This window comes from Eulemur rufifrons, chromosome 8, assembly GCF_041146395.1.
Source record: "Eulemur rufifrons isolate Redbay chromosome 8, OSU_ERuf_1, whole genome shotgun sequence".
In the NCBI taxonomy this organism is placed as follows: Eukaryota; Metazoa; Chordata; class Mammalia; order Primates; family Lemuridae; genus Eulemur; species Eulemur rufifrons.
This window is the reverse complement of record NC_090990.1, coordinates 68130008-68202096: the sequence shown is the minus strand read 5'-3', so window position 1 is coordinate 68202096 and position 72089 is coordinate 68130008. Positions and strand designations below refer to the sequence as shown.

The 72089-nt window shown below is 37.3% G+C and overlaps 1 protein-coding gene across 4 annotated transcripts; it reads right to left on the bottom strand.

Moving 5' to 3' along the window:
* Positions 1–21178: 21178 nt before the first annotated feature.
* On the bottom strand, positions 21179–61255 carry SH3GLB1 (SH3 domain containing GRB2 like, endophilin B1). 4 transcript variants are annotated; one of them, XM_069478164.1, is made up of 11 exons: positions 61070–61255; positions 50331–50472; positions 47554–47682; positions 40750–40883; positions 39156–39248; positions 35197–35235; positions 33524–33547; positions 29546–29635; positions 29073–29173; positions 22163–22394; positions 21179–21473 (listed from the first exon to the last, which is right to left on the bottom strand). In XM_069478164.1, the coding sequence occupies exons 1-11, from the start codon at positions 61139–61141 to the stop codon at positions 21366–21368; spliced, it is 1164 nt and encodes a 387-aa protein (XP_069334265.1). In that variant the 5' UTR covers positions 61142–61255; the 3' UTR covers positions 21179–21365. The 4 variants fall into 4 exon arrangements, with proteins under 4 accessions (XP_069334265.1, XP_069334264.1, XP_069334267.1 ...); XM_069478163.1 differs by lacking the exon at positions 33524–33547 and having other exon boundaries at positions 35149–35235; XM_069478166.1 differs by lacking the exon at positions 33524–33547.
* Positions 61256–72089: the final 10834 nt, after the last annotated feature.

Sequence of the window (72089 nt, the reverse complement as noted above, 5' to 3'; positions counted from 1 at the left end):
CTGAAAGCAGAGCCCAAGGCAAGGACTTACAGAGGACTATAGTTATTCGTGAGGTAATCCCAGCAAGCAGTTGGCAGGGAGCAGCGGGAGTGCACAGGGAGAAGGAAAAAGTCAATCAAGTGCACATTGTCTCTGCTTTAGGCAAAAGGGGCTCAACTCTGGAGGGACCATTGAGGCCTACAGAATGGCTCCCAGAAGTGTCCCCTCCACAGGAGAGGAGGCTGGGCATTTGTTTAAAGGCTCCCATTCTCCTTTGGTTGAGAGTGGTCCCTGGAGGCTTTGACTACTTCCTCCTCCTGGCTAACCTGTGCGTGGGCTGAGTGGGTTCCTGTGGTTTTGGAGTCTTGAGGAGGAAGAACAAAGGCGGGGTAACAGGTGAGACTCCCATCACAGCGGCAGCTGTGGCTGAGGGGGTGCGATGCAGGGCAACAAGGCATCCACCACACCCATGAGGAAACACAGGTGGTCTGAGACTTCTCTTTGTGCATAGGCTAGTTACTGGGGTACATTTCTATCACTTGCAACCTCGAGTTCTGCTTCATGCAATAGTTTGATGAGTCAGGGGACTTGGACTCCCAAGTTTTAGTCTTGGCTCTGCGTGGTCTCAGGCAGGACCCTTAACTTCTCTGGGCCTCAGCCTTTTCCTCTGCTGAATGAGGGAGGTGGATCTTCACAGTTCTGGAGCCCCTCGGTCAGCAGTCTATCACTTGAGCCTAACTCTGTGTTGAGCATCGTTATACTGATTATGAGTTTCAACACTGGCTACCTTGCTCCTACCCCCTTCCCTTCTCAAACAGCCCCTGGAAAGTCACACAGATGGTGAGGGGCGAGACTGGGATTTATGTGCAGGTTTGTCTGCTGCACCAGACAACCCTGACTCCACTTTAAAATCCAGAACTCAAATTAGATTTTCCTTTTTCTTTAATTAATTCATTCATTTAATGGAATTTGACTGAATGCTTACCACCTTTTAGCTGCCATGCTAGACTCTGGTATTCAGCTGCAAACAAAAAGACAAAGACCCTGTTTCTTTGCATTTACATTCTAGTGGAGATGATTATATAGTAATAACAAACAAGTTATTAATATTAAGTACTGAGGGGAGATAAGTGTTGTGAAGAAGAATGAAGCAAGGTAAGGAGACAGAAAGTGATGGAGTGCTATTTTCTATAGATTCAGGCTAGTGGCCAGCAAGGCCTTCATCCACGACCTTCACTGGTGTGGTATTGTCTGAATGCCAACCTCGGAAGGCTGAGGACCCTTCCTATTCCCTCCCACCCTCCCCTCCATTTCTAGCCAGAGACTTTAATGGAAGGTTGTATTTTCCAAAGATCATTCTAACAGTATCTCCCGCTCCACATGCTCTTCTTATAATGTGGCTTTGATATTTCTCCCAATAAGAGGTGGGGTCTATGCCCCCTCTCTTTGAATCTGAGTGGGCTTGTGACATTGAAGGAAGTGATACTACGTGACTTCTGAGGCTAAGTCATGAAAAGTGATGCAGCAAGCAAGGAATCAGAAGTATTTACACATCCATCTTTATAGCAGCATCATTCCCAACAGCCAAAAGGTGGAAGCACCACAAATGTTCATCAGCAGATGATGGGCAAAGCAAAAGTGGTATATACATACAATGGGATATTACTCAGCCCTAAGAAGGAAGGAGGTCTGGTCATATGCTCTAGCATGAATGAACCTTGGGGACATTGTTCTGGGTGAAGTGGGCCAGTCACAGATAGATGCTCCATGATTTCACTTCTATGAGGCATCTAAAGTAATCAAATTCATAGAAATGGAAAGCAGAATGGTGGTTTCCAGAGGCTTGGGAGAGGCGAAAATGTGGAATTGTTTAATGGATATAGAGTTTGTTTTGTAAGACAAAAAAGTTCTGGAGATTGGTTGCACAGTGTACTTAATCCTACTGAACTGTACACTCAGAAGTGATTAAGATGGAAAATTTTATGTGTATGTTTTTTACAACAGTTAAAAAAAACCCCAGATAATGCAGCTTCTGCTTTGCTTGCTATGAAACTTGCACTGGAGTCTTGAGTCACCATGGAAGTGGTTCAGCTGCCCCCAGTCCACCATGCTATGAGGAAGCCCAAACCTGCCTGTGCAGAGAGACCACATGAAGTGGTCCTGAGACCACGTGAATAAAGGGAGATGTCTGGCCAGCCCCCAGCTGCCACCTGACTAAAACCTCATGAGAGACCCTGAGCCAGAAGTGCCCAGCCAATCTCTTTCCAAATTCCTGATCCACAGAAACCTTGAGAAATAATGAAGTAATTACTCTTTTAAGCCACTAAGTTTTGGCATAATTTGTTCCACAGCCCTAGCTAACCAGATGCCTTACCTCAGTCTCTCAGGTCAGTCCTGACCACAGGCAGAAAGGAGTTAGCAGCTCCAGCCCCTCGCTGTGCAGGGGCTGATGTTCTGGTCCTGTAGATTGAAAGCTCCTTGAGAGGAGGGCTCTGTGCCGTCGCTGTAATGGTTAGAGCCCCATCCCCCAGGGGAGAGCATGGTATATTTCATTCTACAAATAAGGTACTAAGAGCCCACTATAGGCCAAGAAACTGTGCTAGAACTAAGCCAAGTCTGAGGTTTGCTCCTTGCTCTCAAGGTATGTAATCTAATGGAAGAGACAAACATTAAACATGTGAACGAATTGTGGTTCCATAAAGGAAAAGAGCCAGGTGCATTTAGAAAGAATTAACACAGGAGAGTAATTTAGACTGGAGGAGAGTCAGGGCAGGGATCTCTGAGAAAGTGATGTTTAAGTTGAGCCTAGAAGGATGAGAAGGCATTAGCCTTGGGAAGAATACAGGGAAGGGTCTTCTAGGCCAGGGAAATAGCACTTGTGAAGGCCTTGAAGCCACAAAGAACTTGCTATACGAATATGCTCAAGAAATGTGCCCTTGCCAGGGCCTGCTCCGAGCTGTAAGTCTGGCCCAGGTCTGCTCCCCCATTGCTCGTCCTGTTTGAACTAGTGCTGCCAGGGCGGGCTTTTCTCAGGGTGCTGGCAGAAGCCCAAGAGGACAAGCCCAACTGCGTAAACACATCCCAAGCCTCTGCTTATCATGCCTGCTAACAGCCCGTTGGACAAAGCAAGTCATGTGGCCAAGGCACCATCACCAGGGCAGAGGAGAATAGTCCTCCCATGGAGGTGAAGGAAAAGGCTATGTATACCCACTTTTTAGGGGACAAACTTCTATAGCGGTGGAATGCCCTGTATCCTCAGCTATTATTTTATCTATGCTACAGCCTTTGTATTAATAGATTGTCCTGACACCAACCAGACTGTTCTCCCCGACACTTCCAGCTGGGTCGTGCCCCTCCGCCTGCCCTCCCCAGCCACGCACGCTGGCCCATACCAGTGCTCGTCTGGTTCTCCATCCTCATCAGTCTGCCCCGTTCCACAGCACTTAACTGTCTGTGCCAGCTGTATCCGGCTACGACAAGCAAATCTGATGAAAATGTGGGACGCTGGCAAAAATCATTTCATGGAGATAAATTTAAGAAAATCATCTGGGCTGATTAAAAAGCTGAAGAAGAATTGAATTGGAGCAGGATAATAAAACTCACTTATCTTATAGGGATGCCATGAAAATTAGCTAGTCAGTATTCATGGTTTGAATACAAAAGAAAAATTGTTATTGATTTACATATAATGTCTCTGGTGTGTCTTCCAAAAGAGCCTCCTTAGCTAATATATAACAGGGGATGGAGAAACCAAATGTTAAGTTTAGGACCCATCCATCTTGGCTTCAGGTTTTGTTTGTTTGTTTTTTTTGTTTGTTTTTTTGCCAATCAAAGAACAGCACCGGTGGTGGCAAAGATAGCAACACTTTTCTCAGCAGCAGGACGGGAACAAGCAGAGGGAGCTGGCCCTGGCCCTAGACATTTTAAAGAATTGCTGCGTAGATCGTAAAACACCATTGCATTCATAAAGTACGGTTCATTAGATTTTTGATGAAAAACTTCGAGGGGCATCTGTTTTCCCTCCTCTGTTCTGCACCCCCACCCTGCCCCGTGTCCCACCCCACCCCCGCATAACCCCCCCCCCTCAAGTAGAGACCATTTCAGAGTAAATTATGGCTGGTTCTCAAGCCTTATTATTCAGGTCCTGCTTGGCTTGGCGCCTTTTTCCTCCTGCCAACCGGGGCATTCCTCCATTTCACAGCTTCTTAGCCCTAACCTCTGAGACTGCAGCAGCGGAAATGAAGAGGAGGGACTCAAGCCAATTCATTATGCCTCTTGTTAGTGCTGCTGGTAAAAGGTTTGCTGGGAAAGGAGACTGGAATTACGGCCCTCATTAACAGAGGTGGGGAGGACGGGAGGACGGGAGGACGGGGCTGCGCAGCTGTTCAGCACTACATCAAAGTTTGGGGCAAGACCTCCTTCCCCTCAGTCTTGCCATAGCAACATCAATTGTGAGGGGCTTTCCCCGTGGGCTTTGGCTTTTTTCAGGGTCAAATGACATCGCGGTGTGATGATAACGGTCACAAACACCACAGGACATGCTCCCTGAGTGGGTTGCCAGGCACCGTGAAAGTACTTCAAGCAAATTAGCTCATTTAGTCCCCACAAAGACTCTAGGGGTGGAACTGTTATGGCCCTTGTTTTACAGAGAAGCAACTTGCCCAAGGTCATGGTTCGGAGCAGCAGTAGGAACGCTGCGGAGAACAGAGTAGGCTGTTTGTTCTTCAGTAGAGCAGCTCCACCATCTCTCTGGGCTGCCCCAGGGACCTTCCTTTCCACTGACCCTTTCCTGTTCTGGAGACACAGGTGCTCACGTGGATGTCTCTGCCACTGTCTTCCCCACCAGAGCCCCCATCCAGCCCGCTACCCTCTGCCTGCGTGTGGGATTTCCACGTGTGCATCAAGGTTCTGCCTGCATGACAGAGCCCCCACCCCACCTCGGCTGCTCTTTTCAACTCAGACAACACCTAAAGACCCACTGAGACAGCAGCTAAAGACCCTCAGTGATTAGTCACTCTGGCTTTGGATCCAGATTGTCTGGGCTCTGTTCCTGCTTCTACTACTTCTTACCTCTGCGACCTTGGGACGCCACCTCACATCTCTATACATCGGTTTCTTGAGACTAATAACTGTGCCTACTGCCCAGAGCGGCTACAAAGGTCAAATGAGATTATGCATGTAGAGCACTGTCAAACACTTCGTAAGTGCTCAGTAAATGCTAGCTATTATTATTTCCTACTACATGCTTGTCGCTTCCCTGGGACTAAAGGGGCATGAAAAAGCGTGGGCTCAGAGAAATTTAGGGGTCTTCAGTAACTCTACACTCTTCTGGGTGCAGCTGCACTATCAATTTTCAGGCACATTATAGATTAAGCAGATTTTGGTGCAAGGACCTGGGAACCTCATCACCATTTACATACTAGTCTATAAATCTGGTCTGTGTTTCAAGCAACTGACTTTGCAAAGACCCTCTGGACAAGTTACTGAGATGAGCTGAGTAGACTGGAGGCAGAATAGGAGAGGTGCTCACTTCCTATATGAAGGATGAAGCTAGGAAATGTCCTTGCTTACACTGTGAGTGGAGGTTTTTCAGCCCCTTAGAGGTACCATGACAGTGGATGCCACAAGAGTTTAAGCAACAAGAGGGAAAGGAAACTGTTCCCTGCAATAGCACCCACTGGGAAGGAAACATCAAACTGTGCTTGAGTGTCTGTTCAGCTGCATTTCAGAGGCTGCACTCTACCTTGGTCGTAGAAAGGATAGCTCTCCACTACTATCCATTCCAAACATCACTTAGGCTAAATGGTGTAATAGTTCACTGGGGAGTCCTCTGTAGGAATTGAGAGCAAGACTTTTGGAATTAGCGAGCCCTGGGTCAAAGCCCAGGCTCTGTCACTCTACCAGGCTATGTAATTTAAGAGCCTTCATTTCACCTTTTATAAAACAGATAAGAGTAGTACTTACCTCACAGGTTGTTAAAATGAGAGAATGAGTGTAAATCACTTTTAGCACAGTGCCTAGTATGCAGTAAACGTTTAAATTTGGGGTGGGGAAGCTTTTCATGTTGAAAGTCTGCATTAATTTAGCTGTAATCAAATAAGTCTGCATTCAAGAAACTTCAATTAGATATACTTAAAAATGTACATTATTTTGTACAAGTCTAACTACTATGTACTTAATAATTTCAAAAAAATGAAAACTATTTGTTAATTTTAAAATTAACTAACCTTTTAATGACTTTGTTGTGTCTACTTTTTGTTGGAAAGCATTTGAATATTTGGTTGCAGCATGGAGGTCCACGGTTTCAGTTGATCCTCTAGATGGTATCAGTCATTTGTGACCTTAAGGGAGACTTGATTTGGGTTAGGTAGGAGAATGTACATTCACAGCAATAAATGGTTGAAAAGCAAGACAGTGTTTTTCGGGCATGTTCCTGAAGGCATGTGTATTCTACTGCATTTTTCCATATTTCAATTGTGTCTTTCTTAGCATCAAACAATGACTTTAAAATGTCATCTACTGAGAGCTCAATCAATTCCATCTGTAGTTCTTTAGGTGCCTTGGTGATATGAACTAGGTGAGGCTGAAATATAAATTTGAGTGTGATGTCATGATTCTCAAAGTCAGTGAAGCTTTCATTGTATCCTCCAGCTAATAGGTCTATAATAGCTGCATATTTGTCAAATGATTTGCATACATCATCCTGCTCATCAATGATCTTTGCTAACTGGGGAAAATGTTCATCTGAAATTTCCTTTTGAAGAAGAATTGTTTTGAAAAAAGATAGCTTTTTTCAAAATGCTTGGATTTTTGCCACATATCATACATAGACTTAGTTTTACCTTGTAAAGACATACTCAAATCGTTTTGATTTGACATGATATCACACAGAAATGCTGCATTTCCATAGAAATCTTCTTTCAATAATTCACATTGCTGATTCTGTTCTTCATAAAATTTAACTATCTGTTTTCACAGGGATAAAATTTTGGCTAACACCTGTCCCTGTGATAGCCAACACGCTTTAGAATAATAGGACAAATCCACACTGAATACCTTATCATTCAACGTTGGCATGTTACAAAACTGACAATGCTGTGTTGCATTTGTACTAATATAGTTAACAATACTTGTAAGTTGTTACAAAGTGTCACTTGAAATAATAGCTTTAGCACAGAGATTTTGCTGATGCAAGATACAATGAAAAGAAATGAGAGCATCTGGATCTGTTAATACTTTTTTCATCTGTGCAATAAACCCTTCATGTTTTCCTATCATGGAAGCTGCACCAACTGTACATACATTCACTAAATTTACCAAATTCAGTCCAACTTCACAACATTTATCTTGAAAGTTGTTGAAGATATGTATCCCTTGTGTTCTGTCCACAAGAGTGCCCAAAGCCAGTAACTCTTTTTAACAAAGAAAACCTTCTGTTATGACCTGAATGAAGTATAAAACCTGCACTGAGTCAGTAGTATCAGTTGATTCATCCAAAGTGAATGAATAATATATATTTTCCTTTTGAAGTATTGCATGAAGTTGTTTTGTTAAGTTGAAGGCTAATTCATGCTGCCAATCAGTTATGGTTCTCCTTGAAAGAGGCAGTTGTTTGTATTTTGAAACATTATTGGGGTCTAAGCATCCTACACCTTCGACTGCATTTTTTCACAATTTCTGTATTACTGAATGGCTTCCCTTTTTTCCCTGAGTATATAAGCTACTTTGTAAGTTGCTTCAGTGGCATTATTTCCAGGTCTTATTGATGCTTGAAAGATTCATCTTTGCTTTTCATCTTTTAATTTCTGCAATATGACCTTTCATGCCTCTTTCCCTAATTTAAAATATTTGTGGTCTTTGTGAGTGTTATAATGCTGAGGAGCACTGAATTTCGTTAACATTGATATTGCAGTATCACAAAGCAAGCAAATCATCTTATCTTTAGCAGAAACAAGATAATATCACAGCTCCCAATCCTCATTAAAAAAATCTGTTTTCTTCCCTCAGCATTCTCTTGGTCTTCTTTGACATGATGGGCTGTTAAGCAGACAGGATTAAAAAATACTGTCAAGCTGTTCAACTATTTACATATTCTACTTCAGACAGAAACACAATGCACTGTTGTCAAAAACTGATGACAGACTCGTGTACTTGACCCCCATAAAGTCTTGCCAACCAGGCTTGTGTGGTAGTGGTGCCAGCCAAGTGGCGGAAGTTAGAACTAAATTATGAGGAGAGCAGAGATCAATTTAGCCCCTATGGCTTACTAATGTTCTAATTGTGCTGGTCAATTTGGGAGGATTATTTCATTGAAACTTATTTTTTTCTTTGGTATTTTAAATATATTCATTTTAAAAATAAAATAAAAACATAAAAGATGAACAAAAATGTATTAATAAAAATAAAAAGATTTGTTCTGTAAAATTTGGATTCAGTCAAAAGGCTGCACTAAAGGACCCAGAAGGCCACATGTGGCCTTGAGGCTGCAGGTTCCCCACCCCTGACTTAAATCATTGCAGCTATTAGTATTTTAATTTTTTCTAAAGTTGCAAGGTTTCTGTTGATAGAACTTTTGGAAGAGGGGAACTTAGGAAAGGGGGAGGGAAGACAGGCCAGCCATCCTGGCCATTACTGTGATTCCTGTGATTAGTGATGTGAAGCCACCACAAATAAAGCAAGTGACCACAAATGGAAAGTGAGATCTCAACCACAGCCAGGTTGTTTTTAGTATATATACATGACTGCTGAGAGCTTAGCAAGTTTCTGGGTCTGTACTAATACTTGCCCATTACCAAACTAAGAGAATTTGATTTTGCATTTTTGTATTGGAATGTATGCACCAGTGATGGATATATGTTCTGTAATACGGGAAATACAGATATGGCCAGTGGTCCCTCCAACTCTGAAGTAGTGAGCAGACCGTGCTATGTGTTCAGCAAACCTGCAGTGTAGCATTGTCCTAGCAGTAAAGAAGTCACTGCTTCAGCAAAACACTCCAAACCCACAAAGTTAATCCAACCCATTTAATACTATGCTCAATAGTTATTGTGCTGTATGGCAGTGAAACAGAAATGGTAAACTATTTACCAAAATGACCATACTGTCCCTAATTCCTCTGGTGACCAGTCATATTTTCAGTTGTTCTCTTTGCCAGTTGTTCAGTGTCTCTGTGTTTGGTATCACTGTTGACACCCTTCTCACACCCTGTTAAGTCACGCCTCCTGCTCCCACTACTGCTTTTCCTTTCCTCTCCCAGGGGACATTTTTTTATTCCCCCAGGCCCCATGTGTCCTTCGGTCTTAGTGGTCCTCGTAGGTCAGCTGTCTGGGTGTGGGAGGGCTCAAGTTTGCAGAAATTGGGCTTCAAATTAGCTATAGTGGACATCCTTTTGGCAGTTAAAGGGAAAGTGTGAAGGAAGTGTAAGAAGGCCTGGAGTGCTGGCTTCGTGTGTCTGACAGTCTTGGGGTAAAGAAATGATGCATTAGCCTCAAGAGAAGGGAGAAGAAAAGGGAGCTGCAGCTCAGAAATCTATTGTATCTAGACCCTTGAAATGAGCACAGCGGATTTACACTTAATGTCTCTAAGTTTCGTTTTTCTCATCGGCAGAGTGAGGACAACCATCTCTACTGCACAGTGTTGCAAGAATGAAATTAGAGAATGTGTGTAATGCATTCCACACAGTGACTGGCACGGGGTACATGCCAATGAGTGGCATCTATTTTTTAATGATGTGCTCGTGTCCTGCCAAATAGGGTACATAAGCCCCTCAGTGGAAAAAAAAGACTCTGGCTAGAAAGAAATAATAAAATTATATATAGATTTCTTACCTTGATAAGAGACAAATATATAGGGCATATTCCCTTGCAGCTGAATTTTGGAATAAACTCGTCCAATCCATGGGCTTTTTTCCCTGCTCCTGGCAAAATTCTATTGTGAACATTTTCACTTGCTTACCAAATTACTCCTTAGTGAATGGCCTATTTGATGGATAGGATCAGTATAATGGTATTATGTTTAGTTTAATTTAATAACTTGGAGTAATATTTTGGGACCTGTCATTATTCTCTTTTATTGTTCCTGCAGGTCAGTCAGCTTTAAAGTGAGAGACAGAAAGGTATTATAGTTTTTCTACTTTATTTAAACAACTGGGTCTCAAACATGTGCATTAGAACCAGCTGGAGAGCTTGTTGAAACTCACAGTGGCAGGGTCCCACCCCCAGAGACTCTGGGCCTGCACTTTGATAACCTCTCACTTAAGCCAAGGCTGCTTTCTCTGCACTCTAGGCTGTGGCAGTAATGGGGCTGGCAGCTCCTCGCTTGGCTTGTTGACCTTTGTAGGGTTTTCTTAGTTGGTTAAGCCGTGTATAGCTACCTTATATTAAGAACAACACTTTTTCTGCCCCAAGAAAAGTTACAACCCAGAAGGAGTGCAGAATATAATGCACCGCTGACCATATTTGGGGGATGTATATCAAAAAATGGGTGTGTTAACACATGATTAAGAGCTTGGATTTTCGAGTTGGGAAAACAAGTGATGAGACCTAGCTTTGCAACTTTCTGGCTGTGTGGCTCTCTAAATTTTGTTTTCTCATCTGTAAAATGGGGACATGTATACTTTCTTGCCAGGTTTAAAGAAGGTAATGCACATAAATTGCTCAATAAATGTTAGCAGTTTTTTCCAAGGGAGGTGAAAGCCCAATAATGCCTAAGACTGTGAGTGCCACGGTTCATATATGCTCATTAGAACTCACTAGAGAGTCTGAGCACAAAGTGGATCCTTTTCCTCTGAGGTTTAGGTCAGTCCAGGTAGAGAGAGATTTCCAAAGGAATTTCTTACAAGATGTCATTCAGTCTTTTCTGGAAAATTCATACTGAGGAGCTTTGTATTCTAAAATAAAATATAAAGAAAGCAACCCTATCAACTATCTGCCAGTAGAATTGTGCATGCCGTACAAGTGAATAATTTGGAGTTGGCATTAGTTATTATTAAAACACGAACAACTTTGGCTTGTTTAGAACGTGTTATGATGTAAAAGCCAGAAGGACCTTAGAGATCATCTGGCTTTTAAACCTTTTATTTTACAGATGAAAAATCTGTGGGCCTGAGAAGTTAAGTGAATAATTTGCTTAAAGGTACATAACCACAAATTTAATTTCTACTGGACTTGCTATCTAAATGCTCTCAGAAAGAATGACTTGTGAACTATCCTAAAACCACAATGACTTTAGTCTCCTGTAACCTGTAATTGGTTTATATCCAAACACCCTAGATAGAGGGGAAATTCATTTAGTTTCATAGGGTTACATTAGAAAACAAATTTATCTTGAGATGTTCTTTAGGAAGTTACATGAAATAAAGTTAGCCATTTTATGAATGCATGATAGAAATTGTTTTATGTGCTTTGAAAAATTTCAGGTCAAAATGATCATGGTTGTATTCTGTGCTATAAAATATTGAGACTTCAATTGTCCCATATTTCCACAGGTAGAAGCAGACCCTGGACTGTTTTCTGACAAAAATCCTGATCCTTTCTCCAACTACTCCTTTTTTACAGAGGTGGAGTGACCTTCTATACAGATTTCAGTTGATTATTGGTAAAAAAAAATTTTAACTTATTTTCTGCAAGATTGATTATCTCAAACTTTCAGCTGCCAAACTATTATGAAAAGCTTTGTTATGAGAAATATATATGGAATTTTGCCTGAAAGGGGTGTAGTCCATTCATTAGATATTCTAATAGCAATAATAATGGCAGCTAGAAATTGTTAAGTATTTACTCTATGCCAGTTACTGAGTCAAGCCCTTACTGGCATTCTTTCTTTTAATCCTCACAATCAGTGGTTCACCAACTTTGGCGTGCATCAAGCCACCCTAGGGCTTGTTAAAACACAAATTGTTGTGCCCTATCCCTAGGGTTTCTGATTCATTAGGGGCCTGAGAATTAACCTTTCTAATAAATTCCTAGGTGATGCTGATCCTGCTGGTCTGGAAACCATGTTTTGAGACCTACGGTTTGCTACAGACCTAGGAGGTTGGCATTTCAATTTATATTTTGTAGATGAAGAAACAGGTTGAGCTTATGTAACTTGCTCAACACACAGCTAAATATGGCAGAGTTGGGATTTGAAATTTACTTCTTTGATTCCTAAGTCTGTAGTCCTAATTTCTGTGCCTAGGTAGTTTTGCAATAAGACATTCTGGGCAGAATAGTAATAGTAACGTTTTACAGCCTCATGATAGGATAGGGTGCTATTTCTCCCAATACTGAGGTCCAAATACATTAAAGCATGTGCCTGTTGTGCGATGGTACTAATCGATGCCAGAGTGCTGGGCAGAGCAATATGGCCCCTACGAGGGACTTTGTCATGAAGACATAAATAGACAAGGCTCGTGGGCAGCTCCTCCACACCAAGGCCTGTGGGACAAAGGGGAGCCTTGGTTCCAGGTCTGCAAAGTGTCCAGTAGTGGAATTTATCTTCACCAGCCATTCTGGTGGGGGCTTTCTCCTGGAACAATTGACTTTGCATGTGTAAATTTAAAGAGTTCTGGTGTTAGAGCGTTGTGCTTTCTGAGAGGCCCTCAACTGGGCATAATAGGGAAGGAAGAAAAGGCTGTCGTCGTGTCATAGTGCTCTGACCTTCATCTCTATCTGAGGCAGCCGTGAGCCAAGCTCTGGGCGCTGTGGCCAGTACTGAAGAAGAGTGTGGTTGGAGTCAGCAAGAAGCAGTGTCTGAGTAAGGTCCCATCACTATGACATTGCCAGGGCATGGGCCCCCATTAGATATGTCAGCAAGGACAAGAACTCTACCAGGTAACCGAGGTAAGATTTTGAGTGTTTGTGGGCAATCTCATTGCCTCCCGTTAAACTACACTAATTAAAACAGCATTTCATACCCAATTCTGTAGAATGCTACATCAGAGGCCAGTGGTGACCTTGCAATTTCACCAACTTTCAGCCCATTGAACCCCAGCTTCACTGGTGGTGGCCACAGAAAGTGTTCGAGGTGACTGGGGTAGGAGTGTGAGAGGGGGTAGAGGGCCCCTCTTCACCGGCAGGTAGAAGGGAGAAGAGGACTGATTTGTGGACACAAGTCAGTGTCCCTGGAGATTCTCAGAAACTTGTAGGCCAGGGGAATCTCCACTTCCTGATCAGACGGGTGAAGGCTCAGAGTCCTTGTATTTCAGGGTGTTAATGTGAATCATTTTGTGCTCCTTTATACTCCCAGTTTGATGAAAACATCAATGCAGCAGCAGTCATGTAAAGTTTAATCCCTCAATCAGGGCAAGAGCTCTGGCCTCTTGTGAACTGTGCTGTGGGGCTTGGTGATGTCCTCATTGTCCCCCTTTGTGAGTGCTTCTCCTTCATGAGTGGCCATCTCCTGAGAACTAGCATGTTTCTATATGTGAATGGTCAGTTTGAAGTTTGGTCATGCTTCCTTCTTCATGGGCTCCTAGAAATAGGAGTCAGACTTGTCATTTACAAATAGCAATTGAGCAAGATCTTCTATTATACATTCTTTGACTATTTTATCCTTGTTCCTTTGTACATTTGCCTTTCTCCTGTTATGTGTTATGCATTTTTCCATCTAACTTTTTTGAAAGAAGGGAAAGGGAGTATGTACAGAAATGGAGAAAAGGAAGGGTGGAAAGAGGTAGAGGAGAGGAGAAAGGAAGAAAATTTAACCCATTTTATGTAGTACATCTATATAAAAAAAGCATAACAATGGAAATACTGCAATTCTACCTTGAAGTGACTGATCCTAAATTTGAAGTATTGATGTAACCAACAAAAGTACATTTGTAACAAATTACTGTTTGCAAAGTACAAGTCAGTGATGAGCACTGTAAAATTAACCAGAGTCAATGGGAAGTAATAATGAGAATAGATAGATTTTGGGGTTTATTCTCCAAGAAATGTAGATAGGCATTTTCTATGATACTGATGTCCAAAAGGGCAGTGTTTCTTAGAGCAAATACACGTAATAGTACCAATCTTAGTCATCGGTAGACCTTTCATAGAAATTAGAATGCTGCAAGCAGCTATGGGGCTTGCTGAAACTCAGCTTTAGGTGTGCTAGGTGTTAGGGGACACAAAATCCCTGTCCTTGAACTCAGTTAAATTAGCAAGTAATTGCAATCCAAGGCAATAATTGCCATAGTTGTATGTACACAATTCTGCCTGAGGGAGTGCGGAATATCTTCATAGAGGAAGGAGTGTTTGAACTTACTCTTGACAACTGAGTAGAAGACCTTCAGGTGGAGCTGAACAGAAGGAACTATATAGAAAAAGGCAAGCAGGCATCAAAGTACGTGGCTGTTGGGAACTCTGTGTGCTGTAGCTCGAGTTTCAGAGAACTTCATGGGACTGGCTGGATACACGTGCCCTAAACCCCGAGGCATCAGGTTCTCAGAAAAGTTGCTTATAGCAGTAGCCCATCTCCTTTCACCTCTAATCAGTTCTTTTTCTTGTTCTCATAAATCTGAAGCCTCCTGTATAGCCTCCTTACTTAGAATCCCCTTAAATTTTCTTACTGTTCACTCTTTGTTGGTTGGGCAGTTTGAGCTATGGCTCAATCAATTCTGTGTTCTCTAATCCTTGGAGATGCTACTGGGACTTTGCTAATTACCTTTACTGAGCAGAGTCTTCTGTGTCAGGCTCTCACAGGTAGCGGTCCAGTCCTCCAAAGAACAAAGATCAGCTGTGAGCCAAGAGTGGGGCAGTTTCAGTGAGAAGGGAGTTTGGGATGACTGATGTGTCCTCCTCACTGTTTAAAAACAATATGGGCCAGGCGTGGTGACTCAGGCTCGTAATCCCAGCACTTTGGGAGGCTGAGGTAGGAGAATTGCTTAAGCCCAGGAATTCGAGACCAGCCTGAGGAACATAGCAAGAACCCTGTTTTTCCCCTCCACCCCCCCCAATTAGCCAGGTGTGGTGGTGCACACACCTGTAGTTCTAGCACCTCTTGAGGCTGAGGCAAGAGGATCACTTGAGCCCAGGAGTTCAAGGTTACAGTGAGCTAAGCCAGCATCACTGCACTCCATCCTAGGTGACAGAGTAAGACCCTGTTTCTCTAAAAAAAAAAAAAAGAAAAGAAAGAAAGAAATCTTCCACTAGCTAGATAGCTTGTCTGAGAGTTTTATCAGGTTAGATTACTTGAATGCCTGATTGTAAAAATGAGCCAGATTCCACAAGAACTAGATTAAGTACACACAGTAGGATATACAAAGCAATGTCCATTTATTGTGACAGCTTTCAAGGAAGATTTTATTTGGCAATGGCAATGATATTTACTCCACAGAGGTTGACAATAGCAACTGCTCTAACACAGTCATCTGGAAATCCAGTAAGCAATTTAGCATCTACTACGTGTTGGCCACTTTGTTCATAATATGGTTAATCCTTTTAACATGAGATAGTGTCAGGTTTTATTTTGAAATGTCGTTCTTAGTGTGCTCATGGCCAAAGAATGACCAGACACACCAAAGTAAGGCAAGCACGAAAATGAGGTTTATTGAGGAGAGGAAGATGGGATTATAGGGCAAGAGCAAGATATAGGTTTACAGAGCATAATATATACATCACAGATGATGACCAGACCCATTGTCACAGCAAAGGAAGAGCAAAAGGGCTCAAAAAGGACGTTGATTATGGTCTGCATCTTGTTTTATAGTGCCCGTATTGGGACCTCCCTAGTGGCTCAGATGTCACCATGGAACCACTTTGATTGGACAGTTGGGAGTTGCATTACTATGCATGCGAGTTGTTCTAGGTCAATTTCCAGACTCTATGATACCTATGCAGCTTGGCCTGTGGGCTAGAGAGTCTTCTGCATTCTGTTGCAGCCGGCATGCTGTCATGATTGGCAGATTCATAAGGTATTGCCTCCTCCCCCAGGTATGGCAGTCTCTCGGGAGAGGATTAGGGTGGGGCAGGACCAAGATGGGGGCCTGGGGCCCACCCTCATCCTTATTCCCAGGTGGGGCAATTGCACCAAGGCAACAGCACCCACTTTCATCCCTAGGAGACCCGGAATCCCTTGCTATCTACCTAAGAGTAGGTTTATGTTATTCTCATTCTAGAGATGAGCAAGTAGGCTCAAAGAAGATTAATGACTGACACAAGGCCAAGCAACCAAGTGCGAATGCCACTGTCCTGCCTACTTTCTAAAGTCCTACTTTTCCCACCTTGGCCATGCTCCCTAAAACCATCAACAGTGAGCCTGCATTAAAGCTACCCCAAAATTCCTAGAATGTACTTAAGATTGTTCTACCATTTCAGCACAAGTCAGAAAGGTGCTAATGCTTTCAGGAAACTGAATAAAAGCAAGAGACAGCTAGAACTACAAACATTCCCAAAGTATCATAAAATACATGACGTAAGGGAGAACAGTAAATGATGTCATGTCAGAAAAATTTAAGACTGATCTTTGCTTTAATTTTGCAGGGTCTTTTTATCTTCCTCTTATCCCTTATCTTTAAAACAAAGGCTCCAGATCATTCTGTTGGAAGCCCTCCAAAAAGAAAGAGTATTCTTTCATATACTGCTGATAAAATGTAAATTGCTTAAAGTTTTCTAGGGGACAACACGGCAGTAACAAAAGTTTTAAACAACTGGCATACCCTATCCACTGGCAATTCCATTTCAAAGTATTTGTTTTTGGGAAATAATTAAGAACACATAAAAGATTTAGCAACACAATGTTCTTTAAAGCACTTTATTAATGAAAAGTTGGAAACCTAAAAATTCAACAGTTTAATAAAATGTGGCACATATGATGGAATATCATGCAGCCATTAAAAAGATGTAGAAACATATTTGACACAGCAAGATAGTCATGGCATTGTCAAGTGAAAAAAAGTTACAAAACAGTAGGTATAATTTGATCCCATTAAAAAAAACCTATAAATGCACAGAAGAGTCTGGAAGGCCATATACCTAAATAACAGTGGTTCTACCTGGATGGTGGACTTAAACCATATTTGTTTCTTTTTGCCAACATGGCTATGACTTCTATTATAAAAAAGCATTAACAATTCTTAAAAAGTCTCCTTTGAAGTAGGAATTAGAGAACTTAACAACCTAAGAGGCACAGGGATGTACACGTTAGTCTGATACTATTTTAACAGTTTGTCAGCATGTTTGATGTTAATTGGTTGTCACCAATTAAAAGGCACTGTGCTAAGTGAAAATGTGGATGGTGGTAGTGCTTATGCTTCTTCAGACTAAGGGATCCATTTCTAGAAACCCTCCACAGCTACCAAGTACTGACATTCTAAGCAATATTTCCTACTAAGCATATCCTTTCACCTTCATACGCACTTGTATTAATAATATAGATCAGAAGGTTCCCCTACACTGGACAGAGCAGTGTTATTGGTAAGGGTTCAAGAAGGTAGGGAGAAGTTTTCAAGTGATGTCAGATAGTAGGCCTGCAGGTGAAATGCAAGTTCTCTTAGTTCTACTGCAGTGTTTCTCAAGTTTTGGAGTGCAAGAGACTAACTCAAATGGCTTGTTATAACAGATTGATGGGCCCCACCCCCAGAGAGTTTGATTCAGTAGGTCTTGGGGAAGGCTTATGAATTAGCATTTTTCCTTTCATTCAACAAATACTTATTGAGTACATACTATGTTCTAGGTCTTGTGCTAAGAGTTGGGCATTTAACTGTGATCAAAAAAATCATAGTCCGTATCTGAGGGAGCCTAAATTCTAGAGTGACAGATATAGACTAAGCAAATAGATTATAAAAATAACTATAATTACAATTATGATTAGTGCTAGAACACAGTAAAGACTAGAAGACTCAGTTTTTGTCTTAAAATATTTAAAATGCTGTCACATGGAAGACTAATTCCATAGGCCCTTGAAGACAAAAGATAAGTGCAAATGAAGGTAGAAAGCACTTGGAAATAGTAATTAGCATTTTAAACAAATTTCTAGGAGATGCTCATATTGCCAGTCTGGGGTCTCACATTTTGAGAACCACTGCTCTACTAAGCAGACTTTCTAATTAGGATAATACGGGAGAAAAGGCAGTTGTGATTGTGGAACTCCCTGCCCAGCTTTCGAAACTCATGATGAGGTAAGGACTACTTCATCTTATCTGGAGAAGGGGTTGAGGCAAAGTTGGCTGTAGGCCAAACTATAAAGCCATCTATCCATTATGGCTCCTCACCCAGGCTTGCAGTGCTGTATACTACGGCAACATATTTCAAAATTTCAGGTGTTTAGGAGACAGGGAAGGAATTTTTAGGAATCCTGTCAACAAAGCACGGAGCTAAGCTGGGCCTCTGTGGGTGAACAAGTCTACGGTTTCTTGTCCTGCCCTCCATCATCTTCCACTCCAGTTTATCTTGGAAATGTCTTCCTAACACTAGCTTCCCCAGTCTCATTTTGTGCCTTGGTTCTGGGGGAGGATAGCAGGAAACTATGAGGATGGGCTCTAGGCCACACTGGTAATCCTGGCTTCAGGTTTCTTATTGCCCATGTTACACAGAATGAGGCAAATTCCCATTTTTGGGACCTCCTCTCCTGCAATATGGATTTTTCTGATTAGCACCCTAAAAAAGTTTTAATACCATGACATTTTAAGGTTAGATTACTATGAGGACAAAGGTAGACACAATTCAATCGCTTTTTTTCTGTTTGTAGAAGAGCCTACAATTATTTCCTAGTTTATTATTTCATTCATATGTGCATCCTTCACGTTACTATACTTTTAGATTAAGCTCAAGGGCACAGAGCTCATTTAAATAATTGTGAATTGCACCATGAATTAATAGGCTTCCTAAGCTTTTTCTTCCATGGCTAAGAACCTTCATGGGCCTTTACCTGAGTAAAAACTAAGCATATGACTTTAAAATAAACCAAAACCCAGATAAAACATCAACCAACCAAACAAAACCTCATTAAAATAAAAAGTAATAAACATAAAAGCAAGCCTACATATTATGGTAGATTTATGGTAGACAAAGGTACAAGAAGCCTTTGAAACTTATTATTGAAGGCTTCTGTATGTTATTGGGTTACTATAATCAACATTCACCTGATGGAAAACAGAACTGACTGTGGTGAGGTTAAACCCAGATTGGGGTCTGATTTAAAGAGGGTGGAAGATAGGACAGATAGGGAGTAAACAGAGCCCAGACATAAAGAGGTACCTCTGGTACAGTCATAAACAAGGCCCACAGTCTTGGTAGGTGAGGAAGCTACTGGGGCTCACATGGGGAAACTGATATTTACAGAATGTTTACTACGTGCCAACCCTTTCCCTAAAAGCACCTGAAATACAAGATAACATCTGCTATATAATACTCACAACCACCCTAAGGTAGCATAATTATTATCCTCATTTTACTGGTAAGGAAATGGCAGTTATACATCTGAGTTAAAGCTCAAAGAGCACAGTATGTGAGGAAGACAGGATTTGAACCCAGGACCATTTCATTCCGTTACTAATACTTTTTCCCCTTTGTCACTCTACTTCCCATAAACTTAATTTTATGGGAAATAAGTTGCTGTTTAAGATGACCTGAAGTTTTGGTACAATCTTTCAAAGTCTACATCTGGACTTCTGTAACAGAACAGATGATACACTAGGCTGTAGAACTTCCTTTCTGAGGGGGGGCGAAAAAGTTTCCTGTACTTGGTTCCATAAAAACTAACCGGCATGAGCAGCTTTTGGAGTTCTTTAAGAATACAGCAATTCACAGTGTTAAAACGTCTTTTAAACTATTAAAATTGTAGAAGAATTTGTCTCAGCAGAGAAACAAAAAGGTAACAACTAAAATTTGGATTCTGAATTAAATTGTCAATATATTAGGAGCTCTTAACACAAAAGGATATTTTAAATTGGTGTTTAAGTATTTATCTTTTTTTTAGAGTACCAAAAAGAATCATTTTGATAGATTAACATTCCCTGAATAAATGAACTTTACTTTTGTACTTCAAGCTTAAGCCAGAGTAAATTATTAATACTTTTAGTTGTCAGAATATGCCATGTTCTCTTGGCTGAAGGCCTGGCACATCTTTTTCCCTCTACCTGGAACACTTTTTCTTAAACCATCTCTCACTCTCCAATTCCGAGTTAGGTGACTCCCAAACACAGTATCCTATGTTTTTTCTATCATAGTACTGATCCTGTTACAGAACAACTGCTGGTTTATTTTTCTGTATCCTCTACTGGTCTTAAGCTCTGCAGTGGCAAGGACTGTGTATCTTGTTCAGGGTAGTATCCACAGTTGATCAGTATAGTACCTGGTCCTCAACAAATGTTTGTTGAATGAATGAATGAGAATGAGAACAGAAGTCTTAACATGCAAATGATCTGCCAATTTGCTGATTCATAGCATGGCCCAAATAGCAATTTTCTGGCTTCAAATGTATCACTAACAATTTCATGAGTGTGTGTTTCATAAGCAAAGATCCTGACCAAGATAAAATATTAAATTTATTAATGAACATGTGTTAAGAGTAAGCTCAGAGAAACCGAAAATTTATTTTGTGTATAATTTACTTTATAATGAATGTAGTTGCATTAATCCATATTTTTATACAGATTTGTTGTTCCATAAGAACAAATCCTCTTTACTGCAGTATGTTCTTAATGGCTCCAATTCTGATTTTGCATTAAGTTGCGTCAACTGAGTAATCTTAAAAACATGTTCAGTGAACTGAATTTATACCAGATGTTTTAGAACCTTAACTACAAATTTATCAGAGAAATATGGTAATGCCTTTCAATAACTAGTTGTTCTTAAATTTAAAAGAAACCAGTAGTGTTTAAAAACAAACCAAACCAAACCCAAAATAACTCATCAAAACATAGTACTGAAATCATCTGATTTCTGTTGGAAAACAAGGGATAACTGCCATTTCTGTTTATGGAAGCATTTAGAAACAATCTATTCTTCAAAACAGAGGTTTTTTTTTTTTTTTTTTTTTAATATCCTGGAGCTCTCTTTTAAACCAAAAGTTTAAAACAAATTTTAATTTTACTCTTTGGCTATTAATTATCCCTAATAAATGAGTCACTGATATCAATTCACAATAGATTTATTTTACATAAAACAAAAGCTTGCTGTTAATGAAAAATTCAGTAGAAAACAGTTCTTCTGCTTTGAGGCTCAAAAGTAGAAGCTGCTTATTAGTGAAACTTCAGTAAAAAGAATTTTGTAAGAAAACATTCTTGGCATGAAAGTTGTAACATAAATTCTGTAATGAAATATTTATCATGCAACTTTATTGGCAGAAAGGCCAGTTTCTGATAGCTGGTATTTTCAATCTCTTAAGACATTAACATGGAAGATACTCAAACCTGCTTTATTTAGAGTTAATTGTACATAAATACAATGTCATGATGGGTAATCTTTCCACAGTCCACCTATTTAATTGAGCAGTTCTAAGTAGGTAATTGGCACCTTGCCCTTCTGATTTCCTCTTTCCCCCATTAGCCAGTCTGAATCCATTCCAACAACACTGAACACAGTGATCACCTACAAAATAAAATATTTCCAGTTGTTAACTACATTAAAAATAATCATAGTTGGCCGGGCGCGGTGGCTCACGCCTGTAATCCTAGCACTCTGGGAGGCCGAGGTGGGCGGATCGTTGGAGCTCAGGAGTTCGAGACCAGCCTGAGCAAGAGCGAGACCCCATCTCTACTAAAAATGGAAAGAAATTATATGGACAGCTAAAAATATATATAGAAAAAATTAGCCGGGCATGGTGGTGCATGCCTGTAGTCCCAGCTACTCGGGAGGCTGAGACAGGAAGATCACTCGAGCTCAGGAGTTTGAGGTTGCTGTGAGCTAGGCTGACGCCACGGCACTCACTCTAGCCTGGGCAACAGAGTGAGACTCTGTCTCAAAAAAAAAAAAAAAAAAAAAAAAAAAAAATCATAATTGTATTTAATTTGTTTAATTCACCAAAGGACTTTAAATATTAATTTTGCTAAAAGATAAAAGATTTTATAGGAGGCAGTTTTATACATCTTCAAGTTCTTTAGCAGTTAAAGTTTTAAATATTTCTGTGATATTCTATTATATTCATTAGGAACTAAAATTTTATAAAATGTTAATATATCCATCTGAAATCTATAAAACATTCATGATAAACTATTTTCAAATAAGTAAGGAAGAATTTTCACTTGTTATACTTTTCTTCTCATACCCACAATACTCACCTCATCTGCTAGAAGTGATAATTCAGTACTGTTTGCAGCATCGTAATCATAGAGAACCCTGGCCTTCCTGCTGCCATTATACTCCTTAACGTCGTTGAGGTTGGCAGGAGGGGGGGTGATTACTAGGCCACTAGTTGAAGCCATGGCAGAAGAACCAATAACATTCGGTAAAACAGATGGTGTAGGTGTCGCAGCAGTTTGATTGTTGTTACAAAGATAATTGGATGGAAAACTGTTGAAAAGAAAACAGCCAATTATTCATTTCCAAGTGATTAAAGTTCCTTAATATCACCACTTGGTGGCACTGTTTACTTTCTACCAACCTCCACACTGGAAAAAGGTATTACAGGTATTAACAATATTTTAATGACAAAGTGTGCCATCTTCCTTTCTCCTCTTGGGCCAATTATACAAGAGACAATTCAGATGGTATTCAAATATAAATCCTTCAAAGTTTGTTTCAAATCTGTCCTATAATATCAACTTAAAATTTTTAAGCAGATATAATGGCTATTTTTTCCCCCAGGAAAAAAAGGATGGTTTATCTTAAAGCACTACCAAAAAACTTGTTAGTATTATTAATATTTTCCTCTCTTTATGAATTGTTAAATAAAAATATCAATGAAAACTTAGACACTATCACAAGAATGATGCTTTCTCAAGTTAATTCCCTGAGAAATATTTGAATATCTAAACTTTTTAAAATAAAACCAGTCCAATCACATTTTCCTATTCAATAAAATGACAAATATTTATTGAGTATCTACACGTTCAGCATTACTACCACAAGCAGAAGACATAAAGATGAAATGATGGACAAGTGTGGTAGCTCACACCTGTAATCCTAGTACTCTTGGAGGCTGAAGTGGGAAGATTATTTGAGGTCAAGAGTTCAAGACCATCCTGAGCAAAAGGGAGACCCCGTCTTTACTAAAAAAAAAAAAAAAAAAAAAAAAATTAGCTGGGCATGGTGGCGCGCACCTGTAGTCCCAGCTACTTGGTAGGCTGAGGCAGGAGGATTGCTTGAGCCCAGGAGTTTGAGGTTGTAGTGAGCTATGATGACGCCACTATACTCTAGGTGGGGCGACAGAGGGAGACTCTGTCTCAAAAAAGATATCATTTCCTTAAGGACATACAGACAAGTGAGGAGATAGACATTCAAATAATATGTTATGACTGGTAATTTCATAATGAAATAGAAGACTCAATGGGAGAATAGGTTAAATTTTACATGTTCATTTTTATTCTATTTTTAGGAAAAAAAGAAAAGTTTTATTAGAAATCAGTGAAATATTGTGACTAATGTGCTTATAAACAATTTGAAGATTATTAGAATTTTCAATTTATTTGAAGGCTACTGTTTCCCCAACACTACTAAATGGAAAACAGTATAAAACAGCTGGCCTAGGCCGGGCGCGGTGGCTCACGCCTGTAATCCTAGCACTCTGGGAGGCCGAGGCGGGTGGATCGCTCGAGGTCAGGAGTTCGAGACCAGCCTGAGCAAGAGTGAGACCCCGTCTCTACTAAAAATAGAAAGACGTTATATGGACAACTAAAAATCTATATAGAAAAAATTAGCCGGGCATGGTGGCGCATGCCTGTAGTCCCAGCTACTCGGGAGGCTGAGACAGGAGGATTGCTTGAGCTCAGGAGTCTGAGGTTGCTGTGAGCTAGGCTGATGCCACGGCACTCACTCTAGCCTGGGCAACAGAGTGAGACTCTGTCTCAAAAAAAAAAAACAAAAAAACAAAAAAACAGCTGGCCTATAATCATTCTAATTCAACCATTTCTAAGGTTAGAAATTATCTATGAAAATTCTTATTTATGTTTTAATAAATCCATTAGTTGAAATAGAAAAGGCCTTTCACACATTAAGCTGGATGAAATGCATCGTGCCAGAAAACAAAATTCCCCTTTTCTCTTTATGACAATTGTGCCATCTGGAAATCAGCCATCGGCAAAATTCCTTGTATCTTTAAACCTTCCCTTCACCCCCTTACGCTAGTGTTTATTTTTAGGATTTAACCAATTCTACCCAATCTTTCAATTCCATGTTATTCATTTATGTACTATCCACTATCTCTTGTAGTAATCATTTGCAGATGCCTCATTCCCGCCCTTTCATTTCTAGCTCACCACTGTATCTTACTTAATTCTTGGTGACTTTAATATCTATTTGGACAATTCTTCTAATATTTTAGCCTCATTGATCCATCAACTCTTCTAGTGATTCTGTATCTTACCTTATCCTACTTCAGCCACCCATTCCCCTGGTCACATCTAGACCTTATCTATTCCAGTAACTACAACCCTTCCAATAATCATAATTTCCACCATCCCATTCTCTGACCATCACCTTTTTATTTTTAGTACTTTCACTTCAATAAGCCTACAAGACCTATGATCCTACCAACACTCTTTTCATGTCCATAGTTAATTATTATAATCACCCCCTTGCATATGGCCTTCATCTTTGATGCCCCTCACTTCACTGTACTTTCAGTAAAAACCTCCCTATTTACCTACTCAGTATCCATGCATCTACTGTGCCAGGAGAAAAATAGAAAAGCTTGCTGTTTGGTTTTACATTCAATTTATAATTAGGAACCTTAAGTAGGTCCATCATGCTGCCTGGCAATTATAACATTTCTCCAGTTCATTCATTCACTTTCACTTTCCATTCTCCTAATGACTATTTCATACTGTCTCACTCATCTTCAAAATTCCAGCAATTCTCCCCTAACCATTACACTCAGCTGATGAGCTTGTTTCCTTTTAACTGAGAGGAAAAAGAACCACCAGGAAACGACCATGCTTTTGGTCATTTCTTTTCTTACCACAGATGAGTTGTCTATGTGTCTCAGGCTGATTCTTCCACAGGAGCACAACATCTCATCCCCTTTTGCCTCTCAAGGATATCATTCCAGCAATTCTTCCTTTTCTCTCCCACGTTATCATAATTTCTACATCTACTCTACACCATTCCCATCAGCTTACAAACATGCACTTATTTCTCCTATCTTAAAACAAACAAACAAAAAAAAATCACTAGACTTCACTCTCTCCTCTGGCTATTGCTCCATTTCTGTTTCTCTTCACACCAACACTCCTTGAAAGATTTACCTAAACTTACTGTCACAATTCCTCTTCTCCCAGTCTCTTACGTTACACACTTTGCCCCTACTGTTTCACCAAAACTACTCTTGTCAAGGTCAGCAATGACTTCAGTGTTCCTAAATCCAATCGTCAATTTGGTCCTCAATTCACTTGACCTGTCCAGTGACCACACCTTTCCATTTTCACACATGTTCTTCACTTGACTTGCAGGCCATACTTTTGGTTTACATAGTATCTCACCGCTCACTCCTTACCATTCTCCTCGCCTGGTTCCTCAGCTTTCCATATTGGAGTACCACAGGGGTCAGTCCTTGGTCATCTTCTTTTCTCTATACTTACTCCTTTGGTGATTTATCTAATCTCACAGATTTAAAGATCTTTGATATGCTCATGACTCTCTAATTTATATATCTAATTCACCCCCCTACTCCCACATTCCATACTTGCATATCCTAAATTTGGATAGCTCTATTTAAATGTTTAATAGATATCTCAAACTTAACATGTCTAAAACTGGGCTTCTGATACCTAATCTGTTCTCCCCTTGCCCAATCCCTGAAACCTGTTCCTCCTGTGGCAGTCTCCATTTTAATAACTACCACTCCATTCTTTCAGTTGCCCAGGCCAAAAACTTGCAGTAATTCTTGACTCAAGTCCTATACTCACGTTGTCTGTCAACAAACCCTGCTGGCTCTAACTTTAAGAAACACTCAGAAGCTGACCACTTCCATCACATCTACCATAATCACCTTGATCCAAACCACTATCATCTTCTAACTGGATTATTGACTAAATCATTGCAATAATTTCAAAACAGGTCTGTCAGCTTCCACCCATGCCCACTAACATCTATCCTCAATACAGCAGCCAGAACGATCCTGTTAAAGCCTAAAATCAAATTACATCACTTTTCAGCTCAAAACTCTCCAATGGCTCCTCATCTCTGAGTAAAGACCAAAGTCTAAACACAGTGGCTTTCAAAGCCCTACACGCTTCCTCTATTCATTTCTAGCCAAGCCCTCCTTGCTGTTCCTAGAACATGCCGGCTATGTTTCTGCTTCAGGGTTTGTATAGTTGCTGCACACTCTCCTGGAGCATCTTCTCTCAGATGGCTGCATGCTCTGCTTTCTCACATCTTTCTCTGCCCCCACCAAGGTACTTCCCCTGCTGTCTTTTTCTCTATAGTATTTATCACCTTCTAATACACTATATAACTTACATATATATTGATTTTCTGCTCCCTTCTACCTCCAATAGAATGTAGGCTCCATGAAGGCAGGGATTTTGATTGTTTTGTTTAACTGTATCCTCCATGCCTAGAACAGTGCATTTTAACAATTAAAAGTAGATGTTTCTCTGATGGATAAAGCGTTCCAATGATAAAAAGAAATAATTTCTAATTCAGGTTTTATTCTTTAAAATTAAGACCACATTTCCTAGCATCCCTTCCTCAGTGAGCGTGGTTCTTCAGCAATGATTAAATACATACATTTCTGAAAATAAAAAATAAACTCTTTTTCCATTTATATGTATATACACACACGGCTTTTTTATACCATGAATTTTACTTTAAAATTTCCTAGTATAATTAGTCTTTGCTTAGCCACCGAAGTCTATCTAAGTCAATTTTGTACAGATTTAAAAAACCCAAAAAATTGCAAGGCCATTTTCACCTTGTAAGAACTTTCATAGAAACATCTAAAAAAAATCAGAGAAACTACTTACTGTAGTAATGTCAATCAATTAAGCCACTACTAGGTTGATATGTAAAAGCCTTCCAATTATTAAAATACATTTACTAATCTTGTGACAAGTACTTCTGTTTCCTCATCTTTGACATCTGAATAATAATAGTAGCCACCTCATTTGGTGGTGAGAGTTACAAAGTTAATAACACATATGAGGTATCTGGACGAGTGCCTGGGCACAACAGAAGCCCTATAGAAGTGATTGCTGTTATTCAGTTACTACTACTGCCTGTTGGTACTGCTATTACAACTATTAACAATACAACCTGGTTCTACTCTTCATAAATAGCTTTTAAATTTGTTGGTGTGGATCTGGATGATTTGTGAAGTTCTACATTTGAATATTTCTATGTACTGTCTTAAAAAGCATAACTTGAAACAAATTAAAGGGCTGAAATTTCTTCCACTGTCATTGGTCCTTAGCAGTAATAAAATTTTTTGAGGGCAGAGAGACAAGCTACACTTTCTTTTCTAGAATTAAAGCACTGGTTTTACTTTATTATGTTGGAGCTTATCCGGAAGTGCAGTAATAACTAGATATTTTTTATATGGCGGAGTTTCAAGCATTGTGTGGCTTTTAAGCAGAACGCAAATATGAATGGTAACAAGAGCAACCCCTTTGCTGTACTCCCAGAGTTTCAGGACAAAGTGGGAAGGAAGTACTAAGGCTTCTTGGTCTTAAAATAGTTGTAATGATGTAGAGATAAAGTGGTGTTCTGCCTTCAGATATTAATATCACTAACAAACCCCCTAATATATAAAAATGTAAATCATTCTGTAAATTCCATTAGAATAACTAATGACATTTGGCTACAACTCATTTTTAAGATCCACAATTGGTTTTGTGGATGTGCCCAATTTTGTTCTAGACCTAATTTTAAAGGATTAATGTGCAGAAAGGAACAGCAAAGTAACTTTATTTTCACCTTGTTTCTTGAAAAAATTTTTCTTGATATTCCTCCTTCAAATGACACATCACTCCCCTGCTTTAATGGTTTCTTGCTATATAAATCCCGAACTCCTTACCATAACTTACTTTAAAGGTCATTCGTGGTATGAATCTACTTGGCTCCTTCAGACTCAATTACCATTCTACTCTTAACTTGAACACGACGATGCAACAAGAATGAACAACTATCAGTTCCCTGAACTTACCATACTACTCTCTTTCCTTGGGCCTTTTTTACATGTTCTTTCTTTGCTTGGAAAATGTTCATCTGTGCCCCTTTCATCATGTAGCTTATTCCTACTAAGATAATTTCATCTGGGAAAGTTTGTTGGGGGTACTTAAGTTACAGTTAGATGCCTTCACAATACTGTGTGCTTCTAACTTTCTGCTTATCCCATGGTCTATCCACCAATGGCCTATGTTTCTACCTAGACTAAGTGTTGTGAGAATGGAGATCATACTTGCCCCGTGTACATAATTTTATTTCTAGTGTCACCTTACAATGTGAGCTCCATAAAGGCAAGCATTTCTGCCTGCTTTGTTTACTATAAAACCCTGGCATATGGTAGGTAGTCAACAAATATTTGATGAATGAATGATTGGGCTATGTGTGCTTTACATACTATCATTTTGCTTTAAAGTATATTATCATACTCAAAATAATCACATCAGTGGACATGAAGTCTTCCTATATTGAAAAAAAAGTTTTAGAATATTCTGTAAGTAATGAAAAGGTATAAATTAGTTTATCTTTATGGGCAACTGTCAGTGCAACTATATCTTCCTCAACCTATAGCAAAAAGTATTCAGCAGCCAGAGAAAAGTGGACTCCAACACTTTCAAGATTTCTTTATAGAGCACTAATAAGGTATTCACTTAAATTATCATCTCATCTCTGTTAACATTCTTCTGTGTCAGACAGCTCAAAATGTTTTGTTACCTCAGAAGTCTCATAATTACTTCCCTAAAAAGAAAAAAAAAAATCCAGTTCTAAAAAGCCTTTAGATTCTAATCTTCATTCCTACTATTAGCTCATGTGCAAAAACGGAACTTCTTCTCTTATCAGGAGTTTTATATGTGAAAAATAAATTATCACCTTCCCAGTTGTTTCTGGAGGTCTAACATGTACTGGTAACATTGTGCATAGTAAGTCATCTGGGCTTCTACAAAGTCATTCAGACAACGAAGGTGATGGGCCTGTAAAAGAAAGTTATAGTTAGTTCTTACTTCTATAATCTGCTTAAAGTGGCAAATGCAAAGGGGAGACAGAGCACGACAATGTACTGAAGGAGCATCACCAATATCTAGCATCTTACTACAAGAGTTAAGACTATCTCTATATAGTAACAAACTCTGCTTAGCCAGTAAATCCCAACAAGTGGGTATGATGAGGGTGGGAGAACTAGGCAATGAGGTGTAAACAAAAATTTAAAATATTTCTTCACGTATCTTGGAAAATGCTACAATTTAAATTTTCTTGATAAATGACTGAAAAGGAAGTTTAGTTTTTCCTCCCCAAATTGCCTCAGGACTTTTGTTCTAAATGAATTTCCAATAAATAACACTTACATGTGTACTGCTGATTCCTTCTAGCAGAAGCCTGGTAATCTCTGCTTGGCGATCAAATTCACTTTGAGTTGTTCTTAATTCCTGTTCAGACTTAAATTAGAACATAGTTTTAGAATCTCATTAAAAGACTTAGTCCATCTTATATACATTTGTTTAGATGGTTAAAAAAATCCCCTAAGCAAAGCCCAAGTGATACTCTGGCAATTCCCTGATTCTGCTTGTATCTAAATTGGTTCCTGATTTCTAGACCTTAGCTTTTCTGTATTACTCAACTTCAGTAGAACTGATTCCTTACCAGTACTTGACTCAAAAGAATCTAGTAATACCAAAGCTTAATGATATACTCAAGCCTAGAAAAACTATGGGACCTTCAAGATATTTTCATCTATTTTTAGTATCAATTTTGCTAAATTTTAATTTTTACAAAATTTTAAGATTACTACAGTTTAGCAAGTATAAAATAATATTACTGCAAAAAAAATTTCTCAATTATTACTATAGTTTTTTACTTTGAAGTTAAAGATAGTCTTCAATTTCAAATGCAAAAGACTTCAGAGCGAAGCCACAGGATTTTTACCTTTTATGTTTGGTTACCAAACACTTGTTGCTAGGGACAGAGTTCTTAGGTTCCTTCAAAGGATTCTTTTTCTTACATTCTAAATATCTTTCTTTTAAATTTCCTTTCTAAACTATGCACAAAATATACCATAAGCAGAATTATGTTAAGATATATACTAGGGTTTTAAAAAGTTTTTCTGCAATTTATGGCTGACCTTCAATCAATGTTGTGTTGGTAAACTGTGCTCTGAGAAAAAAAAAAAAAGCTCTCACTGCCAGACTTTCGTGGTATAAATACTCCCACCATGGCTGATTTTAAGCTACTAAGTTGAAGTCATGGACTTTGGAGTTAGGAAGAGATGATGTATATAATAGCATATCACTTCTGGCTTCAACCATCTGATACAGGCTTAGTGTCGGGACAAAATAGTTCACTGACAAATCAACAAAATCAAAAAACAGGAAATACTGGCAAAAACCATCTCAAACATTTAGCCAGAGTTGGTTGGTAATAAGTGGGGAGGAGAAAATAAAACTCACAGCCCACTCAAAATAATCAGCTTATCCCCCATTGGGAATCATCATTGGTGAGAATGTCATTATACTGATATTTTTACTACTTCTCCAGCGTACATAGCTTTCCCCCTCATGTAAATAATTTACAATGTTTCCAAAATGTAGTAAGCATATAAAACAAGATCTGAAATTTTTCCTTTCAGGCCTGAGCTTTTCTTTCATCCTTTGGTGGCAATAGTTAACCTAGTGAGCCAGTCAACAAGGAAGTAGCAGCAAAGCAGATAATCAGTTGCTATAGTATCCCACAGTCAACAAACCTGGCAGAAGGGACTAAGACCCCTAGATTGGATTTATGGAAATAAGCTTGAATTGCTCAGTAGGTCAAGAATTGAAATTAAATTTACTTGACTAAAACCAGAATGATGGTGTTTTGATAGCAGGGCTAAAGTAAACTTCATCTGCAAGCTAGTATGAAGCATAAAAAAGTCCTAGGAGAAGAAAAGAATCAATGTTCTTCCTCAGGAAAGCATTAAGGAAAACCAATCCCTCCAATGTTACATTTGCACTATTTACTGTTCTGCTTGGTTGAATACAAAAAGGCTTTGATTAATAGGAGTAACTACAGCAAATCAAAAATAAATGAACTTTGTAAGTAAACCAGGCTAGTTCCATGTAGGTCTTTGATTGTGAAAGTACGATTTAATGACTTTTAGTAGAAATGGCAGAAAAGCCTACTAAATGGTAGTATTTCTGTACAAAGTGTAAACAAGTAAGCGAGGTAGCAGATTAAGGTGACCAGGAAGCTTGAGACTGAAGTGGAAATAATGTTTTAATGCGAAGTATACTGAATAAAAAATATTACATGATCTCATTAAGGATGAGGAATCAGTCTTCTAGGTTTGAGCAAAATTTAATATGTAATTGTGAAGAAGGGCACCATGTTATAAAGTTTAGGAAGTCATTTTTCTGTACAATCTAGATTTTATATATAAAAAAGGTAAATGATAAGAAAGGAACGAATCTCATTTCTTGAAAAGTTTCAGTGTGTGTCTGGGGTGGCTTCAAACACAGTCAAATGTCCCAAGCCATCTATACTTCTGACACACATAATTGATCATAATAATCTGAGAGGCTAAGGAAATTTAAACTAGGTTTAGCATAATCAGTTTACTTGGGAAGAAAATGATCCATATTAGAAAGATAGATAAGAAAGGTTTAAAGAAAGACAATAAATTTAAAGGGCCGACTGAGATTCTAATGAGATCTGTCCTCAAAGATCTCATTCCCTGACTTAATTTTACAATTAAGATGTAAAATTTTAGGGTAAAGGCCTACTCTTAAAAATTACCATTACTAGACTAATTGATCTAGACTATATGATAGCATAACATGGATTAGGTAAGTAAGAAGAGTTATTTTAAGATGGAAAATGGGCAGGAATCTGTTGGTCCATGTTATCAGGACAGGGTATTTATAAAAGAAAAATTTTGGTCATGCTTCTGAGGCATTTGCTGAGACAATCTTGGTCGATGTAACCTACTTTTCCTATGGGCTTAAAATTTTAAAATATTCTGAGAATATGAAGTTTTAAAATTTATCAATTTTATAATTATAAAAATGACGTAAGTGAGAAGTATAGAAGAACCCCCCAAATCCATTTTGATATATTTTTTAAGGTTTAACATATACAATATAAACATTTGTGTCATGAGTTTCTTTCCATTTATTATATCGACTATTTTGTAAACTTGCAGAGACTGAAAAAATCAAGTCAAATTTTTTGGTGGACCTGTATGACAACCACAGGGGAAGACACTCTGGTTTTCTTGTTTAACCTACATTTTCTTCTATTAAAGAGGTTCAGGGAGAAATCAGAAGCCAGGGTTGAACTATAACAAAGTTGATGAATAGATTCTACAAAGGGAGATGAGAGCGTAAGTCGCCTATGTATAGAACAGACTGTATAATTAGCATTCCTACAAAGCCAGAAAATAAAAATTAAAGTTTATAAAGCTATTAATAGTCAGGGGCCACAATTATCACCTATCCTCAATCCCCAGCATCATCCTCATGTGGAGGTCAAATTTTGGTAGGCCTGAACATGAGGATTAAAATGAAAAGTGCTGAAAATCTAAAATAGCATTTGAAACAAGTCTGCACTAAACTCATAATTTTATTCCTTAAATTCTCGCTTAATTACTTGATTTCCCAGCCCAGAGAACATTAGAAATGGTAACACAGGCAGAAGGACTGCTACAAGCAGTCATATGGACAGCTTCTAGAAGTAACAGTCTGACACTGAGGGAGGAGACAACATACTTGAAAAACGAACAACAGATCCAACTGTTACACAGTACAATAATGAATATTCATATTAGTGACCTTAACTGTAAGCAAAATTAAATATTTTCTATCCTGTATTTAATGTAGCAAATAGTAAAGTACATTTTTAACAAACATTTTCAACTAACATGACTGAGAAAAATTAACTTTGGTGCTAGAGTGAACAAGTCTCAGTTACCTAAAAAATTTGTGTGACACATATGTCCAATTGCCTGAAGATACAGGACATGGTATTAACTATTCTTTACATTTTAAAAACTGTCATTTAAAAAAATAGTTACAATGAATAAATTAAGTATTTAAACTATCTTCTAGCAAGGCATTTTAAGATTAACCTAAGATTTATCAGGGTATATGCAAACTACATCTCTACAGTATTGTTATTCTGCTCCGTAAAGCTATTGGCTAAAGAGACTTGAGCATTTCTGTAATTTTCAGATTTTATAAGATATAGTAACATAGACTGTGACTAGACCCACAGTTGTTGCCCAATAAATATTTACTGAATGAATGACAATTAAATTCTTGTTTCATAATTCTGTAGTTTAATAATTTACTTACTTTTGTCACTTCCTCTGCCCAAATCTAGCCAGCATTAAAAATTAGAGAAAAATATAGAGCATGAAAGAAAGTTGGAATTTAACATTTTCTACAACTTAGTATAGAAAAATGTAAATATTTTAATTCAAATGATACACTCTCCTTTTCTAGTATCATATTAATAGATTAAACACAGTAGTAACTAAGTCAGTACAGTATGTAAAAGTATGCCTTTTATATGTATCAGTACTATCAATTTTTAAATCTTATGCTAATTCTATAAATTAACAAGAATAACATTTTTCCCAAATTGGGAAAATCTAACCCCTTAGTTCCAGTTTTCTCATCTGTAAAATGAGAGGTTTGGACTAAATGATTTCTAATTTCTCAGTTATAAATTCTAGAGTTTTAGGAAATGAAAGCAAAGCAGGAATTAACATAAGCTGAATGCTGACATAGCCTTTTTGAGGGAAACAAACTGGAGATCTAATAAATTTAAAATTACTAGAGTTATATACCTTACTATTAATATAAGTAGATTATATTAGTATTAATAAATGAAACAAAGGCCTGCTGATTGTTTAAGATGATATTTGTACCTAAGACAAAAGAAAATTTATGATTTATATACTAAATTAGCAATGACTAAAATATAAGCCTCACCCTTTTCATTTACCTATATAGATAAGACAATGGAAATAAAAGAATGCATTCTCTTGCTATTTAAAGAAAGCCATAATTTAGCCAGGGCTTCAATAATTATAGTTAAAACCCCCCCTCAAAAAAACACATTTTATGTATTCTGTACAATAATCTTTCCCACTAGACAGATTATTTTCCTGCTTTTAGTCAATGCATGGAATAAAAGCAGTCAGTTAATTGCCAATTTATTAATATTATTAATTTTACTGCAGATTCTTGCCCTTCTAATGGAAGTAATATATCTAGAAGTATAATACAAAACACTGTATCTATAAATTTTATTGGCTACATTCAGATTTTACAATTTTATTTCATAAAAATTAAAAATTTCTAATATCACAAAATTTTTCTCAAATTGAGCTAAATATATACATTGGATACTATAAAACAATTCTTATTCTCTATTCTTGTCCAAGGATATCACCATTCTGAAACTTTAAGTGAGTTAGCACTGGATAGAGAATGGGTTTGGCCACTATAGGAATACCTAACCTATTGGAGTTGTCTTGGCCTGCAATGGCAGAAAAAATTAATTCTATGTTGAGTTTGGGTGAATATAAGGTAAACAATGAAGCTACAGAGGAACAAACTTAATTTGTATACTTTATACTTTTCTCTAAATAAAGTAAATTTTGTTCATTTTCTTTGCCAAAATATGAAGTGCCAGCTTAAATTAGTATTTTATACGGGGTGCAAAAAGACACTTTGTATTAGGTATAAATTCAGATGCTAAAATATATATTGGCATAATCAATATATTTGGCAATTAGAATACACAATTTCTTTTCTTCAAGTTCCAGTGTCATTTCAGCTAGTATTTTTTCCTTGTATTTTTGTTAGACATGATGAATGCATGGCTTCAACTATTTTAGAATTTTACATGCAGCTAATAGCAAGAGAAGGCACTTTATTCAAGATGTAGAAAACACAGTAGGCCAACAAACCTTCAGCCATTTTACATGCAGGAAGTTGAGCATGTAAGAGAAATTTACCATAATGTTATCTCCTTCAAGGCGAGCTGAGTTTAGTTGCTTAAGTGCATAGGTAAGAGACAAAGAACACATTATACCAATGAACACAGTGAAACAAGTTACTTCTGCACAATAAAGAACACACTAAACAAGCATTAAAGGAGCCAATAAATTTTTCTACTTCAAGAAAACCCAACTATATTATTCTATGAAGTTTCACACAGTGGTGTCTATTTACTTTTTCCAAAAAATTCAAATTTTTAAAACAAAAAATATGGTTGATGCTCGATTTTTAATTAGAATCATTTAGGGAAGACATATCACCTTAAAAACTGCCAGTTACCTAAAAATCTTATTAAATTTTCACCTATGAAAGTCCTTTTGCCTACCCACAATTTTCCTATTCAAAGATCTTTTCTATTTTATGAATTTATGATGCCTTCATTCACGTTTTCTTTCAATCAGCCTCAGCCAGGTCTTGGCATGTCCTGAAGAAACATGAAAGGCATGTCAATCCTCGTATTTCTAATAAGCTAATATACACACGTTTGAATTTAAAGTTAAGGTTATGTGATGGTGCTATAAATTTATTGAGTTTACACATTAAAGATTTAGACCACTGTGGAAGTACCAAAGTAGGTAGAGGAACATACCTGCTATATGATGTTACTTGAAATATTTTCCATCAAATTTAGATGCTCCACAATAATAGAGGTTCTAAACCTCTAAATACTGAAGAGCTTTGAAACCAACTGATTTTTTTCTTCCCATTAACAAAACTCTAAAATAATTTAAAAAGAAGTTTATATCAGACTAAGATTTGTAAATATAGATGCCTTATAATTTAAATGCATTACAGGTTGAGTATCCCTTATCCAAAATGCTTGGACCAGAAGTGTTTCAGAGTTTTTGTTTTTTTTTTTTGGAATATTTATATTATACTTACTGGTTGAGCAACTCTAATCCAAAAAGTTCCAGTGATCATTTCCTTTGAGCATTATGTAGACACTCAAAAGACTCAGATTTTGAAGCTTTTCAGATTTCTAGTTTAGGGATAACTCAACCTGTAGTTATATTTTGTCCTTGCTTCCCTAAGTTTTATCAAATATATAAACTATTTTCAAAACTGTATTTTTGTTCATTGTGAAACATTAAGGTAGATTCTTTTTTCTGCTTAACTGGTATATTTTTGAGAAATGTCTTTGATGTTGCTTTATCATTCTTACATGCTCATAAAACAGAAGTTAGTGAAGTAGAAATACTGGAGTACAGGCAGAAATATTTTACTGATAGAGCTACATATCATTAAAAAGTTTAATCTACTATGCTAGATAATAGGCTTAGGGCAGGCAGTAGAGATTTTACATTACCTATGAACTCCTCCCCTGCGTAAAATTAGCAATCAACAAATACAGAATTTTAAAAAAAGGAAATCGGCAAGAAAGTTTTTTAAAAAGTGCTGATGTGCACAGGTCCCAAACCTTACTGCAGAGGAGTAACTAGTCACAAAATAATTAATCCACAGAAATTTATAAAGAAGTAAATTCAAAGAAAGTCTGGGGTTAGATTAACCTCTTCAGTTGCCAACTAGGAACTAGGATATGTGTCAAAGGAGGGGGGAAAAAAAAAGCAAACGCAAACTCCTAGTGGTTTCTATTCTTTTGTATTCTTCAAGTAAACGAAAGAGAAATACAGGGAGAAAAAAAGGATCACCAAATAAAAACTTTATGAAATAATAAACTAAGAGGAACTTTCCTTCCCAAAGTATTTCAGATTTACTGCTATAAAGTTTGAAGAAAAATGAATTAGTTATCTATGGGAAAGAATATAACTAAAATCAGGAAATGTGAATTTTTATCTAGACTAGTATTTTTATTATTTGGCTACAGTTAAATTTTGTTTTATGTAACATATAAATTGTAGAAGAGCTATGCATAAATGAATTGCTGAATAGTCATTTTTCACTTTAATTTTAAACAAATTCCCATAAAAATGGTCTTCAAAAACACATAGCACAAAAAAATTGCCAAGATCTTTTCTAGATATATTGAAAGGAAACATCTCTCAAAATTGATCTGCTATTATATTTAGTTCTTACTCATTTAAATAGCAGTGGTAAAATAACTTACAATAATCAAAGGACTTTGTATACTGTTAAATTTATGTGTGTTCTGGCATTTTTCCAGGTAGAAAAGCAGTATTCTTATTCCATAATCATCACTGGGCACATGTAGGCATTTTAAATAAAGAGATTCTGTTCCCAGTTCAAATATTTATTTCTAAATGATCCTTATTTAACTTTTTTCTTGATTATGAAATTAGTACTTTAAAAATCAATTTATACTTTACTATACAAATTCATTATTACTAAGAAACTAAAACTAATTTAGGGTCTCTTGCTATTTATAGTACTCATTTTAAAAGTTTCGATTCTGCAGATGGTCTTTTTAGGGAAGTTTATGTTTTTCACGATGGTGATGTCATCATAAACTCTGAAGTGAAAATGCCAGTGAATTTGGAATTAACATTTCATCAAAGATAGCTCTTCTCTAGCAATAGCTAATACAGAATCTTCAACAAAGGGAATCCTATAGAAAAAAATAACTTATTCTGCTCATAGAAGGTATTGGGGTCATCTCATAAGACATCACTATTCAACACCAAGTTATCACCGTTTTAAACTTCGCTCTAAACCAATTCTCAACCTTTCTTCCCCCAAGCAAAAGAACTACTAGACTTCTACCAGCATTGTGGTAATATGCTCATTAAGGCAATGATTCTTTTTTTTTTTTTTGAGACAGAGTCTCACTCTGTTGCCCGGGCTAGAGTGAGTGCCGTGGCGTCAGTCTAGCTCACAGCAACCTCAAACTCCTGGGCTTAAGCGATCCTACTGCCTCAGCCTCCCGAGTAGCTGGGACTACAGGCATGCGCCACCATGCCCGGCTAATTTTTTGTATATATATATTTTAGTTGTCCATATAATTTCTTTCTATTTTTAGTAGAGACGGGGTCTCACTCTTGCTCAGGCTGGTCTTGAACTCCTGACCTCGAGTGATCCACCCGCCTCGGCCTCCCAGAGTGCTAGGATTACAGGCGTGAGCCACCGCGCCCGGCTGGCAATGATTCTTAATGGTGGCAGTGGCAGTAAGTTAGAAACAGAAGGCGGTGGAAATATCATGCCTTTGTTTAAATTAGGAATTAACTTCCTATAACAAATTCATACTTGTTTATATTGTACTATCTTAAAAGTGTTCCAGTTCAAATCTGATAAATTTTTTCAAACAGTGGAATGAAAATATAGACAGTTTCACTATGAGATTAACTAAAAAGCTTATAAATAAAATCTTTTAAGAAAAATTCAATTACTGCATTTAATATACACCTACTCAATTTTAAAAGACTATTCTGAGGTTGATTTTTCTGAAACATATATCAGAACTTACTTATTCAAATGGGTTTCCTCCCCTTCAAAATAGCCACCTGAAAGTTCAAGCTGCCACTGTTTGAATGGCTTTAGAACTACTGTTGGTGACCATTCCTTTAGTCAGTTTGAGTCATATGTGGAAAGAGAATGCATCTAATTTTTAAGCCATACACAAGAATCCTCAAACTTGATTTATTCTCATTTTAATTACTATCTTTTTTATCTCCAGATAAAACAAATATATCTCCAAAACATATATTTGCCATCACCATTGAAGATATTTAGAGAACATGATACAGCTTTAGAAGCTACCATAATTTTTGTTTTTTAGTAACAACTGTATAGCTAAATAGTGTCTCTGGATATATGGCTACTTTGCACTGATTTGGATGTAATAAGGTCTCATAAATTTGTTTGAAAACACAAAACAAGACCCCAAAATCATATTCTACTCTTAAGCACAATCTGTATCTTGCACGGTATATTGGTAAAATAGTTTACAAATCTTAAAGTTATTAACCCAAAATGTTTTTCTATTTAAAAAAAAATTACTTACTGAATTTCTAGCTTCTGCAGCTTTTGCCTTTTTTAGTCTGGTTTTTGCAGCATCCAAATCCAATCTCTTATTTTGTAATAACTTTCTTTCTTTCTATATATATACAAAAGAAAAAAAATACAGGCTAAAGATACTAAAATCCAGTATGAGCATACACATTTAAAGCATTATTCTTTAGTAAATACACATATCATATGATAAAGATCTATGATTATAAAGTTTGGTATAAAGTGACCATTCAGGTATCTGGGACTCCCGCTCCCCCCCCTTTTTTTTTAACTGTTTTCAATTTTAAAATGATTACAACAATCTAGATGTGTGGGAAATATGGCAGGTGGTGATCAAAACAAAGGAATATTAGTTTAAATATTTTGTGATTTTTGTCCTTCAGAGAACATTTGGAAATATCTTTTTGGTTGTCACAACTGGGAGAAGGACGTTATTGGTATCTACCGGGTAGAAGCCAGGGATGCTGCCAAACATCCTACAATGCAGTTTTGCGCCCACAACAAAGAATTATTCGGCCCAAAACCACTGGCATGGCCAGGTTGAAAAATCCTTTCAAAACTGTTACAGATTATCCAGAAAGTGCCTATGATGAAGGAAGCATGAGTCTAGGGCAAGGTTCCTTGATGTACTGTGTGCTCTACATCAAGAACTGGGCAGGCTGCTCTTAATGTGTAACCAAATTTAACTCAACTACTCCAAAATGAAATTTCACCAAATTTATAGAATAAATAATGAATAAATTGTTCATATAGTATTTTAGAATTCCTACTAGGAACATCAAGCTTCTATAAAATAGGTAAGTTTACTGTAATTCAGTTTGCTTTATTACTTTTTAGGTTTCATACCTCCAATTTCATCCTACTGACAAGCTATCTTTTAAATTATATTTTAAGTTGGTGATTTTCTTCTGTCTCAGGCCAAATACTTGTTTACACAGAGACAAACCCACTGTAAACATATAGAAAGTTCCTACAATATTTTGTAATAAGAAATCTGCAAATTGAGGTTTGAAGTTGTATTCATAATAAAGAGCAAGCAGCCATGCAAAAATCTTAGAAAAAAATTTTCATTCTCCATCACTAATAATAAAACAAATTAAATAAAAAAACATAGACTAATAGATCAGGTTTGAGAAAGAAAGTGATTTATTTCTTACACTTCAGTAATAAAACAGAACTATGTGAAAAGAAGGTAATACACTTCTAGGGAAGTATGATAGCCAGTATACCTTCCAATAATTAGGTTTCCAGTTCCCAATAGTTCTTACATGGTTATACTATGGTGATATTTTATACCATGTTTTCATAATCATTCCAGGAACCTCTCTATGAATTTTAGTGTTGGTAATGAATGAAAATGAATGTAAAGCCATCTCTAACACTAGGACACAAAAATGGAGTCAATGTTATTAATAGTCCTCTATCTTGGTTTCATTTTGTGTTCTGGTGAATATGCACCTGCCTAGATTATTTAGGTTTTCTAATCTGCCACACCTAACAGTCATTAAGAGGGATAATTATTCATTAAAAACTGTAAGTATATATCTAAATTATTCTACAAAAAAAGGGAACATTTTCCAACTCACAGCAATTGTTTTGTAATCTCCTTCTATAAAGTTTCTTAAAGGAGTGAGAAAATTTAAAGCTGATGTTTGAATCAGCTCTCTGTCTGCAGTTCCAATTCGTTTTTGAGTTTCTCCACATTTAATAAGGGCATTACCTGCAAAGGAAAAAAGTTTTTATCATTATCTGATAATATCAGAAAATAAAATCACATACAGATAAATCAGCAATTTGATCTGCTTAAAAGTTAGTGGTCACTTAGGTAAAATCAAATAGAATTAACTGTAATTAAGGTAGTTTTATTTTAAAAGTAAATTTAAGATTATAAATATCTAAACAAAAAGACAAAGATGAAATTTCTATCATAGCATAGTTAATTGTACCAATTCTACCAATGGAACTAAAGAATATAGACACACCAAAAAATATTTATGGTCACAGCTGAAATAGTACACAGTCAGCCCTCTGCATCTATGGGTTCTCCATCTGTGGATTCAGCCAACCGCAGATAGAAAATATTTTGGGGAAAAAAAGGATGGTTGCAGAGCTGGGCATGGTGGTGCATGCCTGCTTATAATCCCAGTTGCTGGGGTGTAGGGGGATTAGGGTGGTGGTGTCAGGTGGAAAGATTGCTTGAGCCCAGGAGTTTGAGGCCACTCTGGGCAACAGAGTGAGACTGTCTCTAATTAAAAAAAAAAAAAAAAAAAAAAAAAAAAAGATGGTTGCAACTGTACTGAACATGTTCAGACTTTTTTCCTTGTCATTATTTCCTAAACAATACAGTATAACAACTATTTACATAGCATTCACAGTATGTAATTCCCCTCCACCCCCCACAGGGTCTTGGTCCGTAGCCTGGGCTAGAGTAAAGTGGTATCATCATAGCTTACTGCAACCTCAAACTCCTGGGCTCAAAAGATCCTCTTGCCTCAGCCTCTCAAGTAGCTGGGACTACAGGCGTGTACCACCACACGTGGCTAATTTTTAAAAAAATTTTTGTAAAGTAAGGGTCTCATTGTGTTGCTCAGGCTGGTTTTGAACTCCTGGCCTCAAGTGATCCTCCTGCCTCGGGCTCCCAAAGCGCTAGGATTACGGGCTTGAGCCATTGTGTCTGGCCTGTATAATATAAGTAATCTAGAAATGATTTAAAGTATAAAGGAGGATGTGTATAGGTTATATGTAAACATTATACCATGGTATATAAAGACTTCAGCACCCAGGGATTTTGATATCCTGGGTGTGGGGAGGTACTAGAACCAATCCCCCATGGATACTAAGGAATAACTATGGTTACGTTTATAAAAGTATAATGCTTACAATAGATCAAGTCACAATCTGTCCTTTGTTTCTACACCCCTGCACATTATCTCAAGTTTTCATAAATAATAGCTCATATTTATATCTTAGGTTTTAAAAAACCTATGTTTTTGCAACACATACACTCTGATATTTAAACAGGACAAATACAGTAGGAAAGCAGACGTAGAAGTAGACAGAAAGGGAACCCTAAGATCAGGGTTCTACTCCTGGTTTTACCTCTAATAATCTTTAGCTCTATGGATCTTAATCCCTTCATGTCACAATGAGATTAGATCTGATTGGTAAGGAAGGTAATATGGAAAGCAGTTAAGTGCTCTGTCTCTGGATATGAACAGATCTGCATTTGAATTACTAGTTGTGTGACTGTAGATGAATTACTTAATCTTTCCAAGCCTGAGATTCTTTGTCTTTAAAATGGAGATAATACAATTGATAAGCAGGATACAAGTGAGGATTTACTGAAATAATACAGAAAAATATACACTGTATTGTGCTCAGCCCAATGCCTAGAATACTCAATTTTCAGCTATTATCAATTACTAATAGGTTCACAGCCCAATTCCAATAACTAAGGTACAGTCACTGGAATTATAGGAGGTACAAACAGATTAATCAGATTTGAAAAGGAAAAAAATCTAGAAGCCTTTCTAATGTTCATGCTCCACTAAGTCTCTCAGCTTGGTGAAGGAAGAAGCTGGGTCTCCTTCCCATATCTTTATGACCCCGGCATCTAACCAACCTTGGTACAAGTAGATAATAAAATGTTTAATGTCTAAAATTTTTTAAAAATTAACAGTTAACATTTAGAAATAATTTTAAATTTATTTTAAATTTTAAGCATTATCAGACTCTGGAAGTATTAGATTTTTAAAGAACACAATGTAAAAGTTTCAAAGTTGAACATCTAAAAATCCATCAATAGATTGATGGTATTACACAGTATTTAGGTTATTTCCTTCTACTAAAACTTTAAATTCATTTAATTCTGTTAGATAGATAGTGAGTGATTCTGGGTCTCCTAGGGACGAAAGTGGGTGCTGTTGCCCCCATCCTGGTCCTGCCCAACACTAATTCTCCATAACTGGGGGAGGAGGGAATACCCTACGAATCTGCCAATCAGAACTTGGTGCACCAGCTGCAGAAGAATGCAGAGGACTCTCTAGCCCACGGGCCAACTAGCATAGGTACCATGAAGTCCGGAAAGTGACCTAGAAGCCACATGCGTGGTAAGACTCAGATCATGCAGCTCCCCAACTGTCCAATCAAAGTGGTACCATGGTGACCTCTGAACCACAAGGGAAGTCCCTATCTGGGCACTATGGAATAAGATGCAGACCATAACCGGTCCCTCTCTTTGTCCTTCCTTTTGCTCACCCTACTGCGACAATGGGTCTGGCCATCATCTGTGGCACATGTATCGTGCTCTGTAAACCTATATCTTGCTCTTGGCCCTATAATCCTATCTTTCTCTCTTCAATAAACCTCATTTTCGTGCTTGCCTAACTTTGGCATGTCTGGTTATTCTTCGGCCACAAGCACGCCAAGAACCGATATTTTAGACTAAAACCTGACAATCCCAGAATTTATAAGCTATTATATTTTGTATATCAGAACTATCTGTGGAAGCTCATTTAATCTACCTACCAGTTCATATCCAAATACAGACTAATTTATTATAGATATCTTAATAAAGAGAATTATTAGTCATAAACAGAAAAAGAAAGTATAGAAATATGAAAGTCTCATGAGATAATTAGATCTGAGTGTTAATAAAGATGTATAACTGAGCTTCAGAGTTGTACATTAAAAAAGTCAGTATAGCAACTAATAAAGCTGGCACAACTTGGGGAGACAAGATGGCTGACTAGAGACATCACTTGTCAGACCATCCGGGATGGAAGATAGGAATTCTGACAAAGGAGAGAGAAGAAGAGACGCAGAGTGGGTGTGGATCATAGAGAGAGGTGCTGGAGCTTGCCATGGATCTCACGGATGAAAACAGAAACAGAGAAGGTAGAAGATAACGGAAAAAGGATATTGGAGATGATCAAACGCAGAGAAGCTCTGAGCCCACTGAAAGGGTAGGGGGGATCCTTCTCACCCTTCCATAGGCATCCAGTGGCCAGTGCTACTGAATTTCTTGGAGGCTTTTCCACCCCTACGAGCTACAGTTTGCCTACTGTTTTACAGTGGCAAACACAGTATAGCAGGGAGAACTTGTGGGATCCTGGGGTTCAGACACTCTGTGCCAGGGAGGGTGTCAGGAGAGGCCAGAGAGCTGGCTTTCTTACATTCAGATTCTTTCTTCCCTGCCCCTCCCCCACCCACTGCAACAAGGAAAGCAGTTTGGGCTGAGAATTTGGCCAGTGGCCACCCCCCAGCAGGAGTATGTTACAGGCTGACTTCCACAAAAAAGTGGGGCCCATGGCCTTCCCTACAGGGGCCTGCAGTGGATCTGGGGTGCCAGACTCAGGAACTCCCTGCCTGAAGGCATTTCGTGGAGTCACATGCTAGCGGGTCAAACAGGCCAGACAGACCCCATGTCCTTCTGACTCCAGTGGATTGCTGGAGACACAGCAGGGAGGTCTGTGCGTTGGACTCAGATGGCAAGGAAGCCCATGGGGGCAGATCTGACAGAATACTGTGGAGTTCCCAGATGTGGCCAGCTGGGAGAGCACCCACTCTCCCACCACCCCACAAGAAAACCACCCTGTTTGATTAGGGCAGAGTCTAGAGTGAAGAAGTGTACAGCCCCGGGTACCATAGCAACCAGGTGCAGTTCATTCATGTCCTGGGGCTGACCCGGAGTGGTGGCCCCTTCCCCACCCATTCCAGCCAGGAAAGCAGTTTCTGCTAAGAAGTAGGGGAGCAGTTCCCTCTCTCCAGCAGGTGCGTACTCCAGGCTGAGGCATCCACAGAGAGTGGGGCCCATGCCTCTTTCGCTGTGGACTTGTAGTGGACCTGAGGTGCCCAATTTGGGAGTTCCACGCTGGCTGGCATTTCGGGGAGACACACTAGCAGGACAGACACACAGGCCAGGGTGAGATGTAGGAACTGGACAGACTGTGAATCTCAGATGGCTTGATCTCCATAAGCAGACTTTCCGGCTGGGTGGACCCCTTTAGCCCTTCCCAGGTGGCTTTCTTCAGAAGCTGGGAACAGATCTTTGAATTCTGCTGAAACAGCAACCTTACCAGCTTTTGTGCAGCCCGAGGGCAAGCCCACCCAACCCAGCCTCATTCCCCTACCTGCCTCTGCTGAGGCAGAGAATAAGGACACACCTGGAAGTTACGGGGCCCCACTCACCACCTGGGGCATTAAGAGTGCTTCTCCTGAGGGACTAGAGTCAGGCACAAAACCAACATGGCAACCTGCTCCTTCTGGCAAACACCACCTACTGACAGGGAGGTCAATTGGCACAGTCGTTTTCAACATTTACTGACTCAATCATACAAAGTAAGGTTACTTCCCATTCACAAGAGTCACCGACCATCTTAGTGATTCAGTGGGGTGTGCCATTACAATTCACACTGCTAAGAAGACCATAGGGCTGGGGATAGAGAAACGATTTCAGAGGCCTCCATCCTCTCTCATCAAAGAGCAACAGGGAATCTGCCCACACACACAGCTCGTCATTGCTATAGCATACACACAACTAGCAACTCAGAAAAGCATCACACTAAGGACATATCCATTACTAAGGCATCTATCAGGAACCTAAATCGCCAAAACACCCATAAACCAAGCCAAAGGTTCTTACATAACATATGTTACAAACACTCCTGTATGAGTGAGTGGGGGGGAAAAGTCCCATCTAAACAAAAGAAAATCCAAAATTAGGAAGCAATAATTGCTCCAGATGAGAAGGAATCAGGGTAAGAACTCTGGAGGTATGAAAAATCAGAATGAAAGGTCTCCTCTAAAAGGGAACACCAGCCCTCTAGCAATGGATACTAACCAAAATGAAAATATTGAAATGACAGATAAAGAATTCCAAATATGGATTATAAAGAAGCTCAACAAAAACCAAGAGGAAATGGAAAACCAACTCAAAGAAACCAGAAAAACAATTCAGGAAATGAATGAAAAATTCCCTAAAGAGATTGACATATTAAAGAAAAATCAGATAGAACTTCTGGAAATGAAAAATTCATTTAAGGAAATACAAAACACAATGGAAAGTTTTAAGAATAGACTAGACGAGGCAGACAAAAGAATCTCAGAGCTTGAAGACAACTCTTTCGAATTAAAATAGTCAAAGATAATAAACAGAGAATTAAGAGGAATGAACAAAGTCTATGAGAAATATGGGATTATATGAAACGCCCAAATCTAAGAATCATAGGCATCCCAGAGGGTGAAGAAGAAAATGCACAAGGGCTGGAAAACTTATTTGAGGGAATAATTGAAAATTTCCCTGGTCTTGCCAGAGATTTAGACATCCAAGTACAAGAAGCTCAACAAAAACCTGGGAGATTTATTCCAAAGAGGCAATCACCAAAACATACAGTCATCAGACTGGCAAAAGTCAACATGAAGTAGGAACTCCTGTGAGCCCTAAGGCAAAAACATCAAGTAACTTACAGAGGAAAACCCATCAGGCTAACTGCAGACTTCTCAACTGAGAACTTACAAACCAGAAGGTATTAGGGCCCCCACCATCTTCAGTCTTCTTAAACAGAACCGCCATCCTAGAATTTTGTATCCTGTAAAACTAAGTTTCATAAATGAAGGAGAAATAAATACTTTTCCAGATAAGCAAACACTGAGGGAATTTGTCAAGACCAAACCTGCTCTGCCAGAAATACTCAGAACTGCAACACATAAGGAGCAACACAATGGTCTTCCTAAAGTGTAAAACCACCCAAAAACTAAAGCTCAGAGCTCAAATAAAGCAATAATACAAGATGTATAACAAAGTAGTAAGGTAAAGTTTAAGGTAAACTTTAAACCATGACTATAGAAAATTTGACATAAGAGGAAAATGGAAATGAAATGTAATCCAAACCTCCAGATTACCATTGTTAATGTGTTTTGGATACTGATATTACTGTGAAATTAAAACAAAAGCACTGGTGATTTGTGGAAACACTATATGCCAAGTACTTTTAATATTAAATAAACCCTATGAAAGCTCTAAAGAAAAAAAATCAAGTTGTAAACAATAATTGCAATAGATCACAAGAAGTATTACAACATAGGTATTATAAGATCAATGGGAGTACAAATAAAGAATTCATTTAATTTTTTAGGACTAAAAAAGATATAAATATAAAAATTTATATTTTTGAAAGTTGATAATTTTAGTTAATTTTCTAAATATATTAAATATTAAGTTGAACTATATATATTTATCAGTCACCTCTATATTCTCACTTCATTCAAAATTGTAACACAAAATATTTGAAGTTAAAATTAATTCTACTAATATGTTAATGATATCTCTAAGTAGTAAAAATCTAAACATAAAGATATCTTCTTATCAGAACTTTTTGCCTTTTACTTACCATAAGCTGTCCCTGGGCCAAACTCAGTGCCTGCATCAATCATATATTGTCCCAAAAGTTCTGGGTTGTTTGAACGACTTGGAGCTTTTCTATCCAGTTTCTCATAAACAAATTCTTCTATCCTGGCATCTAGGAAAAAGGTAAAAATTACCAATGATTTCAAAAAAGCAAAGGTATTTAAAAGATTGTTTTGTTCCCCTACCATTTATTGTCTCTTAAATATGAAATTAACATTCATTCAAGCACATCTTAATATAATTTTTTATTTACATATTAGAGTATTATATAACTCTAAAATACTTACATTTTAGAAAGTTGATAAAATATCTTGGCACAAAAACATTTTAAAATGAAGCTAAAACTATTATTTGAGTATTCTACGGGATTTAAAGTTCCAGAAGAGGATCGATAGTAATTCACTTACTATTTAGTGAAGTTGCCTTTGCCCTATTTTTAGCATTTTTAACTCTGAATATGTTCATAACTTCAAAATCAGGGATTTCCAGCTAGGAAATTATGGCTGTAAAGTACCTAGAGGAACCAAAAAGTCACATCTTACAGCGTTAGTGTGAGCATGTGTTCTCTCTTTTTCTTGCCTAGAGTCTAAACATAGACACAAGTGCTTAAGAAATAGAACAATCCAGGCTTGGAATAGTCTATAGACAGATCAGTAATATGATCCCTTGGCTTTAGTTTATTTAATTATGTTTTTAAAGTACACAGACGTTACCTCTAAGCACGCATTCACTCAAAAGATTTCACCATTAAAAATAGGTTTAAAATACAAGACAAAAGGTTAAACGCATTAACAAAACATTTGTATAAATAGAAAGGAAAAACCAGTAAAAGCTGAATAAATACTTGGTTAGCATAATATTTAAGACTAAAAGAAATTCACATTCACATTGCTGCCTAACAGTGAGGTATTTCAGTGATAAATGAGAAAATGGCTGAAGTTTCCAGAAACAATGATTACGTATAAATTAAAATTACAATCTAAAAAGAAGCTAAGACAAATAGACTCCCTCAAAGCACCTCCCATAGATTCCTATCATAATTGGAAGTTTACAGTGCTGAAAATTTAAAAAATGAGCTGAACCAATAACAGAAAAACCTCAGGAGTTGGTGAAAGGGTTAATTATTTTATATATATATATATATATATGTATATATATATATATATATATATATATATATATATAAAAATAGGGTTTTGGAATAATACTCACTTTTGAGGCAGATTCTAGTATAAAATCAGAAGATTTATTTTTAAGCAGAAATTTAAAAGTCTTTAAATTAGTTAAAACCAAAACAAGTCTTTTCAAAACATAACCATTTAGAAGACGCTACTTAAATTTCAGAATTTTCATTTTCTGACTGTGAGTGATTCTTACCTTTGACTGCTTTTCTACCTATTTGGCCAAAAGTTTAAAGTTGAAGACTATGTTGACTTCATTCAGTTAACTAAAATGTTTGGTATATTAATAAATGTTTAATTTCAATAGGTCACAATAAAATCTTAACAAAATATGCAGATAATTCTGCTATAATGCAATCTATATTTCTATATAACATATTCTTTAAAAACTCTAGTTTCCAAAAAATTATACACTAAAAATAACACAGGGCTTACAGGAAAAACAGAGTTGGGACTGACCACTCAAAAATCTATGTAATTTTGTAACCAGAGCACAAACAAAAAACAAAACAATTCTGCAACTACTTCATGACACAAAGCCTGGGAGCTGGAGGGAATTGTGTAATTTCCCTGTTTATCAGTCATGAGCTTATTTTCCATTCAGAAAAACATGTTTAGAACAGATTATATATTTGGGAATCACTGAATAGAACAAGGAACAAGAGAAAAATACTTATTACTTTTTTAAAGTGCCATGGCATATAATTTAAATGACCTTAAGTAAATAATAACTGCTACATGGTGTCTAAAGATAATAAGATTCACTCAAAGTATAAAGGCTATTTTAAAATGTTACTACAATTTAACAAAAAAGACAGAATTACTAATATTTGTATAGTGCTTGAAGTTTAAGTTAGAATCTAAAAGTAAGTTTATGGAATTTCACAACATGGTCACAGTAACATTGGGGAAAAGAGAAGAAAAGCATGTATTTTTGCCTTTCTCCTTCAGTTTTGATAGGCAAAACTCATAGTTAAAGGACTGGATGTCAATACACCTAGTTCTAGTCCAAGTTCCACTTTTAATGAGGTAGGCTACATTAGACAAGATGCTAACTTGTAAGTTTCATTCAATAAATTATCGTGCACCTCATCTGCAAGGTTGTTGACTTATCTGAAAAACCTCAGTTGTCTGAAAATCAAATGAAATACTTTATGTGAAAATAAAAAACTTAACATAAACATAAAAAACTGGTAACTATGTAAGCATCTAAGTAATTTTCTCTTAATTATTTAGGGACAATTCTTCCCTGTGTAAAAAGGGAAAATGTCTTTATCTTCACAGTCCCCTCATGGCTCTTAAAATTCAAAGTCTGAATTTCCAATTTCTCACTGAAATTGAGGTTTCAGGAGGATTCTACAAAAGTCTGAAAAATGTCATTCGTAAATTTGTTAGAGGGCACAGAGAAGAAATGTCTACCATCTCTTCTTCACGAAAGCGCACACACACACAAAACAAATCTTGAAGACACAATCAAAAAATTTGGTTTTTAAATAGTCATTAAAACTTTTTTTTAACATTAAAGAACCCACTAGTAGTATTAATATTTAAGGTAGACAAGAGGTAAAAAGTTTCTTACTTGGATTTGGCTGCAATAACACTTCAGTTTGTTTCATTATTTTTTCTGTCCATATTTTGGTACATTCAGCTTTGCTAAGGAGGTTCTCTAAGTGAGCATCCAATTCTGTCTTCTCAGCCTGGCCAAGCTTTTCTTCTGTGAACTGTTATTGATTATTAAAAAAAAAAAATAAATGTACCTCAAATGTTAGGAAACTATATAAATAAGTAAAAAGTAAACTCAAATCCAAACAATCCTAAATGTACAAATGTCTGTGTTCTAGGTTTGTTTGTAAGCCATTGCTTATGAATGCTTTTTTGCCCCTATGGTAATTTATCGATACCTCTTCAGTGGCACTTATGACGACCTTATCTTACAGTTATCACATATCCTTAGTTCTCCTAAAATGTATGGTGTGAATTCTGTAGAAAACAGAATATTGCTTGGTATATGAAGTATATAAAGTATATAAATATTTCCTACATATAAAAGTAGGATATCATAATGGTAAGGAGTAAGAGCTTTGAGATAGTTGGATCTAAATTCAAATCCTGACTGCACTGCTAACTGCATGAACTGAGTGAGCTTTTGAATATTTTTTCTTTAGTAGCCTCTACCGCAAAAGAGAGACAATACATATTTTACAGTGTTTTGAGTATTAACTAAGATTATGTATGTAAATCACTTTGTTGAGTGCCTGATAATTATTTAAATTTAAAAACATTTATGTTTATTGTGGTTTATGCATTATTGGCACTTTAATCACACCTATTTAAATAGGCTTTTATGTGATATTCTGGGAAACTGTCATTTGTTTCTTAAAGAGATGTTCCAGCAATTTACAGACTAACTTTTGGAACATCCTATTCATACTGTGGAGGCATCTTTTAAAAATCATAAAATGTAGTTAATATAATAAAAATTGATTTGAGTATGTTTGAATGTATTGGTGCTTGAGGAAAGGCAGCATTGTCTATACAATAATAAAGAGGTAAAAAGATTCTGTGTAGATCTAGAGGCTTCTGGATACTTTTAATTAAACACTAGAGGTGATGACTCAAACTGTTTATCATGTATCACTTCCTCTAGAACAGGTGGCTTTCTCCCATCTTAACACAGGTATATCACTAGCTCTAATTCTACGCTCAGTCATAACTCACTTCTAGCTAACAAAACAATGTTCGTCTTGCCTTTTTTCCCTTTTATTTCTTAAAATCTCTTTTGCTGCTCTATCTTCTGAATTTTGTTAATCTGTTTCTTTCAGCATCCGTCTTCTCGGTCTAATACTTTGAGTTTACTATCAGCACCTTTAGCTAAAGGGTCCTCTAGAATTTTATCCTTAGACTTCTGGTTACACCCCCCACTGAAGGACCTGATCAGGGGCTAGCAATAACAGCTTAAATAGCTTTTGTCAAGCTTTGGGCCTATAGCCAAGCCCTGACCAATGGGTGGAACTGAAAATAGCGGTTCCAAAGCTATTACCTAAGCCCATAAACTTGCAGTATACCATTAGAGGATTGGGCACTGGGCAAAAGTGAACCCTGATTCCAGGGTCAGTGGGATAAACTATGCAACCTCATTCTTAAGAGAAAACCTGGTATTCTCTATAGATCCCTGAAGATTCTAAGTGAGAGACCACCTCCTAAAATTTTTATATACATTCAAACTCTACCACCAATGGTTAGATAGCATATCTACCAGATAAAGCAACCAATAGGAAGGGAAGAAAAGGAATACACCCAGGTGAACATTGTCTATAAAGAATGATAGAAGAAAAAATTTTCACTTGGCACCTTAAAAAGTGAAACCACATACAAAAACTTCCCCTTAATATGCAAGTATATTCATTTATTTATTCATTTCATTCTGTCCTTCAACAAATATTTATTAAGCACCTATACATATATATGCTAGGCACTATTCTAAGCACATGAGTATCAGCAGCCAACAAAAACAATATTTCTGTTCTTAGGAAGCTTGCATTTTAATGGGGAAGAGAGATAATAATTTGCTAATAAGGATACAAAGGTATAAAGATGGTAAAGGACCAATATACGTGGTTCTATTATTTACAAGGGACATAATGAATGCAAGTACAGAGAAGAATTCATTCTTCAGGGAGAGGGGGGAACAGGAGAATCAGTGAAGGCTTCAATGCAGAAGGGATAGACGACTTGGACCCGGATGGGGGAGCAGGAGTTTGAGGAACATGAGATAGGAGTGGTTAGAGAAATAGCATCTCTGAACAGGTAACAAATGACCTGCAACTGAATGATATGAACTATGTAAAGATCTAAGGAAGGAGTTATATAGTCCTCTGATGACTTATCTTCTGGTTGTACTATTTCTGTGGAATCATTAGCACCACCCTTATGCATATTAAATATTAATTCTTTGTAGAAATCCTCAATTTATATTTAATAACCAATAGTGAATACAAGAAAAAAATTGATGGATCAATAATTTAAAAATCAGTATTTATTAGGTCTTTGTGTAAGGCACTCTTCTAAGAACAAGAGGACCTGGTCTCTTGTTATATGGAAGAACTAAATGAAAAATATTAAGCAGTATGAACCTACAGGCCTATTTTTTTCAGTACATAAAATGTTAAACTTGAACAGATGTTTTATAAATATACTGGAATTAAAGGTACAGACTAGAAATCACTAAAAAATGTTTATAAATAGTGATTAAAGAAATAATCACTGAGTTTATCTGACATAAGTTAAGATTCAGGGCAAGTTTTCTCCTGACAGTATTTCAGAGAACCAACAATTACTTATTTGGAAAATATTTCAATCTTCAGGTCAAAAAGCCTGTTTGCCTAATTATTTAATATTATATTTATGACTCTCATGCAACTATCTCCCAGGTATCTCTCATTACATACACATAAGATTCTACAAACAAAATGAGTAGGTTTTTTGCTATTCTAGTTCAGAAGGACAGACAGACAGACACACACACACACACACAAACAATATAAGGAACCCTTATATATGAGTGAGATAGTCTGACTATATAACAGAAAACCTGTTTAGAAAAATAGAAGTTCTATAGTAAGGTGCACATAAGCAATGTATTTAAGAGCTCAGTAATAAATTCTACCTGATGTTTACCTACATTTTCTAAGAGTGAAAACAGTTGTTATTTTTCACTGTACCTAAATCTGTGCTTCACATTTCAGTACATTATATATGGTTCTGTCTTGTCTTTTAATTTTTTAAATGTTTTCTATTTTCAACAAGACCATTTACATCTTTCTTATACTTCTATATTTTTAAAAATGTCATGGCTTAGTATATGTTCAAAAATACCATATACTAAGTGCATTTTGTATTAACTACTGAAAAGAATCTTAAAATATAGATAAGAATCATAATTTTAGTGATGAATACATTGAGGCTCAGAGCAATTAAACGTTTTGTACAGGGTGTCAGTGTTGGGATTCAATCTCATATCTGTTTGAATTATTGTCTTATTATGCTATAAGACCCTTTTAGTAAATACTTGCTGATTTCAATAAATTTTTTTTTCTCTCTTTCTCTCTCTTTTTTTTTTTTTAAAGAGACAGGGTCTCACTCTATTGCCTGGGCTAGAGTGCAGCAGCGTGATCATAGCTCACTGTAGCCTTGAACTCCAGGGCTCAAATGATCCTCCTGCCTCAGCCTCCTGAGTAGCTGGAATTACAGGCATGTGGCACCACGTCCAGCTAATTTTTTTTTGTAGAGATGGAGTCTTGCTGTGTTGCTCAGGCTGGTCTCCAACTCCTGGCCTCAAGTGATCCTTCTGCCTCAGCCTCCCAAAGTGCTGGGATTACAGGTGTGAGTAACTGTGCCCTGACCTATTTTTCTATTAATATTTCCATCATCATTATCCAAACATATTCTGTGCCTCCTTGCCTCTGTGTCTTTGTTCACAGCAGTCTGGACAGCTGTCTCCTCTAGTCCACCTGTGCTTCCTATAAGATAGTCAATAATTATTCACCAAATTATGGGTTACTCAGGCCGGGCGGGGTGGCTAACACCTGCCATATATACATATATATATATACATATATAAAAATAGTGGGGCATGGTGGTGTGTGCCTATGGTCCTAGCTACTTGAGAATCTGAGACCGAAGGATCACTTAGCTTGAGCCCAGGAGTTGGAGGCTGCAGTGAGTTATGATCATGCCACTGCACACCAGCCTGAGCCTGATCCTGTCTCTTAAAAAAAGGGGGTGGGGGTGTAACCTAAACCCTATAATGAATGAAAAAAGCGGGGGGGGGGGGGGGACTGACACACAGTAAGAACATTGCTAATGTTATATTTTTACAGTGCAATTATAAATTTAAATCTTATTATTTCTAAATGATTCTTTCCATAGTTAATTAGAAGTTATGTTGTATTAAGATAACAAAATATTTAACACATACTTTTTTCTAAAATCTTTTAAATAATGCATCTACTAAGAAAATTATGAGTTATCTCAACTAAATCAAGATTTAAATTACTAATCAAAAAATATTTATGGATTATATATATTTTCTGCTACTGCAAGATGATCAGTGTCTGACATGGTTCTTGCCCTCAAGGATTTTATGATCTAGCTAGGATAATACAAACATAAAATTATAATAATGACGCACTCTTTGGAATGACAAAAGACCTATTAATTCTTTTTTAAAAGGATCCCTTTCCTAGTTACCAAAAATTTTTAGATTAACCCATAAAAATTTTACTTTTCAACAATTTAAGCCCCAAATCATTACTGACTTTGTAATTTCTTGACAAAAGGTATTAATCAGAAATTACAGTTGATTTAATGAATGGATAGCAGTACAGTTTAATAATTAACAACTTACAATTAAAGTTAAAATGTAAATAAGTCATGGAAATCCAAACAAATTGTTCTCTAAAATGTAATTTGATATACAATTTTTCATAATATTTCATTTGTAATATATTAAAATAGCATTAGAACATAAGAAAACTTAATCCCCTTTCCTATATGTATTTTCTCTAAACATTGCTTTAAGGAAAGGATTGTCTTTGATTCGGCCACATTGTGCCAGGCACTGTAATCCTTTCTTTTACTACAGGAGAGGCACATAGCCTACAGTATGAAATAAGAAGCCTGGATTAAATACTCTACTGTTTAGAAAGAAAAAAAAAAAAGACTACAAGTAAAAAGGCTGTGTGATCAAAGACATCTATTTAATGTAAACACTAATTAATCATCAATTCTTTGCCTGGGTTAGAGTAATACTCCAAAAGTAATCTAAACTTTAGATTAGAATATAACACAGATTCTGAATATAATGTATTAGCAAACTGTAAAGTGGATACTTCTCCATTGGGTCTCAATTTTGCCTGCTCTATAGAATTACTTGGGGGAGCTTTCAAAAATACTGATGTCTGATGCAACCCCTAAAATTCCAAAGTAAACTGGACTGAGGTACAGCCTATATATGGCATTTTAAAAGATTTCCCAGGTATTTTAAGTGCAGCCAAGACTGAGAACCACTGTTCTAAGCTCATACATAATTACTTAAATATGTATCACTTGGTTTAGTGCACTCTGCATTTCTTTCCTCTTTGGCCCATTTAGGAATTTCTGTTCCTATTACTGTCACTTCACTGGGCTGAAGTTTTGCTTCAAATATATCAATTGTGTTTAAGTTCTATCATTAAATTTGTTTTCAAAGAATATTTAAGTAATTGATCTAGGTGTCTGATCATCTTAAATATAGGAGCATAGTAATTAGAAGTACATAAGTTGGGTGTGGGTTAGTAGAAAGCGTTTAGGACCATTTGTAGGTCCTAACATAACGTAAGAATACATCCAAGAAATATGATGAATTGAAAACAGTCTTGTATATTTTCTAATTATCTCATTCATGTAGTACATAAAAGTAAATTTTAATGTCAGGTTAACAAACTGTCTTCTACCTAGTTTATTAAATTAATGTCAATAGCATCAAAGGATGTGAAAACAGTTTTAACTAACACTAGCATGCAGATTATTACATAATGAGAAAATGTATGGACTTTGTGACATGTTTTTCTTATTAAAATATGAGGGACATGGTGAAGTTATAAGTTTAAATTCTATAAAAGAAATAGATTTCAGAAGGGCTTCAGAGAAAGTTGTTTGGCCAAGTTGGAACTCCAGACAGGGTCTGACAGGAGCTAGCTGATGGCAGCATCATATTCATCTTTATGTCTCTGGCTTAGACACACATTATTCTTGCTGAAATAGATGGGAGATCAAGGCCAACCTCCAAACTATATTTTAGAGACTTTTTCCCTTAGAAAATAGCTGGCATTCATGAAATCCACAGTATAACTTTAATAATCAATTGAGAGAAAGTGTTAAAAAATTAAAATGAACTCCTTCCCTAAGTAATTTGGTTTGAAAAAATTTTAAAAGTATATGCTCTTATTTTAAAGATGGTGAGTAAAGTTGTTTCGATATCAATTCTGAATTGAAAATGCATCTCTTGCTCCTTCGTCCACTTGAAAGACTTACCAAATGAAGAATAGTAACTCACAAAATGGGCATTTACTACAAAGAATAACATGTTTAATTATGATAAATTTGGGACTAAACTATGAATTCCTTGAGGGCAGGAACTGGGTCTCTTTGAATCTTTCAATGTCAGGTACCTAGGAGGTACTCAATAAATGTAGGTTGAATAGTTTAATATTTTAGACTGGCATTAGTTAACTTCAAGGTCAGCAAATATATCAAGAAAATACTAATAAAGATAACAATTAGTTAACATGCTAAATGATTCTTGTTGCCCTTCAAAGACTAATCTTTGCATACGGATACTACTTGCTTGGCTAAAAAGAAAAATTAATATGAACCACACTGGATGCTGTGAGAGGGGAATAAGAAACACAGTTCATACAAAAAGTTAATACAAACTTATTAAAGCTGTGAAAGCCATAAGAATTACAGAATTTTAGAGCTCTAAGGGATCTTATATAATAGTTCATTAGAAGAAAAATGCCATATGACCATATAGAATTGAAAAATGATACAGGATTTCACATCAAGCTCTTGTGGTCTGAAAAGCCTTCATAGCTGAGATGGACTTAAAGCTTTACCTTGAGGGAAGGAAAGAAAAAGCAGAGAGGGAGTGGAGGACATTCAACAGAAGTTAACTGTGTGAACAAAAGCCTAGAGTCAGAAAAGTATAAGATATTTTGAAATTTAAAAAATAACTTGATTGGAATACAGTGTTTATATGAGTGATGGAGAAGACCAGATTGTAAGGGAGTATTTGATGCTCACCTATGGAGTTTGGACTGAAAAGACTGATTCTAAGAACTAATAAATGGCTTTTAAAACACCAGTAATATAACAATTTAAGGAAGATAAATTACCTGATGCTTTTGTATTCTATTGTCTTGAGGTAGTTAAAAATAAGCACCTGAATGGACTAGTTAATAAATATTCCTACTCATTTATATATTCAACCTTACATTTTTTAAAAAAATACCAAGGTTTATAAACAAATTTTAAAATGGGAGAGTGGAGTGGTGATGAGACCCTTTTATTTGCTTTAATAGTTTGATCTAACCTTTTAAAAACAAGAAACATGTTCAATTTTTAACTTAAATTTTTTTTAATAAAATGAAAAACATATCACAGCTGGCCAACTAAAGAATGGCCTATTGCTTAAGGTACAATTTGATTTGAATAAAAATTATTATTTATATGAAATATGAAAGCTTAATTTCTTCCTACTGTTCTTATTGCTCATAAAGAGATACCAGCATACCTCTTAAGCTATTCTTAGCATGAAACTTAGTACTTTGGCATTATACTGATGTCAACCCAATTTAGTGTAGAAACTTAGGTACTAAAATACTGAAATGAGAAAGCAGTGTTTTGTTGAAAATTACCACACAGCATTCCAAATTTCACACATTATATTTTAGAAGCGTCTTTTTTTATACTTTTAAAAAAAGTTGTGGAAAATATCAAATATATACAAAAATATAACAGCATAATGAAAAATAGTATAATAAAACCTCATGAACCCATAACCTAGCTTCAACAACTATCAGTATTCTGCTCATCTTATTTCAACTACTTCCCTTTTTTCCTTCTGAAATATTTTAAAGCAAATCTCAGACATGGTATAAATTTATTCATAAATAGACACATTAAAGGAGCCTGTTTCTCCTGAAATTTTTCCCTTCTTAATAAATGGCTCAAGCTAAAACCTTGGAGTCATCCTTGACTCATCGTTCTCTCACACCTCAAAGCCAATCTGACAGTCAGTACCATATAGATTTTGAACCTCCCCTGCTACCACTGTCATCTAAATCACAATCACTTTTGCTGTGATATGGCCATACCTCACTTACTGGTCTCCCTAGTAACCCTGTAACCTGTTTGTACTTGTTCCCTCTGCCTGCAATGCTTTTCTTCAAAAAAATAAAAATAAACACACACAAACAAACTGGGGTTCTGTCACTTCCTTAAGGTCTCTTTGAATTTCATCCTATTAAGACTTGCCCCAACCACCTTATCTAAACAACATGGCAACAACCACCATCCCTGCGATTACCCTATTCCTCTGGCCATTTTTTCCGTAACTACCTGATGTATTTATAACCGTGTTTTCTGCAAGAATATAAGCTCCAGGAGGGCAGATACTTTGTTGATTTAATTTACCGTAGTATCACCAGTGTCCAGAATAGTGATAGGCAGACCTGGAGTGGGCACTTAAATATTTAAGACTGAAAAGAAAATTACTTGATAGCTAACAGATTAGGATAGAATTTAAACACTTCTTCCTAAAGAATCTGAAATAATAAGTGATTAAAATTCCTTTGGGAAGTATACCTTTTGAGGGCTTTGCTAGATTTAGGTTTTTAAATCAAGTCTATCAACAATTTAAATCAGGTTAAATTCTAATAAACAAGTCCTATTTAAGCAGTGTGGGTTACGGACCTGAAAAATATCTAACTGTATTTAAAAGAGTGGGTTTATATAATGTCAAGTCTGCAATAAGCATCTAGAATTATATATAATCATTACTAAAACAAAAATACCAGCGGCTCTAATCCTCTACTGTAGTCAATGTTAAGTCTAAAAGAAGTGTCTCACAAATCAAAATTCATTTCAGACCCTCGATTATTGATTCTTCTTGCCCCTTGTGTTTGAACTATTAGAAGTAGGCCAATTTGAATCAAAAAATTATTTTAACTGTAAAGGTTCAATGTCTTTGCAATATACCTTATATTTTAGGGGAGGAGGGGGAGAAAAAGGTTAAGGCTGCTAGCTTATTACCGACCATTCAGATTTTAGACCTTGGAAACCAAAAGCTAGAAGGAATTTCCCATTTCTTAAGTGTTATTTGCTGCTGATATTGAAATGCTCATATTGTACCAGATAATCTTTAAGGTCTCTCTAGGTCACAACATCCCATTATTCTATATATCTTAAACCTGCAATGCTTATCCAGGAAGTAAAAGCAGCTTGCAGTAGGTCAGACAGCACCTGGTTATTTACTAGCCGCGCAAGTTAAGCAAGTTACTAAACTTTGAGGCTGTTCCTCATATTAAAGGAGGGTTAATAACATCTATCTGGCAAAGTTACGGAAAGGACTAAAGAGAACATGTCAAATGAATAACAAAGTGCTTAACATACCATTTTTTCACAATGTAGGCAGCTATTACTTTCCTCTATCATTCTTTTGCCAACTATAGTGCAATGTAAGATCAACTGTGCCAATAAAATTGGGGCAAAGGAGACAAGGAAAGTTGGTACACTTCGGTACAAATTTGGTATGCATATTAGAAAATTATTTTTGTTTTCTCTTTACAAGAAAATGTTGCTACTGTGACTGTCATTAACTTAAACACCAGATTGTTTACAACCCATGTTGTGAAATTTACATCTGTTCGTAGATTTAACTGAGTTGGCATAATGTGGGTGATGACTGTAGGAAACTGTCCAAGTTCCCTACTACTGACACTTCCTTGATTGCAGAATACGAAGAGGTAGTCAACTTTTCCCCTTAAAGTGTATTTGAAATATACCACTGTGACTACAGCCATAACAACATGATTCTTCTCCCATCCCTCCTTGCTCTACAGCTGGTGCTTCTCATTTTGAAAATGAGAACACCTAAACTGCAGGCTTCCAGTGGCCTTGGTAAAATGTGAACGCCAACTGACGATCTCCATTTCCCCCGGGGGCTGCCAAGCCCAGGGGCAGTCCTTTCAGGGAGAGGGGGGCTGGAGGGAACTGTATCGGCAGCTCAATGGGTTGAGGGGCAGGAAAAGGAAACTTCCTTCTTGGACTCGGAGGCAAGGGTGAGAGAGACGAAAGGAAAGGGTGGGGGTGGTGCAAGAATGGCTTGGGTTTCGGTTACCCCGCCGGACTCGCAAGGCCTCCGCCAGCCCCGCGATGGAGGTCACACCGGCACTGGCGTCGTGGAACCAGAAAAGCCGACAGTGCAGCACCTCGGTCCGAGAGCGAACTCAAGGTGTCCTCCAGCGGAAGACAGCTCCCGGCCCCGTCCCCACCCCGCCTCGCAAACCGGGGAGCGGCGGTTGGACAGGAGCGGGGCAGAAAACCGCCGCCGGGCCCGGAGGGGCACCGGGCCGCGCCCATCACCCAGGCCTCTGGCTGCAGCAGGCCCGCCGGGCGCTCTGCGAGGCCGGGGTGCGGGGGCCGCCGCCTCCTCGGGCTGGGCAGCCCCTCACTGGCTCTCGCTGGGCGCCGCCACCCTTTCCCCCAACGCGGTACCTGCACGGCACGACTGAGGAAGGTGCCTGCGTCGGCCGCCAGCTTCTTCACATTGAAGTCCATGATGTTCATCCTGGGCGGCAGCCGGGCGGAGCCGCCGGCTGATCTAGCCGGGAGGAGGAGGCACCACGGCAGGGCTGGGGCGCCGGGGGCAGACGTGGTAGGTGGAGAGAGGCGGCGCCAACCCCGCCGCCTCAGCTGTCGTTTCCCTGAGGGGGGGGGATGAGGTGGGGCGAGGGAAGAGAGGGAGGGCCCCAGAGCGGGCCGCGCCCGGGCGGCGGCGACGGCGGCGGGGGCGGCCCAGAAGCTGAATTCGGCGGGCCTGGAGTGCGGCGGCTAATGTCGGCGCCGGCCGCGGCGGGCGAGCTGGAGATCGACCCGACCCGACCGGACCCTGCGATGTGGAGCCGGGTCTCCCTCGGAGGAAGCGAGCGCCGGCCTCGGGGCGGAGCCTTTATGGAGGTTATCGCGGGAACAGCGCCCCCTTGAGGACTGCGGCGGCCCAGCCCCGGGGCGCGTTGGGAGCTCCGCCCGGCTCCAGTCGGGAGTGCGGCGAGGGGCGCGCCGCCGGGTCGCAAGGCCGCGGCGCCGTGGCACGTTTGCCGTTAACCTCTGAGAATCCAGAGCGGAGACAACACAAATTCCCCTTTTTGTCTTAAGAAGAAATATGGACGTTAACAGCATAGAATTATAATATCTATGAAATTAGAACCATCAGGCCCTCGTCATCTTGTAGCACCCGCGAGCCACGCTGGTCCCTGAGGCCTGCCTGCATGTCACTCAGCGAACGAACGTTTGCAGAACAATGTTGAATTTATTGTTCCCCCAGAGCTTGTTCATTCATTCCGCGTAGTTGAGTACCAACAGTGTGCCAGGTGCTGGAGATAGCATGCTGAATAAAACATTGTCCTGCCCTCAAGCTCAGTCAAGTTACTTGACAACGTTTGGGGACTTCTCCACTCCCACCAGAAGCTCTGTAACTATTTGCTGCTGCACGGACTTTGTGACTACTTTAAGGCAGCTGGCGCGGGCTGGATTACATACCAACACTAGGTGCCTACAAAGCGCAGTGCTGAGGACAGAGTGCCAGGTGGAGGACACAAAGAAGTATAAGATGGTGAGTGAGATAGGAAAGCCTTTAACAATTCAGCGTGACTAATTTTAATAACAAATGAGAATATGATGTGAAATCTATTCAAAAACCTGTCATTCAAGTAACTTCTTAAGAAGCCTTCATGGTACAGCCTATGCTTGAATGAAGTTACAACAGGTATAAGCATAGAAGGAGACACGTTGGTATTTCAAGGATAAGAATATTTTTTGTGTGGATTTGACCTTTTAATACAATAGGGCTGGGAAAATGCAGGCCCAGCAGGCAATGAAATGAGCTCACACTCAGGCTTCAGTATTTTACGTTATAACAGCAGTCACAGATGCAATAACTTGATAAAGGTTGAAAGATGAGTGCAGTAAAAGCATTATAAGGACAGATAACATAAATATTTGTGTTTTTATTCTTTGTTGTAGTAATAGAAACAGTCACCTCTTTCTACGGTAACTCCAACATAATTCGATCTCCCAGGTTTGGAATACTCCATATTGCTTTCCTTTCAACTTATTTTTCCAAAAATATGGAAAAGGAAGCATGTGATCTTCCTATCCCATTTATTGTCTATTTTAGTACTTTATGTGGAAAAGGACTTACCCTCTCTCCAGATCTCTGTCTTTAAAATAGGTGTATTTGCCATAACCTATGCCCATCTCTGCAAAAGGATCACAAAACCTAGTCCACCATTAGGGGAAAGAACCCTGGATCCTTTTCCTCAAATGTTTCTTCTCAGACTCAGAAAACACTTCTTCCTTTTGAGTCCTCTATAGCTGTAATCCTGCTTGGCACTCTCCTTAAGATGCCTAACTTACTGTCATATACTTTTATTCTCAGCCTTTGATAATTTTTCTTTACAGAGAAAATATAAATCATCACACTATTCGGCAGGAGCATCTTCAACAAAATTCCCTTATTTCCATCTCCTATCCTCTCCACACTCCTTCCCCCATTATTACCAAATATTTCAAAAGAAGAGGTGTTCAGGTGTTCTGAGTAGAGCTACTGCTCTCTTAATCTTGGCTGCACATTGGCATTACCTGGAGAATTTAAGCAACCACTGATGCCTGGATCACCCCCCAGAGTGTGGACTGGGCATTGTGATGTTTATAAGTTCCCTTAGGTGATTCTAATGTGCAACCAAGGTTGAAAATGAACCCATCATCCTCTAGAATTTTTTCTACCCTTTGTCTACAGGTAGATTCCATTTCTCTTACCAGATGTAAATCCCCAAGGGCAGCAACCATTTCCTACTCATTTTTTTTTTTTTTTATTTATATGGTCTACATGCCTGGCAAAGTAGTAGATTCTCAAGTAATTTGTTAAGTAAATAAAGTAATCAAGTCAAGATGCATACAGTTTTAGGCTCTTTTGTGATACCACCCACCCCAACCTAAATTTCCAATTCCCTGTGAGCCTCTTGTAGTTTGCTTTTCCTGAAGTTGCTCCTCTTCTTCGGTTTCCTACATTGGTAAATTGAATCATATGCCCCAAATCACCTAAGCCAGAAATCTGAATCCCCTTTGTACCTCTTATTTCCCATCTCCAATTGATCTAGTCTTGGTATTTTTTTCCTCTGAAATGTTTCTCATCTTTATCCTCTTATTTAAAAAATTTTTAACTTGAAACAATTTCAAACTAACAAAAAAGTTGCAAGAATACCACAAAAACTTCTGTATACCCTTTGCCTAGAAAGCCCACTTAAGCTTTGCCAGTTATTCCAATACTGTCTTTATAGCAAAAGCATCCAAGTCAAGATCATGTGTTGCACCCAGTTGGCATGTTGCTCAGTCCTCCTTCAATCTGAAACAGTTCTTCAGGCTTTTCTTGACACTGTCCCTTTTCCTTTCTTCCTTAGAGTTAACAACTATTCTTAAATTGGTATGATGAATTTCTATTATGCTTTTGTAATGTCATTGAACATATATGTGTCTATAAGTGATACTGCTATATTACATTTTTAAACTGGGTAAATGGTATCATATAGATGCATCCTTTTGCAATTAAAGGTCTAATACTTTTGTTTGTTGTGTCTTCTAACTCATTCTTTGTAGATTGCTTCCTTTTGTGTCTTATACCTCATAGCTTTTTTTAAAAAAATGGACTCATTATTAGTGATCTTAAAAAAATATCTCTTTTGTCAGAAATCCAAGGTAATCATCGGCCAATGAGCAATTTTGATATGAATTTCTTTCTTGTAAAACCAGATCAGTGGAAGTACAAGCCATGATATAAATTCTTGAGGGAAGTCTTTTTCCCCCCCTTTCAGAGGTTATGCCATGACAGAAAAGCTTCTTTGTCATCTCATTGTTCCAGAGAGTAGGTTTTGTCTAGTCTACCTACACTTTCACTGAGGTACAGAACTTCATGGGTTTTTAATTTATGAGTGTGTATGAGGGCATGAAATAAGGGAGGGCACTCATAATTACTGATTTCTGCTTCCACCAAGGGCCAAAGGTTTTCTCTGTTTACCGGGTGTTTTTAAAAAGAGTAATTATTTTAAACTGATAAATAAAAATTGTATGTACTGTATTGTGTACAACATGATGTTTTTGAATATGTATACATTGTAGAATGGCTAAACTGAGCTAATTAACATACGTATTACCTCACATACTTATCATTTTGGTGTTGAGAACACTTACAATGTACTCTCTTAGCAATTTTCAAGAATACAATATGTTGTTACCTGTATACAATAGATCTCTTGAACTTATTCTTCCTATTTAACCAAAATTTTGTACCCTTTGACCAATATCACCCATCTCTCCGCCTCCCACTTATCCCCACCCCTGCTAACCACCATTCTACTCTTTGCTTCTGTGAGTTCAACTTTTTAGATTCCACATAAAAGTGGGATCATGTCTTTCTGTCTGGCTTAATTCACTTAACATAATGTACTCTAGGTTCATCCATGTTGTCACAAATGACAGGATTTCCTCCTCCTCCTTCTTTTTTCTTTTCACTGTGTTGTCTAGGCTGGATTTGAACTTCTGGGCTTAAGGGATTCACCTGCCTCAGACTCCCGAGTAGTTAGGACTACAGGTGCTCACCACACCTGGCCCTTCTTTTTTGAGGCTAAATAGTATTCCATTGTGTATGTAACACATTAACTGCCATGAGAGTTGTATTTAATTGACTCTAGTTTTGACTCTGGGGCCATGTGAAGCACATATAAAATCTTACTTGTTGATGTTCATATTGTTACAATTAATATTGACAATTTAATTCTAAAAATATGGATTAAATGAATAGAAGTCAATAAATTTCATTTTTCTATTTATATTTACCTTTAAATTACACTCCAAGTTTTTATACTGTTTTCGTAGTAAAACACTGTGGCCCCAAGGAAAGGTTTCTGATCTTTTTGTGTAGCAGTCAACGTGATATACCACATTTTCTTTATCTATTCATTACCACATGGGTTTAAACATTTAAGCACCTTCCTCATCCAATCCTGTCCCCACTCCAGATAGGGTCATATTGTATGCTCAAAGCTGTGATATCCAATTTCTTCTTTACTTCTGCCACCTGGGTATTTCTCTTTCCTTTGTAAGCTCATGTATGCATTAATTTTTTCTTTTTCTTTTTTTTTTTTGCTGCATTTTACCCAGCATTTCTAAGTGTTTGTAATAGAGGAATTTTCATGTTATCTAGTCTGCCTATATTAGTTAAGGATTGATTGTGTCCAGTTAAATTAACAGCAACCTGGCTATAGTGACTTACTCAAATAGGATTTTGTTTTCTCACCTACTAAGATGTTCAGAGGTAGGCAATTTTCTGTGTTTTATTTTTGCTATTCTTATCATGTAGCTTTCATCCTAATGTCTCAAGATGGCTCCTATCCTTCTAGGCATCACATATATTTTCAAGGCAAAATAAAGGATGAAAGGTGAAGGCAGAGGTGTACACCAACTGATTCTGAGTTGCCTTTTATAAATCAAGAAAATAGTTTTTCATAAGCTCCACCTAGTAAACTTTTAATTACATCTCATTAGCTAGAACTGTGTCATCTAGTTCCCAACAAATGCAGTAGAATCTGGTAAATGCAATATGCCCTGTTAAAAGATAGTCTTATTTTCTTAACAATATATTGTCATTCTGAACAAAATGGGCTTCTGTTAGCAAGGAAGAAAGAGAGAAGAGTTATAGGGTAAGCAACTGTCAATATCTGCCATGCTGCTGTAGGGCAAGAACTGAAAGTTTCCAATGTTCTCTGAAACTTCCTTTCGGTTCTTAGATTGATAAACAGGGCTAGCTACATAATTTGCAAGGACCACTGCAAAATGAAAGTATAGAGCTTCTTGTTCAACAGCTAAAGAGAAGTGCTGTTAAAAGGTGCAAAAATTTTATTTTAAAAATTTTTCCTTCTGTGATCTCTTGATTTGCCATAGTCTTTTTTATTTGCTATTTAATGTCATTCTAAGCAAAGAAAAATTATAATTTAAATAATTAGCATGAATTTTATCACGTGTCTTCATATTACACAAAGTCAGTTTTAAAATTTATAGAGTTTCAGTTGGGATGATGGAAAATTCTGAAGATAAATGGTGGTGATGGTTGCACAACAAGATAAATGTACTTAATCACTAAATTGTACACTCAAAAGAGTTAAAATGATAAATTTTATGAGATGTATATTTTACCACAATAAAAAGAGAAATAAAGCAATTTCAAAAAACAATTTAAATAGAGCATTTAACATGTATACACAGTCATTGAAATTACAGTTCGTATTTCATAGTACACCCATGCATATGTATTTTGTTCTTACCAAAACAGTGGAAATGCTGCACAAAACTAAATTTTTAAAAATTTAATTTCTTGATATGTGCACATTCTACCAATACTCTCTACCTTTAGCTTACTAATGGGCAAAGAAGGACTGAGAGAAGGAGAAACTATGGGTTGTCCTTTCCCTCTGTCAGTGTAAGTGGTTGGCAGCTTCCAAAAAACACTTACCTTGTACTCCCATTGGTCCACTGGAATTCTTCACTCAGGGGCGTATTGCAAAGACTGTATGTGAATGGGGCCTCAGAGACTAGCAATGGATGTGTTATCTGTAAGTGCTGGTGTAGAAAGATCTCCAAGAGGATCACTTGAGGCCAGGAGTTCAAAATCAGCCTGGGCAATAGTGAGAACCTGTCTCTACCAAAAAAAAAAAAAAAAAAAAAATTATCTGGACATGGTGGCATGTGTCTCTAGTCCCTAGCTACTCTGGAGGTTGAGGCAGGAGGATTGCTTGAGCCCAGGAGTCTGAGGTTGCAGTGAGCTATGATGATGCCACTGCACTCTAGCTGGGGCAACAGAGCCAGACCATGTCTCAAAAACAAAACAAAACAAAACAAAACCGATCTCCTAGATACCATATTCATGAAATGCAAGGTGCATAACAATGTGTGGTGGGTCATAAAAAAGGAATGTGTATTAGTACATATATGAGTACATTGTATATGCATAACTTTTAAAATAAAAATAATTTTAAGAAACTCTACATAATAGTTGCCTCTGAGGAGCGGGTATGGGAAGTGAGCAGTGGAAAGGGTAGGAAGCTTTCACTGTTCATTTTTTATCTTTCTGTACTACTTGGATTTTCAACCTCTGTGTGTGTATGTACATATGTAAGTGTATATATGCACACATATATAACATTTATATGTGCCATAAATGTTTTTGTAACATTATTTTTTGGATTTTAGAGTAACAACTTTATTTATTTAATAAATATGATACACAACCATTAAAAATATTCAAACAGCATAGAAATGGACAAAGAAGAAAGCAACCAGCAATCTAAGTACCACTACCGAGAAATAGCTGGTGAGATATCTTTATGTATATAAATACAGACGAAGATTGAGTGAGAGAGAGAGAGAGAGAGAGACACACACACACACACACACACACACGCACAGAAAACAGAGAAAGAGAAAAAGAAAGTTATAAAAGGTATTAAATTTATTTGAATTTAACAGAAACAAAAAACTGGGTGAAAAATGAATAGTCAAACCTCATATTATTTCTTTCCCACAAGAAGTATTAGATCCTAAAAGACCCCTCTTGAAGTCATTTTGTGTAAGGTTTTTTTTTCTTTTTTTCTTTTTTCTAAACTCCCTGTTTCAATCTTAGACATCATACATTAACTTACTATGTTAAAGATGAGGTAATGGAAACTCATAATTTTTTACCTTTCCTATGTCTCTCTACCAACTTATATTGCTTTAATTATTTTTACTTTTAGCAGAGAGTTAAACAGGGAGTGAGCAGTAATGCCCAGTGTTATTGGAGCATATAGGAAAACAAGCATTCTAAAACATTGTTTGAGGATGTACACATTGATAAAAATATTAGGAGGATAATTTGACATATTTATAAAAATTTAAAATATATTAGCTCTTTGACCCAGCAATTCTACTTGTAGGAATCTATCCAAAGACATGTTTGTACAAAGATAACTTTACAAACTTTTTTTTGCAGAATTTTTTTAATAGCACAAGTTGGAAATAAATGTTAATCAGTAAGAAAGTGGTTTTATGACTTATAGTGCATTCACAATGTGAAATACTATGCAATTGTTAAAAGAATTATGGAGACAAATACATACTAAAATGGAAAAATCTCTAAATTTATTAAGAGAAAAAAGTCATATAACATACCTATAATGTGATTCCATTTATTTATTATAAAAGAATATAAATATATATTCATAAATGTATGTTGATATAATGTAGAGAAAACTAGGGACTGGGAAGATAAGGAGGAACTTTCACATTTAATCCTGTATGCTTAAAATCTGCTTTAGTGTTTTACACCAGGAATGTATACATTGTATAAAAGACTGAGCAAAAAGAAGGAAAAAAGAAACAAATTCCAGTCTCTTCTCCCCTAAAATTTAATATGTGAGGTAAGGAATCTAATTTTATCTAGTATTTCATGTAAAAGGATTGATAGAATGGTTAAATCTTCAGTATATTTCAAATGAAAAACAAAACAACACAAACAACCTAGTCTTTGACACAATCCACATGGCTTGCATAGCACGCCAAGTCTTTTCTCACCTGAAAATGACATAATTTCTTTCTTATTATGCTTAGGATGCTGAAATAATTTAGTTCACCATACCCTCTTATCCTAAATAAGAATGCTAGGCTATTGGCTATGCTTATTCTCTTTCAAAGAGTTTCTAAACATATTTTTCCCTTTATGCCCATGTTTTCACTGGAAGGTTGAATACTTATTCCACTTTAAAATAAAGCTTGATTATAATTTTATACTTTAGTTAGTGATAGGACCTCGTGATTTGGGATGAAGACTAAAAGGAAGACTAAAACATTTAATAACTGGTTGGCCCACATTGTTGTAATTTAGGTTAATATGGCTCATACTAGCTATGAGCTTCCTTTACTGAAAGGTACATAACAGTTATTTACTGATGCTTTGGGGTCCGGGAATAAGGAGACAATGTCATCAAATGATGTGGTATGAGGTTAAACTCTTAAGTTCCCAAGGAAAATTTAAAAAGGACCCACTTATCAGTTCCTTACCAATCTGATCAACTCGTAAGCATCCAATATGAGCAACCCCTATGCTAAGTTCCATGGAGACATCAATATAAGATATAGTCCCTTCTGTCAATGGACAAGCATACCTCAGACGTTATGGAAGGTCGAATCTAAGAAAGTCTAGCTTGGAAGGCATTAAGGTGGTTGTGGTAGAGTAGTCTTGCTAAGAAGCACAGAACACGATTCCTGTGCTCAGAGGGCACATAGTTTTATTGACATGCAAAGAGAACCTACACTGTGAGACTGTGTATTGCCAAGTATTAACAGAACAGATGAGTGCTATAGTAAATGACAGAAAGGGCACATAATTTAGGTGTAGTAGTCAAATAAGCTTCACAGCAATCAGCCATGAGACATCTAATAATGTCTAGAAGGCAATTGGAAATGTGTGATTAAAGCTTGGAAGAGAACACTGTGTTAAAGGTAGGGACTTTGGAGTCATTTGCATAGGTATGATAAATAAGGTCTCCAACAAGAGATACACAGAATGAGAAAGAAAGGAAGATTTAAACCTGAAGTAAATAGACACGGAAAATAGATCAGACAGATTAAAAAAAATAGAACATGTAGAAATTTAAAAGACAGCCATTAAAGTAAAAAACCTTAAAAAAAAAAAAAAGGGTCGTGTGCAGTGGCTCACACCTGTAATCCTAGCACTCTAGGAGGCTGAGACGGGAGGATTGCTTAAAGTCAGGAGTTTGAGACCAGCCTGAGCAAAAGCAAGACCTTGTTTCTATAAAAACTAAATAAATAAATAAAAAATAAAACCTTAATGGACTAATTAATAGGTACAGATGAAGAGAGATTAATAAAAGCAAGATAATTCTGAGGAAATTATACAGAAGGCAACATGGAGAAATAGGCAATGAAAAATATGGATTGAGAAAAATGAGGATAGAATGAGAAAATTCAACACATTATCTAATAAGATTTCCAGAAAGCAGGATAAGAAAGAAGGGAGAGAGAAAAATTTGATAATGGCCGATAATTTCCCAAAATTGATGAAAGACCATCTCAAGAATCAGGAGTCTCAAGCAGAAGAAATAAAAAGAAGTATACTCCAGACATATTGTAGTGAAATTGTAGTACTACAACAACAAAGATAAACTCTAGAAAGGAATCAGATATAAATGACAGATTACCTACACAGAAATAACTATTAGATCAGCAATAGAGCAGCAACAGATTTCTCAGGAACAATAATAGAGGCCAGAAGAAGTTAATAAAATAGTATCTTGATGGAGCCAAGGAAAACCCAAAAAACTTACAAACTAGAATTTGATACCCAACTAAACTATTACTTCAGAGTGCCGAATTATGGCACTTTTCAGACAAAGACTGAGAAAATTTACCTCTCACAGACTGATAATGAAAGACTAAAATATTCAAATCAATACCAACATTGCTTAACGATGTATTCACATATATTATACATGTATTCATATATATTATATACTCATGATACATATGCAGTATATGAAATAATAAAAGTATAAAAAGAAGCATGGGAGTGATAAATGCCTAGTTCAAAATAGTAATTATTTGTGGGAGAAAGGAAGAGAATGGAATTGGAGCTTCATTTTTATCTGTGGGCATTTATTATTATTTTTTTTTCCTTTTTTCAGCTTGAAATATATTTAAAAAGGGAGGAGAGAGTTTTAAAAAATAATGATGTACAATATCAAATACTGCACAAGAAAATAAGAACAGGAAATTCCACAGATTTGGACACTCAAAGGCCACTGAAAATGTTCCAGAGAACTGTTTTCCCAGAGAAGGGAGAATGGAAGTATCCTTTCCAACCTTCCTACCTTTGCCCATATCATTTCTCCTTCTCTCATATAACAGTAAAAGAGATGTCCTTCTGCCCAACAAAGAACAGTCCTTTCCCTGTGTGTTATGGATCCTACCTCTCCCACCTTCTTAGAATCCATATGTTTCCCTTTTCTCTCTCATATTTTCATTTTCTCCCTTTCTACAAGATCCTTACTAGCATTTAAACAAGCATAAGTCTCTCCTATTTTTAAACTCCTGCACCAAAGTGCCACAGACACAAATACTGCCTCTATTTACTATCACAACCCCATCCCAACCACTGCCTTACTTATCTCCTTCCATATCAGTCAACACCTTGAAAGAATTACCTCCAATTACTGCCTCAATGTCTCTACTTCCCATTTACCCTTGAAACACTGCAATGTGGCTCCTTTCCCACCACTTCACGGAAATTATTCTCCTTAAGATCACCAATGAGTTCTGTCTTAACCACTTACCAACTTGATATTCTGCACCACTTCCTTCTCAATCATCATCCTAATAAATGCAGTATTTTTTGAGCGTTTGTCATGTAACA

Bases quoted from the DNA above. Each gene is read 5' to 3' on its own strand.
- SH3GLB1 (XM_069478163.1), bottom strand. From the start codon at position 61,141: ATGAACATCATGGACTTCAATGTGAAGAAGCTGGCGGCCGACGCAGGC. The intron at 35,236-39,155 runs GTAAGTAATTTT...TATGCACTTAAG, and splicing joins CTGCAGAAGCTAGAAATTCA to CAACTAAACTCAGCTCGCCT. The intron at 21,474-22,162 runs GTGAGTATTGTG...TTTATTTTGTAG, and splicing joins TATCACTTCTAGCAGATGAG to GTGATCACTGTGTTCAGTGT.